A 72089-nucleotide genomic window follows, 5' to 3' on the forward strand; every position below is an offset into this window, starting at 1 on the left:
GTTGGGTGATAGAGGACTGTAGTGTATGATATTTGCAGGAGTAGAGGTTGCAGTAATCAGAGATCAGGTCAGTGTGGTGTGGGCACAGGGAGGTGGATGGTGGACGGAAGAGTATGAAAGGAGGCACCGGGTGTAAGAAGAGTGGGAGCGACAGAAAGAAAAGGGAGATGTTGGTAAGGAAAGGTGCTGAGGATGGGGAGGAGAAACAAACGGTCGGGGGAAGGAGTCACAGTTGGTAGAGGAAGGAAAGGTCCCAGCGGGGTGGGGGTAGGAAGGGAAGGCAGCCTACACCTTAATCTTCCCTGTTTGGAAACCAATCAGCATTGATGTGACATTTATCATTTGCATTACATAAAACTATACAGAGCTGCTGATTGGTTGATGGGGAAACCTCTCCACTGTCTCACTTCTCCACCTTTATCACTGCTGCTTAGTACATCTCCCCCTGAGACGCTGAGCTCCCCCGCTCCGGCCGCTGGGCTTTTCATCCATCACCAAACGCTGCAGGCAGGCTGCTGGCTAGCCAATGCTCCTGAAGGGAGGGCCAGAAGGGTGACACCTTCCAGGTTGCGTTCCACAGCGGAATGCAGATCCCGGAAGGAGGGCTGCCAGCAGGTAGTGTGGTACTGTCTAGATTCCCTAGTATGGACTGGCCTGGCAGAGAAATGTATGGGACTGGCCCAGCGGAATCCATCTGGGTATCCCTGTGTCCCAATCCGCCCCTGAGTGCAACAGAGCGGCAACTTTCAGTTTAGTATAAGTGGGAACATTATTCTCATATACATCAATGTTACAATCAGGCAGCACCTTCCGGGATCGTCCAGAGAGGTGTGTGGAGGGTGGGGGTAGGCTGGGGGTCTGCAAGTGATAGGAGGCAGCTAGAAATAATATAACCCTCAGTCACCACTGGGCCAGAAGTGTGGCAAGGGGATACGCTGGACCCGCAAGAGGATACACTGCGCTCGCCGCCGGTATTCCGGCTCTCAGGATCCCAGCGTCATTCTCCTGACCGCCGGGAACCCGACAGCCGGCATATCATACTGAATTCGCCTTTATTATATAAGATCTGTGAGTGTAACCCTATAATAATCATGACTGTGTAAACTTGCCAGGCAGATGCAATAAAATACAGAAGGTAAATGTATACTGTAGTGGAAAACAGCTCAGAGGACTCTCTGTAAACAATAGACTGTAATGTGGAAGTGCTGCAATAAAATCACGAGTGTCTTATGTAGCTAGTGATCGCCCAATGTTTGCACGCCTCTGATTTGCACAAATGATATACAGTAGATGGCTCTTTATCTTAATGTGTCAGCCACCTGCATATTCTCAAGCTTAATTGCTTGGCTGCACACAGAACCCACGCATCTGAAAGAGGTTGTGTCCAAGGATACAGTTTGTGGCTTCCCAGAATTGGGATGTACTGTACATATGATATATTATACTGTACATATATGCAGACAATTCGTGTGAGTGCTGTTCTCAGCCTGACAAATCCTCCGTCTAAGGAAGAGGAAAGGTTTTGTTATGGAAACAACGTAAATGATCCCCTCCCACATTCACGCAATGGCTTATAATATATATACATATACCACTCTGCAACTTTTACTGCATGCATTGTATTACAATTCAGATTTCCCTAAGTATTTTCTGCAAGACCTTTTATTATGCAGGTAGTGCTCATCTTTGGTGCCCTGAGCTACAAGGCAGATAGAAGAGAACGTGGGGGACATTTACTAAGCAGTGATAAGAGCGGAGAAGTGAGCCAGTGGAGAAGTGGCCCCATCAACCAATCAGCAGCTCTGTATAATTTTATCGTATGCAAATTATAGATGTTACTTCAGTGCTGATTGGTTGCCATGGGCAACATCCCCACTGGCTCACTTCTCCGCTCTTATCACTGCTTAGTAAATGTCCCCCTGTGTGTCTATAAATGGAGCAAAAATTACCACAAGATCAATTATTACTTCTTCTTCTTATTATTATTATTATTATTATGTACTGTATATGGCGCCACCAGGTTTGTATAACAGTGTACACAGGGCATGATGCAAATTCTATATCAACTGGGCAGATGTAACATGTGTAGAGAGAGTTAGATTTGGGTGGGGTGTGTTCTAACTGAAACTTAAATTGCAGTGTAAAAATAAAGCAGCCAGTATTTACCCTGCACAGAAACAAAATAACCCACCCAAATCTAACTCTCTCTGCACATGTTACATCTGCCCCGCCTGCAGTGCACATGGGGGGTCATTCCGAGTTGTTCGCTCGCAAGCTGCTTTTAGCAGCTTTGCACACGCTAAGCCGCCGCCTACTGGGAGTGAATCTTAGCTTATCAAAATTGCGAACGAAAGATTTGCAATATTGCGATAAGACATCTCTGGGCAGTTTCTGAGTAACTCGAGACTTACTCGGCATCTGCGATCAGTTCAGTGCTTGTCGTTCCTGGTTTGACGTCACAAACACACCCAGCGTTCGCCCAGACACTCCTCCGTTTCTCCAGCCACTCCCGCGTTCTTCCCAGAAACGGTAGCGTTTTTTCGCACACACCCATAAAACGGCCAGTTTCCGCCCAGAAACACCCACTTCCTGTCAATCACATTACGATCACCAGAACGAAGAAAAAACCGTGAGTAAAATTCCTAACTGCATAGCAAATTTACTTGGCGCAGTCGCAGTGCGGACATTGCGCATGCACACTAAGCGGAAAATCGCTGCGATGCGAAAAATTTTACCGAGCGAACAACTCGGAATGACCCCCATGGTTTTGCCCAGTTGCTTGATAATTTGCTTTACTTACAAACATGAATCAGTCCCATAGAGCATAGCATACACCAAAATGCATAGGTATATTAGACAGATTCACACCAGTTTACAAATTCACATATTAGACAAGTTTCCATATGAGACATAAATATATAATCATAAACTATATACTAGAGATGAGCGGGTTCGGTTCCTCGGAATCCGAACCCGCCCGAACTTCAGGGTTTTTTACACGGGTCCGAGCGACTCGGATCTTCCCGCCTTGCTCGGTTAACCCGAGCGCGCCCGAACGTCATCATCACGCTGTCGGATTCTCGCGAGGCTCGGATTCTATATAAGGAGCCGCGCGTCGCCGCCATTTTTCACACGTGCATTGAGATTCATAGGGAGAGGACGTGGCTGGCGTCCTCTCCGTTTATATATAGAGATTCGAAAAGAGAGTGAGACAGTCTCACTAGAGAGAGACACAGTAGTAATTTTGGGGAGCATTAGGAGGAGTACTACTACTACTAGTACTTGCTGAAGTGAAGTGATAGATAGTGTGACTGTATTGTATTATCTGACTTGTGGGGGAGACACTGACAGTGGGGAGCAGTTAGAGTCTGAGAGCAGGACTCAGGACTCAGGAGTACATAGTACATATAACGTACAGTGCACACTTTTGCTGCCAGAGTGCCACACCAGTATAATATATATTGTGATTGTATGCTTAGGAGTACTACTTGCAAGTTGCTGATAGTGTGACCAGTGACCTGACCACCAGTTTAATAATCACCACCAGTTTAATTAATATATATATATATATATATATATATAATTGTATATAATTAATATATATATAATATTATAATTGTATACCACCTACCCGTGTTTTTTTTTTTTTTTCTTCTTTATACACATACTACTATAGTAGCTTACTGTAGCAGTCTGCGGTGCTGCTGAGCTGACAGTGTCCAGCAGGTCCGTCATCAGTCATTACATAATAAATATATATACCTGTCCGGCTGCAGTACTAGTGATATTATATATACATATATATATTGATTTCATATCATTATCATCCAGTCTATATTAGCAGCAGACACAGTACGTTAGTCCACGGCTGTAGCTACCTCTGTGTCGGCACTCGGCAGTCCATCCATAATTGTATACCACCTACCCGTGTTTTTTTTTTTTCTTTCTTCTTGATACATACTACTATAGTAGCTTACTGTAGCAGTCTGCGGTGCTACTGAGCTGACAGTGTCCAGCAGGTCCGTCATCAGTCATCATTACCTAATAAATATATATCTACCTGTCCGGCTGCAGTACTAGTGATATTATATATACATATATATATTGATTTCATATCATTATCATCCAGTCTATATTAGCAGCAGACACAGTACGTTAGTCCACGGCTGTAGCTACCTCTGTGTCGGCACTCGGCAGTCCATCCATAATTGTATACCACCTACCCGTGGTTTTTTTTTTTTTTTCTTCTTGATACATACTACTATAGTAGCTTACTGTAGCAGTCTGCGGTGCTGCTGAGCTGACAGTGTCCAGCAGGTCCGTCATCAGTCATCATTACCTAATAAATATATATCTACCTGTCCGGCTGCAGTACTAGTGATATTATATATACATATATATATATTGATTTCATATCATTATCATCCAGTCTATATTAGCAGCAGACACAGTACGTTAGTCCACGGCTGTAGCTACCTCTGTGTCGGCACTCGGCAGTCCATCCATAATTGTATACCACCTACCCGTGGTTTTTTTTTTTTCTTTCTTCTTGATACATACTACTATAGTAGCTTACTGTAGCAGTCTGCGGTGCTGCTGAGCTGACAGTGTCCAGCAGGTCCGTCATCAGTCATCATTACCTAATAAATATATATCTACCTGTCCGGCTGCAGTACTAGTGATATTATATATACATATATATATTGATTTCATATCATTATCATCCAGTCTATATTAGCAGCAGACACAGTACGTTAGTCCACGGCTGTAGCTACCTCTGTGTCGGCACTCGGCAGTCCATCCATAATTGTATACCACCTACCCGTGGTTTTTTTTTTTCTTTCTTCTTGATACATACTACTATAGTAGCTTACTGTAGCAGTCTGCGGTGCTGCTGAGCAGACAGTGTCCAGCAGGTCCGTCATCAGTCATCATTACCTAATAAATATATATCTACCTGTCCGGCTGCAGTACTAGTGATATTATATATACATATATATATATTGATTTCATATCATTATCATCCAGTCTATATTAGCAGCAGACACAGTACGTTAGTCCACGGCTGTAGCTACCTCTGTGTCGGCACTCGGCAGTCCATCCATAATTGTATACCACCTACCCGTGGTTTTTTTTTTTCCTTTCTTCTTGATACATACTACTATAGTAGCTTACTGTAGCAGTCTGCGGTGCTGCTGAGCTGACAGTGTCCAGCAGGTCCGTCATCAGTCATCATTACCTAATAAATATATATCTACCTGTCCGGCTGCAGTACTAGTGATATTATATATACATATATATATTGATTTCATATCATTATCATCCAGTCTATATTAGCAGCAGACACAGTACGGTAGTCCACGGCTGTAGCTACCTCTGTGTCGGCACTCGGCAGTCCATCCATAAGTATACTAGTATCCATCCATCTCCATTGTTTACCTGAGGTGCCTTTTAGTTGTGCCTATTAAAATATGGAGAACAAAAATGTTGAGGTTCCAAAATTAGGGAAAGATCAAGATCCTCTTCCACCTCGTGCTGAAGCTGCTGCCACTAGTCATGGCCGAGACGATGAAATGCCAGCAACGTCGTCTGCCAAGGCCGATGCCCAATGTCATAGTACAGAGCATGTCAAATCCAAAACACCAAATATCAGTAAAAAAAGGACTCCAAAACCTAAAATAAAATTGTCGGAGGAGAAGCGTAAACTTGCCAATATGCCATTTACCACACGGAGTGGCAAGGAACGGCTGAGGCCCTGGCCTATGTTCATGGCTAGTGGTTCAGCTTCACATGAGGATAGAAGCACTCAGCCTCTCGCTAGAAAAATGAAAAGACTCAAGCTGGCAAAAGCACCGCAAAGAACTGTGCGTTCTTCGAAATCCCAAATCCACAAGGAGAGTCCAATTGTGTCGGTTGCGATGCCTGACCTTCCCAACACTGGACGTGAAGAGCATGCGCCTTCCACCATTTGCATGCCCCCTGCAAGTGCTGGAAGGAGCACCCGCAGTCCAGTTCCTGATAGTCAGATTGAAGATGTCAGTGTTGAAGTACACCAGGATGAGGAGGATATGGGTGTTGCTGGCGCTGGGGAGGAAATTGACCAGGAGGATTCTGATGGTAAGGTGGTTTGTTTAAGTCAGGCACCCGGGGAGACACCTGTTGTCCGTGGGAGGAATAGGGCCGTTGACATGCCTGGTGAAAATACCAAAAAAATCAGCTCTTCGGTGTGGAAGTATTTCACCAGAAATGCGGACAACATTTGTCAAGCCGTGTGTTGCCTTTGTCAAGCTGTAATAAGTAGGGGTAAGGACGTTAACCACCTCGGAACATCCTCCGTTATACGTCACCTGCAGCGCATTCATAATAAGTCAGTGACAAGTTTAAAAACTTTGGGCGACAGCGGAAGCAGTCCACTGACCAGTAAATCCCTTCCTCTTGTAACCAAGCTCACGCAAACCACCCCACCAACTCCCTCAGTGTCAATTTCCTCCTTCCCCAGGAATGCCAATAGTCCTGCAGGCCATGTCACTGGCAATTCTGACGAGTCCTCTCCTGCCTGGGATTCCTCCGATGCATCCTTGAGTGTAATGCCTACTGCTGCTGGCGCTGCTGTTGTTGCTGCTGGTAGTCGATCGTCATCCCAGAGGGGAAGTCGTAACCCCACTTGTACTACTTCCAGTAAAGCAATTGACTGTCCAACAGTCCTTTGCGAGGAAGATGAAATATCACAGCAGTCATCCTGCTGCAAAGCGGATAACTGAGGCCTTGACAACTATGTTGGTGTTAGACGTGCGTCCGGTATCCGCCGTTAGTTCACAGGGAACTAGACAATTTATTGAGGCAGTGTGCCCCCGTTACCAAATACCATCTAGGTTCCACTTCTCTAGGCAGGCGATACCGAGAATGTACACGGACGTCAGAAAAAGACTCACCAGTGTCCTAAAAAATGCAGTTGTACCCAATGTCCACTTAACCACGGACATGTGGACAAGTGGAGCAGGGCAGGGTCAGGACTATATGACTGTGACAGCCCACTGGGTAGATGTATGGACTCCCGCCGCAAGAACAGCAGCGGCGGCACCAGTAGCAGCATCTCGCAAACGCCAACTCTTTCCTAGGCAGGCTACGCTTTGTATCACCGCTTTCCAGAATACGCACACAGCTGAAAACCTCTTACGGCAACTGAGGAAGATCATCGCGGAATGGCTTACCCCAATTGGACTCTCCTGTGGATTTGTGGCATCGGACAGCGCCAGCAATATTGTGTGTGCATTAAATATGGGCAAATTCCAGCACGTCCCATGTTTTGCACATACCTTGAATTTGGTGGTGCAGAATTTTTTAAAAAACGACAGGGGCGTGCAAGAGATGCTGTCGGTGGCCAGAAGAATTGCGGGACACTTTCGGCGTACAGGCACCACGTACAGAAGACTGGAGCACCACCAAAAACAACTGAACCTGCCCTGCCATCATCTGAAGCAAGAAGTGGTAACGAGGTGGAATTCAACCCTCTATATGCTTCAGAGGTTGGAGGAGCAGCAAAAGGCCATTCAAGCCTATACAATTGAGCACGATATAGGAGGTGGAATGCACCTGTCTCAAGCGCAGTGGAGAATGATTTCAACGTTGTGCAAGGTTCTGCTGCCCTTTGAACTTGCCACACGTGAAGTCAGTTCAGACACTGCCAGCCTGAGTCAGGTCATTCCCCTCATCAGGCTTTTGCAGAAGAAGCTGGAGACATTGAAGGAGGAGTTAACACGGAGCGATTCCGCTAGGCATGTGGGACTTGTGGATGGAGCCCTTAATTCGCTTAACAAGGATTCACGGGTGGTCAATCTGTTGAAATCAGAGCACTACATTTTGGCCACCGTGCTCGATCCTAGATTTAAAGCCTACCTTGGATCTCTCTTTCCGGCAGACACAAGTCTGCTGGGGTTGAAAGACCTGCTGGTGAGAAAATTGTCAAGTCAAGCGGAACGCGACCTGTCAACATCTCCTCCTTCACATTCTCCCGCAACTGGGGGTGCAAGGAAAAGGCTCAGAATTCCGAGCCCACCCGCTGGCGGTGATGCAGGGCAGTCTGGAGCGACTGCTGATGCTGACATCTGGTCCGGACTGAAGGACCTGACAACGATTACGGACATGTCGTCTACTGTCACTGCATATGATTCTCTCCCCATTGAAAGAATGGTGGAGGATTATATGAGTGACCGAATCCAAGTAGGCACGTCACACAGTCCGTACTTATACTGGCAGGAAAAAGAGGCAATTTGGAGGCCCTTGCACAAACTGGCTTTATTCTACCTAAGTTGCCCTCCCACAAGTGTGTACTCCGAAAGAGTGTTTAGTGCCGCCGCTCACCTTGTCAGCAATCGGCGTACGAGGTTACATCCAGAAAATGTGGAGAAGATGATGTTCATTAAAATGAATTATAATCAATTCCTCCGTGGAGACATTGACCAGCAGCAATTGCCTCCACAAAGTACACAGGGAGCTGAGATGGTGTATTCCAGTGGGGACGAATTGATAATCTGTGAGGAGGGGGATGTACACGGTGATATATCGGAGGATGATGATGAGGTGGACATCTTGCCTCTGTAGAGCCAGTTTGTGCAAGGAGAGATTAATTGCTTCTTTTTTGGTGGGGGTCCAAACCATCCCGTCATTTCAGTCACAGTCGTGTGGCAGACCCTGTCACTGAAATGATGGGTTGGTTAAAGTGTGCATGTCCTGTTTATACAACATAAGGGTGGGTGGGAGGGCCCAAGGACAATTCCATCTTGCACCTCTTTTTTCTTTAATTTTTCTTTGCGTCATGTGCTGTTTGGGGAGGGTTTTTTGGAAGGGCCATCCTGCGTGACACTGCAGTGCCACTCCTAGATGGGCCCGGTGTTTGTGTCGGCCACTAGGGTCGCTTATCTTACTCACACAGCTACCTCATTGCGCCTCTTTTTTTCTTTGCGTCATGTGCTGTTTGGGGAGTGTTTTTTGGAAGGGCCATCCTGCGTGACACTGCAGTGCCACTCCTAGATGGGCCCGGTGTTTGTGTCGGCCACTAGGGTCGCTTATCTTACTCACACAGCTACCTCATTGCGCCTCTTTTTTTCTTTGCGTCATGTGCTGTTTGGGGAGTGTTTTTTGGAAGGGCCATCCTGCGTGACACTGCAGTTACACTCCTAGATGGGCCCGGTGTTTGTGTCGGCCACTAGGGTCGCTTATCTTACTCACACAGCTACCTCATTGCGCCTCTTTTTTTCTTTGCGTCATGTGCTGTTTGGGGAGTGTTTTTTGGAAGGGCCATCCTGCGTGACACTGCAGTGACACTCCTAGATGGGCCCGGTGTTTGTGTCGGCCACTAGGGTCGCTTATCTTACTCACACAGCTACCTCATTGCGCCTCTTTTTTTCTTTGCGTCATGTGCTGTTTGGGGAGTGTTTTTTGGAAGGGCCATCCTGCGTGACACTGCAGTGCCACTCCTAGATGGGCCCGGTGTTTGTGTCGGCCACTAGGGTCGCTTATCTTACTCACACAGCTACCTCATTGCGCCTCTTTTTTTCTTTGCGTCATGTGCTGTTTGGGGAGTGTTTTTTGGAAGGGCCATCCTGCGTGACACTGCAGTGCCACTCCTAGATGGGCCAGGTGTTTGTGTCGGCCACTAGGGTCGCTTAGCTTAGTCATCCAGCGACCTCGGTGCAAATTTTAGGACTAAAAATAATATTGTGAGGTGTGAGGTATTCAGAATAGACTGAAAATGAGTGGAAATTATGGTTTTTGAGGTTAATAATACTTTGGGATCAAAATGACCCCCAAATTCTATGATTTAAGCTGTTTTTTAGTTTTTTTTGAAAAAAACACCCGAATCCAAAACACACCCGAATCCGACAAAAAAAATTCGGTGAGGTTTTGCCAAAACGCGGTCGAACCCAAAACACGGCCGCGGAACCGAACCCAAAACCAAAACACAAAACCCGAAAAATTTCCGGCGCTCATCTCTACTATATACACTGAGGAGTAACTAGCAGAGGGCTCTGCTAAGAGAGCTTATTTTCTAAAAGTAACATAGGCGGACACAAAAAGGGAAGACAAATGGAATACTGAGGCTGAGGGGCATCACTAAGCTGGGATGCGGTCAACATCCCGCTTGACGGGATCCCGGCGGTTGAAATACCGACGCCGGAATCCCGATCGCCACAATCCCGACATATTCTCCCTCCGTGGGTGTCCACGACACCCATAGAGGGAGAATATAATAGTGTGCCAAGCGTAGCGAGGCACCGTGCCCGCAGCGTGGCGAGCGAAGCGAGCCCGCAAGGGGCTGCGTTCCGCTCGCCACCCCTGTCGGGATTGTGTGGTCGGTATTTCGACCGCCGGGATCCCGTCCAGCGGGATTACGTACTGATCCCACTAAGCTATATGACACTCGGAACGGTAGACATACCCCAACAAAAGGAAGTGTGGCTGTGTGGAAAGTGGCGCTGCCTCGTGGCCGACCCCCGTTTTCATCACTCCGAGGGGGTCTTGGAGATGCTGTCTATCTGCAGTGCCGGCTCCTACACTGGACAGTGCTGTATCGTGCTCCTCTCATCAAAGAGGAGCCAGCACTTCGGTGTCACCCTCTTGGTGGGTAACAATCGGGAACAGCCCACACCCCTGCGATAACGCCGCTGCTGAGGCTGGAGAGTTAGCGGGAGGAGTGATAGGCTTTAATGAGTTTCAAGTTCACGTTATAAGTTTGAACTCAACCCTTAGTACACCAAGGGGGGGACTTCTGAGGACCCCAGAATGTTATTTTTTGTGATCCTACCGTATCTATAACATCTATTTTACTCCTGATTTTTCTATGTGTCCCGCATCGGATTAAGGTAAATACTGTGTAATTAGGCTTAGAAAATGTTCTTTCAAAAAAACGTAAATAATAAAAAAACACAATTGGGGTCCCACCGGGACCTCGCTTGGTATACTACGTTACAAAATGCAGAACGTTTTATATGTGAGAAACACAGGAAAAGAACCACCACCACTGCGACATGTACTAAGGACTGTAGCGATGGTAACACATGAATAGTGATGTATTGTTACCGTAGTAAAATGATAGAACATTTTTACAAGAATATACAGTATCCAATCGGATGTAAAAATGTACTCACTGTAATTAAGAAGAATATATGGCTTTTATTGGCTAACTACTCTTGAAATAAACAAAATATTTTATGCTGTCGTACCCTTACTAGAACATATCCCTTCAGAAACCCCAAAAAACATAATTTTGGTAACTTACAGCACGAGTTGAGAAATTAGACAAATAACCGTGGGGTCCTCTGAAGGCCCCTGCTTGGTAAAGTACGTTGACGAGGTAAGCTTGGTATATTAAGGGTTAAAGGGAGCTCAGGTGGCAGTATCACTGAGCATGGCAAAGTGTTCCAGTGGTTTGCAGCAGCACAAGAGAAGTCCTGAAAGACAGGAGTGAGGATAAGGGAAGAGGACAGGAAGCCGTCATTGGTGGAATGGAGTGAGTGGGACAAAGCGTGTTTATGGAAATTAGTTTGCAAATATAGGGAGATGAGAGGATTTTTTTTAAGGCTTTGTAGGTAAATGAGAGGGATTTTATTCAATAAAAATAAGATTTTACTCACCGGTAAATCTATTTCTCGTAGTCCGTAGTGGATGCTGGGTACTCCGTAAGGACCATGGGGAATAGACGGGCTCCGCAGGAGACTGGGCACTCTTTAAAGAAAGATTAGGTACTATATCTGGTGTGCACTGGCTCCTCCCTCTATGCCCCTCCTCCAGACCTCAGTTAGGGAAACTGTGCCCGGAAGAGCTGACACTACAAGGAAAGGATTTGGAATCCAGGGTAAGACTCATACCAGCCACACCAATCACACCGTACAACTCGTGATAACTATACCCAGTTAACAGTATGATAACAACTGAGCCTCACTGAACAGATGGCTCATAACAATAACCCTTTAGTTAAGCAATAACTATATACAAGTATTGCAGACAATCCGCACTTGGGATGGGCGCCCAGCATCCACTACGGACTACGAGAAATAGATTTACCGGTGAGTAAAATCTTATTTTCTCTGACGTCCTAGTGGATGCTGGGTACTCCGTAAGGACCATGGGGATTAAACCAAAGCTCCCAAACGGGTGGGAGAGTGCGGATGACTCTGCAGCACCGAATGAGCAAACTCTAGGTCCTCCTCAGCCAGGGTGTCAAACTTGTAGAATTTTGCAAACGTGTTTGATCCCGACCAGGTAGCAGCTCGGCAAAGTTGTAAAGCCGAGACCCATCGGGCAGCCGCCCAAGAAGAGCCAACCTTCCTCGTGGAATGGGCTTTTACTGATTTAGGATGCGGCAGTCCAGCCGCAGAATGTGCAAGTTGAATCGTGCAACAGATCCAGTGAGCAATAGTCTGCTTAGAAGCAGGAGCACCCAGCTTGTTGGGTGCATGCAGGATAAACAGCGAGTCAGTCTTTCTGACTCTAGCCGTCCTGGAAACATAGATTTTCAGGGCCCGGACTACGTCCAGCAACTTGGAAGCCTCCAAGTCCCGAGTAGCCGCAGGCACCACAATAGGTTGGTTCAAATGAAACGCTGATACCACCTTAGGGAGAAATTGGGGACGAGTCCTCAATTCTGCCCTGTCCACATGGAAGATCAGATAGGGGCTTTTACAGGACAAAGCCGCCAATTCTGACACCCGCCTAGCCGACGCCAAGGCCAAAAGCATGACCACTTTCCACGTGAGATATTTCAACTCCACGGTCTGAAGTGGCTCAAACCAATGTGATTTTAGGAAATCCAACACAACGTTGAGATCCCAAGGTGCCACTGGGGGCACAAAAGGGGGCTGAATATGCAGCACTCCCTTAACAAACGTCTGAACTTCAGGCAGTGAAGCCAGTTCTTTTGAAAGAAAATAGACAGGGTCGAAATCTGGACTTTAATGGATCCCAATTTTAGGCCCATAGTCACTCCTGACTGTAGGAAGTGCAGAAATCGACCCAGCTGAAATTCTTCTGTTGGGGCCTTCATAGCCTCACACCAAGCAACATATTTTTGCCATATGCGGTGATAATGTTTTGCTGTCACATCCTTCCTAGCTTTTATCAGCGTAGGAATGACTTCAACCGGAATGCCCTTTTTCATTAGGATCCGGCGTTCAACCGCCATGCCGTCAAACGCAGCCGCGGTAAGTCTTGGAACAGACAAGGCCCCTGCTGTAGCAGGTCCTGTCTGAGAGGCAGAGGCCAAGGGTCCTCTGAGATAATTTCTTGTAGTTCCGGGTACCAAGTCCTTCTTGGCCAATCCGGAACGATGAGTACAGTTCTTACTCCTCTCTTTCTTATTATCCTCAGTACCTTTGGTATGAGAGGAAGAGGAGGGAACACATAAACCGACTGGTACACCTACGGTGTCACTAGAGCGTCCACAGCTATCGCCTGAGGGTCCCTTGACCTGGCGCAATATCTTTTTAGCTTTTTGTTGAGGCGGGACGCCATCATGTCCACCTGTGGCCTTTCCCAACGATTTACAATCAGCTGGAAGACTTCTGGATGAAGTCCCCACTCTCCCGGGTGGAAGTCGTGCCTGCTGAGGAAGTCTGCTTCCCAGTTGTCCACTCCCGGAATGAACACTGCTGACAGTGCTATCACGTGATTTTCCACCCATCAGAGAATCCTTGTGGCTTCTGCCATCGCCATCCTGCTTCTTGTGCCGCCCTGTCGGTTTACATGGGCGACCGCCATGATGTTGTCTGACTGAATCAGCACCGGCTGGTTTTGAAGCAGGGGTCTTGCCTGACTTAGGGCATTGTAAATGGCCCTTAGTTCCAGAATATTTATGTGTAGGGAAGCTTCCTGACTCGACCATTGTCCTTGGAAGTTTCTTCCCTGAGTGACTGCCCCCCCAACCTCGGAGGCTTGCATCCGTGGTCACCAGGACCCAGTCCTGTATGCCGAATCTGCGGCCCTCGAGTAGATGAGCACTCTGCAGCCACCACAGCAGAGACACCCTGGCCCTCGGGGACAGGGTGATCAGCCGATGCATCTGAAGATGCGATCCGGACCATTTGTCTAACAGATCCCACTGAAAGATCCGTGCATGGAATCTGCCGAATGGAATTGCCTCGTAAGAAGCTACCATCTTTCCCAGGACTCGCGTGCAGTGATGCACCAACACCTGTTTCGGTTTGAGGAGGTCTCTGACCAGAGATGACAACTCCTTGGCCTTCTCCTCCGGGAGAAACACCTTCTTCTGTTCTGTGTCCAGGATCATACCCAGGAACAGCAGACGCGTCGTAGGAACCAGCTGCGACTTCGGGATATTCAGAATCCAGCCGTGCTGTTGTAGCACCTTCTGGGATAGTGCTACTCCGACCAACAATTGCTCCCTGGACCTCGCCTTTATAAGGAGATCGTCCTGTACCACAAAACGGAGGTACACCTGGTGAGGTGGGTAAATGGCGACATGTAGGTAAGCATCCTTGATGTCCAGCGATACCATGTAATCCCCCTCTTCCAGGCTTGCAATAACCGCCCTGAGCGATTCCATTTTGAACTTGAACTTCCTTATATAAGTGTTCAAGGATTTCAAATTTAGAATGGGCCTCACCGAACCGTCTGGTTTCGGTATCACAAACATTGTGGAATAGTAACCCCGTCCCTGTTGAAGGAGGGGAACTTTTATTATCACCTGCTGGAGGTACAGCTTGTGAATTGCCGCCAGTACTACCTCCCTGTCCTGGGGAGTAGCTGGCAAGGCTGATTTGAGGTAACGGCGAGGGGGAGACGTCTCGAATTCCAGCTTGTATCCCTGAGATACCACTTGTAGAACCCAGAGATCCAACTGTGAGCGAACCCACCGGTCGCTGAAGTTCCGGAGACGGGCCCCCACCGCACCTGGCTCCACATGTGGAGCCCCAGCGTCATGCGGTGGACTTAATGGAAGCAGGGGAGGATTTTTGTTCTTGGGAACTGGCTGTATGGTGCAGCTTTTTCCCTCTACCCCTGCCTCTGGGCAGAAAAGGACGCGCCTTTAACCCGCTTGCCTTTCTGGGGCCGAAAGGACTGTACCTGATAATACGGTGCTTTCTTAGGCTGTGAGGGGACCTGAGGTAAAAATGTCGACTTCCCAGCTGTTGCTGTGGAAACGAGGTCCAAGAGACCATCCCCAAACAATTCCTCACCCTTGTAAGGCAAAACCTCCATGTGCCTTTTAGAATCCGCATCACCTGTCCACTGCCGAGTCCATAATACTCTCCTGGCAGAAATGGACATTGCATTAATTCTAGATGCCAGCCGGCAAATATCCCTCTGTGCATCTCTCATATATAAGACTACGTCTTTAATATGCTCTATGGTTAGCAAAATCGTATCCCTGTCGAGGGTATCAATATTTTCTGACAGGGTATCGGACCAAGCTGCTGCAGCACTACACATCCATGCTGAAGCAATTGCAGGTCTCAGTATAGTACCTGAGTGTGTATATACAGACTTCAGGATAGCCTCCTACTTTCTATCCGCAGGTTCCTTTAAGGCGTCCGTATCCTGAGACGGCAGTGCCACCTTTTTTGACAAGCGTGTGAGCGCCTTATCCACCCTCGGGGATGTCTCCCAACGTACCCTGTCCTCTGGCGGGAAAGGGTATGCCATCAGTAACTTTTTAGAAATCACTAGTTTCTTATCGGGGGAAGCCCACGCTTCTTCACACACTTCATTCAACTCATCTGATGGGGGAAAAACGACTGGTTAATGTCAGAAATGTGCAACACATTTTTCATTGCCGTAATCATGCAACGGATGGCTCTAGTGGAATGTACATTTGTCTCGTCCTCGTCGACACTGGAGTCAGACTCTGTGTCGACATCTGTGTCTGCCATCTGAGGTAGCGGGCGTTTTTGAGCCCCTGATGGCCTTTGAGACGCCTGGGCAGGCACTGGCTGAGAAGCCGGCTGTCCCACAGCTGTTATGTCATCGAACCTTTTATGCAAGGAGTTGACACTGTCGTGTAAAACCTTCCGCAGGGGGTGACATCACATTTATCGGCACCTGCTCTGCCTCCACATAAGCCTCCTCATCAAACATGTCGACACAGCCGTACCGACACACCGCACACACACAGGGAATGCTCTGACTGAGGACAGGACCCCACTAAGTCCTTTGGGGAGACAGAGAGAGAGTATGCCAGCACACACCACAGCGCTATATAATCAGGGATTTACACTAACACAAAGTGATTTTTCCCTATAGCTGCTTTACAATACAGTTTTTGCACCTACATTTAGTGCCCCCCCTCTCTTTTTTACCCTTTGAGCCTGGAAACTGCAGGGGAGAGCCTGGGGAGCTGTCTTCCAGCGGAGCTGTGAAGAGGAAATGGCGCCAGTGTGCTGAGGGAGATAGCCCCGCCCCCTTCTCGGCGGACTTCTCCCGCTCTTATATTTCTATTATGGCGGGGGATTTTTGCACATATATAGTTTATTAGACTATATTATGTGCTGTTCGCCAAGTAAGGTACTCTAATTGCAGCCCAGGGCGCCCCCCCCCCCCCCCCCAGCGCCCTGCACCCATCAGTGACCGGAGTATGTGGTGTGCATAGGGAGCAATGGCGCACAGCTGCAGTGCTGTGCGCTACCTTAATGAAGACCGGAGTCTTCAGCCGCCGATTTCCAGGATGTTCTTCTTGCTTCTGGCTCTGCAAGGGGGACGGCGGCGCGGCTCCGGGACCGGACGGTCGAGGCTGGGCCTGTGTTCGATCCCTCTGGAGCTAATGGTGTCCAGTAGCCTAGAATCCCAAGCTAGCTGCAAGCAGGTAGGTTCGCTTCTCTCCCCTAAGTCCCTCGTAGCAGTGAGTCTGTTGCCATCAGATCTCACTGAAAATAAAAAACCTAACAAATACTTTCTTTACTAGAAGCTCAGGAGAGCCCCTAGTGTGCAACCAGCTCGAGCCGGGCACAGATTCTAACTGAGGTCTGGAGGAGGGGCATAGAGGGAGGAGCCAGTGCACACCAGATATAGGGGGTCATTCCGAGTTGTTCGCTCGCAAGCTGCTTTTAGCAGCTTTGCACACGCTAAGCCGCCGCCTACTGGGAGTGATTCTTAGCTTATCAAAATTGCGAACGAAAGATTCGCAATATTGCGAAAAGACATCTCTGTGCAGTTTCTGAGTAGCTCGAGACTTACTCTGCCAGTGCGATCAGTTCAGTGCTTGTCGTTCCTGGTTTGACGTCACAAACACACCCAGCGTTCGCCCAGACACTCCCCCGTTTCTCCAGCCACTCCCGCGTTTTTCCCAGAAACCGTAGCGTTTTTTCGCACACACCCATAAAACGGCCAGTTTCCGCCCAGAAACACCCATTTCCTGTCAATCACACTCCGATCACCAGAACGAAGAAAAAACCTCGTAATGCCGTGAGTAAAAAACCTAACTGCATAGCAAATTTACTTGGCGCAGTCGCACTGTGGACATTGCGCATGCGCATTAGCGACTAATCGCTCCGTTGCGAGAAAAAAATAACGAGCGAACAACTCGGAATGACCCCCATAGTACCTAATCTTTCTTTAAAGAGTGCCCAGTCTCCTGCGGAGCCCGTCTATTGCCCATGGTCCTTACGGAGTACCCAGCATCCACTGGGACGTCAGAGAAATACAGGTTCTCAAACTCGGTCCTCAGGACCCCACACAGTTCATGTTTTCCAGGTCTCCTCACAGGACCACAAGTGAAAAAATTAGCTCCACCTGTGGATATTTTAAAATGTGTCAGTGAGCAATGAGTAAAATCAGATGATAGCAACTGTATAATTCAAATGCTGAAGCCAGGTGGTAAGCACCATGGGGGTCATTCCGAGTTGATCGCTCGCTATCAGTTTTTAGCAGTCGTGCATATGCTATGGCACCGCCCACTGGGAGTGTATTTTAGCTTAGCAGAAGTGCGAACGAATGTATCGCAGAGCGGCTACAAAGTTTTTTTGTGCAGTTTGAGAGTAGATCAAAACCTACTCAGCGATTGCGATGACTTCAGACTGTTCAGTTCTGGATTTGACATCACAAACCCGCCCAGCGTTCGCCCAGCCACGCCTGCGTTTTTCCTGGCACGCCTGCGTTTCTCCGCACACTCCCTGAAAACGGTCAGTTGCCACCCAGAAACGCCCACTTCATGTCAATCACTCTGCGGCAACCAGTGCGACTGAAATGCGTCGCTAGACCCTGTGCAAAACGACATCGTTTGTTGTGCTCGTACGTCGCGCGTGCACATTGTGCCGCATACACATGCGCAGAACTGCCGTTTTTTAGCCTGATCGCTGCACTGCGAACAAATGCAGCTAGTGATCAACTCGGAATGACCACCCATGTCCCAATAATAGGACGTTCTAAGTGTAAGGGTTTTTGTTTAAATTTGTGATATTTGATAATGCCTACATTAAAGAAAAATGATTTTGCTGTAATAATAAGTCATCCATGCGTTTCTCAATAATTTGCCAAGCGTGTTTATAAATGTTGAGTCCTGTAGAGCATTATGGAAACGTCTTCTTGATTGACATTTTACAGCGCAAGCACACAGCTGTCATTAATCCCTTACTGCCATGCAGGACATGTAAGCTATCTCACTGGAAATAAACGCTACCATGGTGATCCACGATAAAGGCATCACACCTTCTGCTTCCCAGCAGAGGACACCTCATACGGGATGAAACTATCCAGCTGCAGCAGAACTTGCCCAGAAGCAGACGGTGAGAGTATGAGCAACGTGCGTCGGCCAGAGATGTAAGGTGGGCAGGAGATACTGGGGAAGGAGAACGTTGGATACCAAATTATGCTATTAACTGCCCCAGATATTTTTTCTCTTACTATTTATTTTGCTGCTCTTTTTGGAACTGTTGCAAACTTGGTCCTCATCTTCGCCTTTGTCAGCAACGCCATCAGAAACAAGGTGTTGCAGCCTCTGGACAAAATCATCGTCAACATGGCAGTGGTCAACCTTCTGCTGTGTTTCTACAAGGAGATCCCTGGACTGCTCGTGTTCTTCAACGCCAAAGTGTTTGGAACTACAGGCTGCAGGATCCTCCTCTATTTCTATCACACCCTCAGGCTGGTCAGCATCTGGTCTGTGGAGAACCTGAGTTTCCTCCACCTCATTAAGATAAGGAGACCTGGACATTGCTGGTCGAAGTTCATCCACCGGCACCAAGCGCAGTATGTCAGCTGGTCGCTTGCTGGCTGCTGGGCCTTCAGCATCACTTTCCATATACCGTACCTGCTGTACAAAGACTCGGAGGCTCATAATAGGAGTAACATGATGATGACAAGCACCAACTGCATTGGACCATCCCAAAGTGTAATTGTGAGAGTCATTACTTATGCCACGGTGAGCGTGGACTTCTTGGTGATAGTACTGGTGGTTCTCTTAAATGGGTTTACAATAGACCTGCTCATTAGGCACCGGAGACAAGTCCGGGACACACTGACCATCAAACGGGGCTGGAACAAGCACACAGCTCAGGCTACCAAGATACTGCTGTCTCTCCTCCTTCTCTACGTTATCTGTTGGATCTCCAGTGATGTGGTGTGGATAGCTATAGTCTCTGGGCTTATGGGAGACGATTACGACGGGGACATGCTCTCGGCTCTTTATGGCATCCTGTCCTCTGTATACTACTCGGTCAGCTCATGCATTATGGTGTTCGGGTACAGACAAGTGAAGGATTATTTAGCTGAGGCTGCAAGTCGCTGCCACTTAAGACGAACACCAACAACTGTACAGAGGATGCAACAATTGCAATAACATACATGCACAGTGTCAGTTTTATCATACATCATCATTTTTTTATATGCTATTAAATGTGGATTTTTTAAAACCTTTTTCTTGCTGCAAATGTAAGTCCGTCTTTAGACACATTGGGGGTAATTCAGACCTGATCGTAGCAGCAACCAGAGCCGTAACTACGTGTGTGCCAAGGGGGCTTGGCACACAGCGCAGTTGCCCTGGGGGCGCACGGCCAGCGGCATGTAATGAGTCAAATTGACTCATTACATGCCGCCTCTAAGTCTCTGCGCCGCGCGCCGCGCTGTGAAGCTAGAAGACATCAGCGCCGGAGGCAGCGGAGAAGGAGGAGGGAGGGGGAGCAGGGAGCCGCAGCAGCGCTATGTTATTGGTAGTAAGCGCCGCTGCAGCATCCCCCTCTCCTTCCGTATTGGCTGCCCGGCAGCCAATACAGAAGGAGAGGGGGATGCTGCAGCGGCGCTTACTACCAATAACATAGCGCTGCTGCGGCTCCCTGCTCCCCCTCCCTCCTCCTCCTTCTCATCTCACTGCCTGCACCGAGGGAGCAGCACGAGGAGCCTGTCAGCGGGGAGAAGGTAAGTATATTCCCCCCCCCCCCCCCCTCTCTCTCTCTCTGGGCCAGATGTACTAAGCTTGAAAAGTGATAAATATCACTGTGATAAAGCACCAGCCAATCGGCTCCTAACTGTCATTTTTCAAACACAGCCGGTGACATGGCAGTTAGGAGCCAATTGGCTGGTACTTAATCACAGTGATATTTATCACTTTTCAGGCTTGGTACATCTCCCCCTCTCTCTCTCTCTCTCTCTGTCTCTCTCTGTCTCTCTCTGTCTCTCTCTGTATCTCTCTCTCTCTCTCTGTCTCTCTCTCGGACACCGCCTGCCGCAATGTGTAAAAAATGGGACTGGCTGCCGCAATGTGTAAAATGGGACTGGCTGCCGCAATGTGTAAAAAATGGGGACTGGCTGCCACAATGTGTAAAATGGGGTCCTGGCTGCCGCAATGTGTAAAATGGGGTCCTGGCTGCCGCAATGTGTAAAAAGGGTCTATCTGCCGCAATGTGTAAAAAGGGGGACTGGCTGCCGTAATGTGTAAAAAGGGGGACTGGCTGCCGCAATGTGTATAAAGGGGGACACCGTCTGCCGTAATGTGTAAAAACGGGGACGCTGTCTGCTGTAATTGTAAAAAAGGGACGCTGTCTGCCGCAATGTGTAAAAAGAAGGACCGGCTGCCGCAATGTGTTAAAAGGGAGACTGGCTGCTGTAATGTGTAAAAAGGGGGACTGGCTGCCGCAATGTGTAAAAAGGGTCTATCTGCCGCAATGTGTAAAAAGGGGGACTGGCTGCCGCAATGTGTAAAATGGGACTGGCTGCCACAATGTGTAAAAAATGGGACTGGCTGCCGCAATGTGTAAAAAATGGGACTGGCTGCCGCAATGTGTAAAATGGGACTGGCTGCCACAATGTGTAAAAAATGGGACTGGCTGCCGCAATGTGTAAAAAATGGGACTGGCTGCCGCAATGTGTAAAAAATGGGACTGGCTGCCGCAATGTGTAAAAAAGGGGGATGGCTGCCGCAATGTGTAAAATGGGACTGGCTGCCGCAATGTGTAAAAAATTGGGACTGGCTGCCGCAATGTGTAAAATGGGGTCCTGGCTGCCGCAATGTGTAAAATGGGGCTGGCTGCCGCAATGTGTAAAATGGGACTGGCTGCCGCAATGTGTAAAAAGGGTCTATCTGCCGCAATGTGTAAAAAGGGGGACTGGCTGCCGTAATGTGTAAAAAGGGGGACTGGCTGCCGCAATGTGTATAAAGGGGGACACCGTCTGCCGTAATGTGTAAAAACGGGGACGCTGTCTGCTGTAATTGTAAAAAAGGGACGCTGTCTGCCGCAATGTGTAAAAAGAAGGACCGGCTGCCGCAATGTGTTAAAAGGGAGACTGGCTGCTGTAATGTGTAAAAAGGGGGACTGGCTGCCGCAATGTGTAAAAAGGGTCTATCTGCCGCAATGTGTAAAAAGGGGGACTGGCTGCCGCAATGTGTATAAAGGGAGACTGGCTGCTGTAATGTGTAAAAAGGGGTCCTGGCTGCCGCAATGTGTAAAAAGGGGGCCTGGCTGCTGTAATGTGTAAAGAGGGGGCCTGGCTGCCGCAATGTGTAAAAAGGGAGACTGGCTGCCGCAATGTGTAAAAAGGGGGACACTGTCTGCTGTAATGTATAAAAGGGTCTCTACCTGGTGTAGTGGCGCTACTGTGCAGCGTAATTTGAATAATGTAGACTACTGTGCACCGTAGTATGAATTGCTATTATTTTGTGGCCACGCCCCTTCCCCGTGAAGCCACGCCCCTAGAATTTTTTTGCGCGCCTGCGCCGCGCACTGCCCCTATCTTACATGGGGGGGGGGGTTGCCACTGTCGTTTCTTGCACACAGCGCTAAAATGCCTAGTTACGGCACTGGCAGCAACTTTGTTAGCAGTTGGGCAAAACCATGGTGGTCATTCCGAGTTGATCGCTAGCTGCTTTCGTTCGCAGAGCAGCGATCAGGCAAAAAAATGCACTTCTGCGCATGCGTATGGGGCGCAATGCGCACGCGCGACGTCCTTTCACAACAGCCGTAGTAGTTTCACACAGGGTCTAGCGACGCTTTTCAGTCGCACTGCTGCCCGCAGAGTGATTGACAGGAAGTGGGTGTTTCTGGGTGGTAACTGCCCGTTTTCGGGAAGTGTATGTAAAAACGCAGGCGTGCCAGGGAAAACGCAGGTGTGGCTGGCCGAACGCAGAGCGTGTTCGTGACGTCAAAACAGGAACTAAACAGTCTGAAGTGATCGCAAGCTAGGAGTAGGTCTGGAGCTCCTCAGAAACTGCACAATCTTTTTTTGTAGCAGTGCTGCGATCCTTTCGTTCACACTTCTGCTAAGCTAAGATACACTCCCAGAGGGTGGCGGCTTAGCGTGTGCAATGCTGCTAAAAGCAGCTAGCAAGCGAACAACTCGGAATGAGGGCCCATGTGTACTGCAGGTGGAGCAGATATAACATGTGCAGAGAGAGTTAGATTTGGGTGGGTTGTGTTCAAACTGAATTCTAAATTGCAGTGTGAAAATAAAGCAGCCAGTATTTACCCTGCACAGAAACAATATAACCCACCCAAATCTAACTCTCTCTGCACATGTTATATCTGCCCCTCCTGCAGTGCACATGGTTTTGCCCAACGGCTAACAAATTTGCTGCAGCGATCAACTCTGAATTACCCCCCTTGATGCTACAAAGCAAAGCATTGATGGACTGGAAATATTATTTTTAGAATATTTTTGTTTTTATACAAATAGATCACTACTATAGTAAATGTACTTATATGATGCAATACCTCCTTTCCAGGTATCAACTGAGTCATTTCGTTATAAAAAAAAGTGTGTTCTCCTGTATAGAGAATTTTGATATGTGTCAGAGCTCTTTTGTATCATAAGTAGAGATGTGCAGTGCGGTTTTTTATGACGTCCGAACCCACCTGAATTTTGTTGATCCAGACAGGACCAAAATCAGGTCTGTATCTACCGAAGAGACCCAATCCAAACAGAGTCCTGGTTTAGATCTTTCCGCGGTTCGGATTTCGGATTTAACATCTGAATTTTGGATTGCAAAAATGACATGGGGGGGTGGCGTAATTCAGAGTTGATCGCCGCAAGCAAATTTGTTAGCAGTTGGGCAAAACCATGTGTACTGCAGGGTGGGGTCTGATGTAACATGTGCAGAGAGAGTTAGATTTGGGTGGGTTATATTGTTTCTGTGCAGGGTAAATACCGACTGCTTTATTTTTACACTGCAATTTAGATTTCAGTTTGAACACACCCCACCCAAATCTAACTCTCTCTGCACATGTTACATCTGCCCCACCTGCAGTGCACATGGTTTTGCCCAACTGCTAACAAATTTGCTGCTGCGATCAACTCTGAATTACCCCCATGGTTTTAGCTATTGTTTCATCAATGTTATCGATTTTTAACCAAACAAAAAAAAAACTATTCTGAACCAAAACACTGGAGGGTGGTTTTACCAAAACCAAAACACAATGAGGAATTAGAACCAAAACAAGGGGTCCTGCATCTCTCTAATTATAACGTAACATAATGTGGCTGATTATTTGAAAAGGCACATGGTAAAATAGTAACTCTGAAGATGTAATAGACATTTATTTCAAATAGGAAAAAGGTTGCTTAGAATGTTCTTACTTCCCGAACCTTACCCTGGTACAGGCTGCCATATTCAAAAACCCGATATCTGAAGTCCAAACATTTTTGAGTGCGACTGAGATACTGCAGTGAAACCTTTGTTTCATGCACAAAAGTATATATATATATATATATATATATATATATGAAAGCCCTCACTCACTCACTGACTGACTCATCACTAATTCTCTTACTTCCCGATATGTTAGGAAGATGAGATGTAACATAGGTATTCTTCAGGTGGAAAATAGGAAAACTACGTAATTAGAATTTTAATAAACCTCCCATAAGGGGGTGAAAAGTGGGTTGACATAATGACATCATTACCGATGCGTGGCTTGCACTGCATGAACGATAATGCCCAAACAGACAATTGAATAAAAATTTGGATTGCACCTCCAGTGCGTAGAATTTACTAAACTACAAAAATGGCCTTGTCACTGTTTACCGTATTTGCTACAGGGGCTCCTCGGGTAACGCCAAGAACCATGGATTAATCTTTACTTAAAGATGTCTCAAATTTACAGCTCTACAGATTTACCAAATATTTGACACTCATTTATATTTCCAACCATGACAATCAGAAACTCCTGTGCGAAGAAAGGGTAACACAGGTAGTATTGAATAAAATAAACTTCGGGCTGTGTGGGATCCCGTACGCCGGTGCATCAACTACACCACATGTATATGGTGTATGGGAAACATACATTTATTTTGTCTTTAGACTTGGGTACCATCCGCAAGATATCTCATTATGGTATGTACATTTTCCAAACTACGGAAAAGTCCAAAATCCAGAATAGTTCTGGTGCCAAGCATGTCAGATACGGGAGACTCAACCTCTGATTTCCACTTTATAACTGTTGCATGTGCAGTTACACGCTGGATGTATAAATTAACCTGCTGCACTAAAATCATAGAATATGTCAGTGGCAAATATACTGAATTTTGTGTCACCAGGTAACACTCAGGGAGGGGAGATTAATGCTAACTCAGTGAACAATTATTTAAAATCTCAGACTAAGCTAAATTCTGGCATCAGATGCCCGGAGGTTAATTAATATCATAAGCGACGTTCTAGATAAATATCAGCTGACAGATGCAAATTAGAGATGACATTAATCTTCCTCCACAACGTTGGCTGGTTATTTTCATGCACTCAGCAATAAATGAATTGGTGGTGCTTGCACTAAGCAGTGCTTTAATGCCACGGTATTTACCCAATGCCGTGGCTTCTTCAGGAGTCCAGATCATGGCACCTTCTACCTATTACTGCTCATAATATTATACTTAGCAACGCACATATTTTGTCCCAACTAAAAAAGCTGCACTGCCAACTAGAGATGTGCCCCCGTCAGCTCTTTTTTGCTGGTTTTGGTTCTAATTCGCCATCTGGTTTTGGTTCTGGATTCGGTTTTGGTTTATGCCGTGACTGGTTTTGTTTTTTTCAAAAATTGTCAAAAAAGCTAAAATCACAGAATTGTGACCTGTTTTTGTTCCTAGAGTATTATTAACCTCTATAATATTTACTGAACAAAGTCGCACTGGGCTACAGCATACTGGGGCACAGTGCACAGAACAGTACAGACAAATTATACAACAATATATTTTTTTTTTTTTTTTTTTAATGACAGCTCGGCTCACACTGTGTGGAGTGAGAACTGTGGTGCAGTGCACAGTACAAACACATACAACAATTTTTATAATTTTTTTGGTACTTCTTATACTGAAAAATATGGAGTCACGCTGTGTGAACGCAGTGGGTGGAGCCTGTGGAGTCAGTACAGCACCACTGTGATGGAATTAGACAAAGGGGACTGGACATAGCTTGTGGATGGACACAGCACAGCCAAAACTTAAGGTGGGTACACACTGGCCGATATATCAGCCAGTCTCTTGAACGGCCGATATAATGCGGGTCCGTCTTCCAGTGTGTACGGCCGATACGTCTGTGAACTCCGTCGTTCACAGACGTATCGAATCTACCCCGCAGCACAGCTGACGGCCAATATATCTACCGACATGCTGCGGCGGCCGGTGGTGATTGAATGTTGAACTGGGCGGTCGTGTACAGTTCATGACGTCAGTCCCCGACGGATCGGGCAGTGTGTATGCCCAACACACTGGCTGATCCGTCCATAGATATATCTGCAGATCAATTGATCGGCAGATATATCTACCAGTGTGTACCCACCTTTAGACTGACACAGTGACAGCACAGCCACTTAGATGAACACAGTGACCGCAGCACAGCCCTATAGTTGGACACAGTGACAGCAGCACAGCCCCTTAGATAGACACAGTGACAGCAGCACAGCCCCTTAGATGGACACAGTGACGTCAGCACAGCCCCTTAGATGGACACAGTGACATCAGCACAGCCCCTTAGATGGACATAGTGACATCAGCACAGCCCCTTAGATGGACACAGTGACATCAGCACAGCCCTATAGTTGGACACAGTGACATCAGCACAGCCCCTTAGATGGACATAGTGACATCAGCACAGCCCCTTAGATGAACACAGTGACATCAGCACAGCCCCTTAGATGGACACAGTGACAGCAGCACAGCCCCTTAGATGGACACAGTGACAGCAGCACAGCCCTTTAGATGGACACAGTGACATCAGCACAGCCACTTAGATGGACACAGTGACAGCAGCACAGCCCTATAGTTGGACACAGTGACAGCAGCACAGCCCCTTAGATGGACACAGTGACAGCACAGCCCCCAGCTGGACACAGCAGCAGAGACGTTTGCGGGGTGGTGATGCGGCATTGCAGGGACATCAACTCTACATTGGTCGGATGTGTCGGCAGAAACAGGGCGTCGGGTACGGGGCGGTCGCGTGATGTCTCACACAGCCACTGTGACCCCAAAAATGGCTGTCCTGCACCTGCCTCCGCAGTCTGCCTATGGAGGCAGGGGTTTTCCACAAATCAGTGATGCGATCGCAATTGAATTGCAATCGCATCACTGCCGGCCATTTACATGCTGGGCTGCCTTGCCCTGTGCTGGGCGGCCCCCAGCATGCGATTTTTCTTATTAGCAGTTTTGCTAAGATTGCAAAACTGCTAATGACGCTGAATGAAGGTCAATGTTTGTGAGGACATCTGCCCTATTTGTGTAGCGAAAGTTAGTAGAGGTAGGGTCGTTAGCTATCTAGGCACCTCTCCATGTTACGTAATTTGCAGCAAGTTCATGACATTTATTTTACAAGATTATAATGTAATTAACACCCTTATTATCAACATCCTTATTAGTGATTGGAGGTAGTCCTTGCAAAAAATTGTCTTGTGGAGGCCCAAACAAAGCAAGCACTTCAGCCACAAAAGTGTCAGTCCCTGTCACTGAAGTGCTTGGTTTCTTAAACTGTGCATGTCCTTTTTAATATCCAACATAAGGGTGGGAGGGAGAGCCCAGGAGGGAGAGACCAAGGACAATTCCATGTTGCACCAACTTTCATTTCTGCCACTGCTGTGTGGCAATGTTTCATAGATGTGCTATAAACTGCTGCGTGTCTGTGACGCTGCTCCGTCGCTTAGTAATCAGCCAGGTCGCTGCAGCCATTGGCCAATAATGGTAAAAACAATATTGTAAGCTGTGAGGTGGTCAAAATTAGGAACAAAAAAAATAAAAAAAATCACAAATTATGTGATTTTAGCTTTTTTTGTCAATTTCCAAATCCAAAAAAATCCAAATCCAAAGCCAATCACGGCGGTTTGTCAAATCCAAATCTGAATGACAAATCAGAGCCAAATCCAGCAAAAATGGTCTGGCACACATCTCTAGGTTGGACAGCCATGGCTAAAAACTGTGTCTGTGTGCGTTGAGGAAAAGAGAAGCAGACGCACAGTGCAGAAAGTGGAAGACTTTCACCACATCAAACACCTGCGGTAAAATTATCGACCATCACCAGAAATCCATTCATGGTTGCTAGACATGGACAGTCAGTAGCCAACTCTACTTCTCCTCCAGCAGCCAGTGACCAGATCAACCTCCACAGACACACACCACCACCCCCGCCATAGATGAGGCCTTATACATGTAACCTGAAACAAGTTTTTTCTTTTTAGGAAACTCTTTATTAACTTTAGCTCCCTGATTTATGACCTTTTTTTTAGTGTCTCTTCTATATACTATATCCTTGAAGGGGTGAAGTGTCATAGAGCTACAGGTTTTAGATAGACAGCCAATAGTTTGACTCCATACGGTTGACTTGCAACAGGTCGCCAGGGTCAAGGGGTCAACGTGGAAAAGGTAGACGGTAGAAAAGGTCAACAGGTGCAAAATGTCGACATGGAAATAGTCGACACAAAAAAAGGTCGACACGTTTTTTTGGGTGTCCTTTTGTATGTTTCATCACCTGTGACCACAATTAGTGTAAATGTGTACCCTCACGGGCTCGCTTCACTCACCGCGCTTCGGGCAAGGCTACTATTCCCAATCGTAGTCCAAACGTATGGCAAATAAAGCAAAAGTTTAATTTAAAAAACAAAACACGCGTTGAACATTGTCATGTCAACTTTTTGAATCTGTCGACATTTTGGACCTGTCGACCTTAGACACAGTAGATTTTTTACATGTCGTCCTAACTAGCACGTCAGGGTAAAATGAAATTGCCTGTGACTTACAGGCATCTGCGATATGCCGGCGAGTCTGCCTGATGTTTTAAAGTGGCGATCATTTAAAAGGCAAAACTAACCTGTTTGCCAATCTAAAACAGGTCAGGCTCGCTGGGATCGCGCCGATGCCATTACATTTTCTCTGTTGGGATCATTGCTGCCACAGCGGAGTCTTGTAATACCAATGTTCCTCCGCCAATCTCTCAGTGCTGCACGCTGTCGGGTACATTTTCACGTTAGAACGATGAAGGGTTACAACGAAAAAGTAAAAGGGAAAATTAATTTTGTCTAGAGAATTTAGGGGCTGATTCACAGGCAGACGCTAATGGCATCACCTCTGTGTCTTTGTACACAGCAGCTGTGTGAGAACATACAGAAGCCGCAGGTAGTGTCTTGTGTACATTGGGGGTAATTCAGAGTTGATCGCAGCAGAAAATGTGTTAACAGTTGGGAAAAACCATGGTGGTCATTCCGAGTTGTTTGCTCGCTAGCAGTTTTTAGCAGCTGTGCAAACGCTATGCCGCCGCCCACTGGGAGTGTATCTTAGCTTAGCAGAAGTGTGAACGAAAGGATCGCAGAGCGGCTACAAAGTATTTTTGTGCAGTTTTAGAGTAGCTCAATACCTACTCAGCGCTTGCGATCACTTCAGACTATTCAGTTCCTGTTTTGACGTCACAAACACGCCCTGCGTTCGCCCAGCCACGCCTGCATTTTTCCTGGCACGCCTGCGTTTTTTCGAACACTCCCTGAAAACGGTCAGTTGACACCCAGAAACGCCCACTTCCTGTCAATCACTCTGCGGCCAGCAGCGCAACTGAAAAGCTTCGCTAGACCCTGTGTGAAACTACATTGTCCGTTGTAATAGTACGTCGCGCGTGCGCATTGCACCGCATACGCATGCGCAGAAGTGACATTTTTTTGCCTTATCGCTGCATAGTGAACGAATGCAGCTAGCGATCAACTCGGAATGACCACCCATGTGCGCTGCAGGTGTGGCAGATGTAACATGTGCAGAGAGAGTTAGATTTGGGTGGGGTGTGTTCAAACTGAAATCTAAATTGCAGTGTAAAAATAAAGCAGACACTATTTACCCTGCACAGAAACAATATAACCCACCCAAATCTAACTCTCTCTGCACATGTTACATCTGCCCCCCCCCCCCCCTCTCCCCCCCCCACAGTGCACATGGTTTTTCCCAACTGCTAACAAATTTGCTGCTGCAATCAACTCTGAATTACCCCTATAGATACCTCCTGCTGGCCTCTTGGATTCACTGCTGCTTCCGTAGACGCAGCACCGGCTCAACTGCATGTGCATTGGCTGGCCCATCGGACATCCAAGTAACTCAGGATGTCTGGTTAAACTTTGCTGCTGGGGTCAGTGAAACTGCATCCAAGGATGCAGCCATAGGCTACTGCTTACCGGAACGTTCCCCCGTCACAGAAAAAGCCACAAAAATAGGAATCTTGTGGGTAATTCAGAGTTGATCGCAGCAGCAAATTTGTTAGCAGTTGGGTAAAACCATGGCCCTCATTCCGAGTTGTTCGCTCGCTAGCTGCGTTTCGCAGCATTACACACGCTAAGCTGCCGCCTACTTTTCGCAGCAGTGCACACGCTAAGCCGCCGCCCTCTGGGAGTGTATCTTAACTTAGCAGAATTGTGAACGAAGTATTCGCAATATTGCGAAAATACTTTTCTGTGCAGTCTCTGATCATAGACCTCCTGTATAGAATTTGTTAAAGATTTAGAAACTACACACACAGCTTAGGAATATAGAAATAATAATACAGTGAGCCTGAAAGCCAATTTTATTATCACTTTTTATTAATTTTTTTCACATATGTATGTTTATATTTCACCAAACAGGAAAAATTTTAACTAATATAATAAAGGTCAAGTCTTATTAAAATTAATAATACAATAATACAATAATCTCCTTTCTAAGTGCGCCAACAAAAAGACAATTCTGTTCTTTCGTTTTTTTGTCTTCTGTCTTCATTGTATTAGGCAGCACCCCCACTTTGTGGATCCTATTACAGATGACATGAACAATTGGGGACCTATTCAATAATAAAACTTGTGCAGAAATATTCCCATTCCCCTTTTCCCTTGTATATAAACTGTCTTTTTATTGAGCTGCAATGAACTCTGGATTGAAGATGATGATGATTGGTTAATTAGCATTGAATTTGAATAATCACAAAAAAGAAGAATTGGGCATCAAGGAAGAACAAAGAGAAGACAATTGGCTGTTACACCACAAAGGAGCATTCAGTATGCAAAATACAATTGATTTGAATCACAGAAGAATGGCAGAATATCATTTGAATCACAGATGAACATGTTAATTGGAATCACAAATATTAGCATAAGATAATTGGATTCACAGTCTATAATGTGCTCATGAGGAGAGTGATGAAAAACACAATCAGCAATAACAAACACTAACTTTCTAGCTCTCCTAGCCAAGGTATGAGTCTTCACGGACAATAAACGTTGGAGCTCTGGTAGAATTCTGCAGTGCACAATGTGTCAATGGCAGAAACTGGCACACAGATGTATGGGGAAATCCTGCGACATGGACAAATGTTCTCAGTACTATCCAAAGATGATGTAGCTAGTGAAGAGATGGTAGTGTCTCTTGGCAGATTCAACTTACTTAACAATGAGGGTCTTTTTGGTTGAACAAACTCTCTTTCTGTTACAGGGCTTTACTTATAATTGCCAAGAAAAATAACTCAGTCTTTCAGAATAAATGTTTGTCTTGCACTTGTAATAAAAGTCTTTGGTAGACTCACAGTGTCAATGTGGGGGAAAAGGGTTTTCCTTAATAACATCTTTGGTTCAACGAATGGAATTTGGCACTATGCTGTCTGCGCCCTTTAAAACTGCACAGCTGGTGACAATTGCTGCTTAAGCTTAGTGTCAAACTTGCCCGGGGCTTTGTCCACGCAGTTTCCAATTTGCTCACTCAGGATTTCAATTGCTGGACCAGTTATCCTCACTGTTACAAGATGGCCGCGGCAGCCTCTCACCAGGCCTGGCGGTGTCCGATCTGTGGCTGTGGTGTCTCAACACCCACTCACCCGGCACTTGGCTCTCCGACAGTACCCTGCTGCTTACACTCTGCAACGCTGCCCAGCGTCCTGCGGCTGACACTCGTCCTCAGCTCCCGCTCTGCTCCTCACTCAGCATGCGTCCAGCACCTCCTGTCTCAACACAGCTCCCCCTCCTTTGTCCACATGCTGCCCTGCCCAATCAGCAGTCTGCATCCAGACCATGTGATCGGACCAGGGTCCTTGCTTAACTCTTGCTGTGCCAGCACTTTCCCCTTCTGCTGCTGCGGACTTGTATGTTATTCTTAAAGGGGCACACACATAATTTTCCGGGGTACCACATAGGGGTTTTCATAACTTTTCATGTGTGTGCAGTTACAAATAGTCACTCAGCTACATGAAGATTAGCATTGCTTTTGGTTTGCGTAGCCCACCCCCGGACTCCTGTGAAACCAGCGAATAGGAGTCTGGGGGCGGGCTAAGTGATGATTGACAGGCTAAGCAGTATGTGGCATGCTGCAGCGGCTGCTGATTCCCGGGGAAGGAAGCCAGGACATATGTTATACACAACTTCACATGTATGTTCACATACCTCCTAACTTTGGCATCTGGTAACGAGGGACATGCCGCACCGAAGACCTGAAAAGGGGGCGGGGCTTCACGGGAAGGGGGCAGGCCTCGCCGCATGATTCCCATTTTTCATCCCTGAGCAGCTGGGCGGCCCCTTCCTCTCCTCCCCACACACACGGCATCTAATTCAGTGATCACCGGCTGTTTTGCAGAGCAGAGTTGATCACAGGATCTCCCAACTGCCACCGCCCTGCCTGCGGGACACTGCGACCTGCGGGTGGGACAGCGGGACAGTCTCCGAATAGCGGGACTGTCCCGCTGGAATCGGGACAGTTGGGAGGTACGTGTTCATATGTCCTGGCCAGCTCCCCCCAGCACACCTTGGACGGAGCTGCAGTCCAGGGACAGGCAGCAGCCGCCGCTGAAGATATCGTTACATCACATTGCTGAGTCCAGGGGCGTAGAGAGGACGGCTAAGCCTGGGTAATGTAGGGGGTGTGGCCTAATAACGATGAAGATGTTATCACGCCCCCTAAAAAACTAGTAAACATGTGCTGGCTGCTGGGGAGAAAGAGGCTGCTGCCAGCTCGCAGGTGAGGAATAGGGGTGGGAGCGGCGTACCCAGACACCCGCTGGGACCCTCCAGCAATCCCGGGCCTGGGTAATTAGCATCTGCCCCCCCCTTCTTGGTGCGTCTGGCTGCCTCTCGCTGGGTTGCACTCCCATTCAGGTGTATTTCCAGCTTTAGGCAGTTAAGATAATTGCTGACTGTGTGATGCTTTGAGGGAACTTGTTGAGAATACAGAATGCGTGTACACTGCTAAAAGATTTGGGTTTGGGGTAAGTTACAGAACTGCAGGGGATACATCACCAGTGTTGGACTGGGGCATGAAGGGCCCACCGGGAGAATAGTTATAGGGGACCATATTTAGGGGTGTGGCCAGCCTACAAAGGGGGTGTGGCCAGCTTCCACAGAGACTTGAAATACACAATAGTCTTGTGCAGTGTAATGCAACATATCTACCATGTATAATAAAAGTGCACAGTCTGGAACCTGATCCCTAGAGGAAGGAGTGGGCCCTCAGGCAGTGAGGCCTACCGGTGGTTTCCCTGGAACCCCTGTGGGCCAGTCCGAATTTGTACATCACAATAAAATATTAAATAAATATATAATGGGAACTGGTTTGACTTTGCCCCAAGTCATCCTGGCAATTCCAAATCCACATCCAATACGCAGAAAAAGCCTTTGCCCCAATAAGTGACGTCCTGATCCGGTAGAGCCCCACTTCAGAAGTGGACCATGTGCTAATGCCCCGTCTGCCCTGTTCCATTGGATAAAGCAGTGGTTCTCAAACTCGGTCCTCAGGACCCCACACAGTTCACGTTTTCCATGTCACCCAGCAGGTGCACTGTGTATCACCAACTGTCACATTTTAAAAATCTACAGGTGACCTGCAAAACATGAACCGTGTGGGGTCCTGAGGACCGAGTTTGAGTACCTGTGGGATAAAGCATTATTTTAACAGCTGTCTTACTTCTCTTTCAGCTACAGATACACTTACATGGTAAATGGAAAATATATTATGCTATAAAAGGTGCGCATCATTGAGAAATATTCAGAGGGACTTAAATGGAAAAAAGATACCATTAATGACGGCAATTTATCTACAGAGAAGCTAAGCGTGGCACAAACAGCAGTATGCCTGTAACCACTATTTACTGATTCAATAGCCGGAATATGATATACCCATCTCACCCTCTAAAGAAGCCGTATCTCCATTCATGCTCATGGCTATGAGAGAGCCTAATATGGATTTAATAATATCACTGCAAATAGATGGAAATGGAAAAGTCTATGGGCTGAAACTAATGTTTGGCTGTATGAGATATGGAACAAGACGACGACTAGAGAGTTGTTTAATCCCTTTCGTCGCCACAACACACTTGTCACAGCTCTGCCAGCGGAGCGTTGCTAAGAACCTCACAGAGGTGACAGATATCTGGTTTTAACTGTTTTATTGATCCTGTAATCGGGGAGCTCAGGGATTTCTTGTGTGTAAATATTTTTCAGTCTGTTATTCTAAAATTAATATACAGTATAAAGGTCAGACAGCATACGTGTAGCTCGATTATCTCACCCCTCACCAGTAGTGGCTTTGGGTGAAATCTTCTGCACTAAGCTGCTGTATATTAATATTCTCAGGAATAATGCTAAGTGTATTTAAACGCATCAAAGCAAGATACCAGCTGGTCATCAGTGTTCGCAGTCACATTGCTCCCTACTGCTGATGTACTTTACTGTAGGGCAGGCCTGGCCAACCTGTGGCTCTCCAGATGTTGTGAAACTACACATACCAGCATGCCCTGCCACAGTTTTATCATTCACTAACAGCCAAACTGTGGCAAAGCATGATGGGACTTGTAGTTTTACAACAGCTGGAGAGCCACAGGTTGGCCAGGCCTGCTGTAGGGCATGATTCAGGGATGTATGAAAATGTGTTCACTGCTGCGTATGTGTATGAAATGGTTTGCTTGAAACCAGGGACGTGCGGTGAGGTTAATGGGTCAGGAGGCACTGGCTAGTACCAGAGTCAGATTTACACACAACATATGAGCTCAAGGGTTCATATGGGCATTATACACAGGTGCAGCAGTATATACATGTGGGCATTATACACAGGAACAGCAGTATATAGCTGTGGGCATTATACACAGGTGCAACAGTATATACATGTGGGCATTGGGCATTATACACAGGTGCAGCAGTATATGCATGTGGGCATTATACACAGGTGCAGCAGTATATGCATGTGGGCATTATACATAGGTACAGCAGTATATACATGTGGGCATTATGCACAGGGGCAGCAGTATATACATGTGGGCCTTATGCACAAGGGCAGCAGTATACACATGTGGGCATTATACACAGGTGCAGTAGTATAAACATGTGGGCATTATACACAGGTGTAGCAGTATATACATGTGGGCATTATACACAGGTGCAGCAGTATACACATGTTGGCATTATACACAGGTGCAGTAGTATAAACATGTGGGCATTATACACAGGTGCAGCAGTATATACATGTGGGCATTATACACAGGTGCAGCAGTATATACATGTGGGCATTATACACAGGTGCAGCAGTATATACATGTGGGCATTATACACAAGTGCAGCAGTAAATACATGTGGCCATTATACACAGGTGCAGTAGTATAAACATGTGGGCATTATATACAGGTGCAGTAGTATATACATGTGGGCATTATACACAGGTGCAGCAGTGTATACATGTGGGCATTATACACAGGTGCAGCAGTATATACATGTGGGCATTATACATATATGCAGCAGTATAAATATGTGGGCATTATACACGGGTGCAGCAGTATATAAATGTGGGCATTATACACAGGTGCAGCAGTATATACATGTGGGCATTATACACAGGTGCAGCAGTATATACATGTGGGCATTATACACAGGAACAGCAGTATATAGATGTGGGCATTATACACAGGTGCAACAGTATATTCATGTGGGCATTATACACAGGTGCAGAAGTATATACATGTGGGCATTATACACAGGTGCAGCAGTATATGCATGTGGGCATTATACACAGGTGCAGCAGTATATGCATGTGGGCATTATACACAGGTACAGCAGTATATACATGTGGGCATTATGCACAAGGGCAGCAGTATATACATGTGGGCATTATACACAGGTGCAGTAGTATAAACATGTGGGCATTATACACAGGTGCAGCAGTATATACATGTGGGCATTATACTCAGGTGCAGCAGTATATACATGTGGGCATTATACACAGGTGCAGCAGTATATACATGTGGGCATTATACATAGATGCAGCAGTATAAATATGTGGGCATTATATACACGGGTGCAGCAGTATAAACATGTGGGCATTATACACGGGTGCAGCAGTATATAAATGTGGGCATTATACACAGATGCAGCAGTATATACATGTGGGCATTATACACAGGTGCAGCAGTATATACATGTGGGCATTATACACAGGTGCAGTAGTATAAACATGTGGGCATTATACACAGGTGCAGTAGTATAAACATGTGGGCATTATACACAGATGCAGCAGTATATACATGTGGGCATTATACACAGGTGCAGCAGTATATACATGTGGGCATTATACACAGGTGCAGCAGTATATACTGCTGGAAATTAGAGATGAACTGGTTCGGTTCTCTGAGAACTGAACCACCCCGAACTTCGGGGCTCTGGTTTCCCCACCTGTTTTCTAGTGATGAGCGGGTTCGGTTTCTCGGAAACCGAACCCCCCCGAACTTCACCCTTTTTACACGGGTCCGAGCCATACTCGGATTCTCCCGTATGGCTTGGTTAACCTGAGCGCGCACGAACGTCATCATCCCGCTGTCGGATTCTCGCGAGATTCGGATTCTATATAAGCAGCCGCGCGTCGCCACTATTTTCACTCGTGCATTGGAAATGTTAGGGAGAGGACGTGGCTGGCGTCCTCTCCGTTATTGTTGAACTTGATTGTGCATTATTGCTTAATTGTGGGGAGGGCTGGGGAGCAGCTGTATATAGGAGGAGTACAGTGCAGAGTTTTGCTGATCAGTGACCACCAGTTATCCACTCTCTGCCTGAAAAAAACGCTCCATATCTGTGCTCAGTGTGCTGCATATATCTGTGCTCACACTGCTTAATTGTGGGGACTGGGGAGCAGCTGTATTATATAGCAGGAGTACAGTGCAGAGTTTTGCTGACAGTGACCACCAGTATACGTTGTCTGCCTGAAAAACACTCCATATCTGTGCTCAGTGTGCTGCTTTATTGTGGGGACTGGGAACCACCAGTATAATTAATATTATATAGGAGGAGTATAGTGCAGAGTTTTGCTGACCAGTGACCACCAGTATACAATATATAGCATTACGGTACAGTAGGCCATTGCTGTACCTACCTCTGTGTCGTCATTAAGTATACTATCCATCTACATTCTATACCTGTGGTGCATTTTAGTTTTGCAGTTTTCTGACACAGTGACCACCAGTATACTATATATAGCAGTACGGTACGGAAGGCCACTGCTGTACCTACCTCTGTGTCGTCATTAAGTATACTATCCATCTACATTCTATACCTGTGGTGCATTTTAGTTTTGCAGTTTGCTGACACAGTGACCACCAGTATACTATATATAGCAGTACGGTACGGAAGGCCACTGCTGTACCTACCTCTGTGTCGTCATTAAGTATACTATCCATCTACATTCTATACCTGTGGTGCATTTTAGTTTTGCAGTTTGCTGACACAGTGACCACCAGTATACTATATATAGCAGTACGGTACGGAAGGCCACTGCTGTACCTACCTCTGTGTCGTCATTAAGTATACTATCCATCTACATTCTATACCTGTGGTGCATTTTTGTTGTGCGCAGTATATATAGTAGTAGGCCATTGCTATTGATACTGGCATATAATTCCACACATTAAAAAATGGAGAACAAAAATGTGGAGGTTAAAATAGGGAAAGATCAAGATCCACTTCCACCTCGTGCTGAAGCTGCTGCCACTAGTCATGGCCAAGACGATGAAATGCCATCAACGTCGTCTGCCAAGGCCGATTCCCAATGTCATAGTAGAGAGCATGTAAAATCCAAAAAACAAAAGTTCAGTAAAATGACCCAAAAATCAAAATTGAAAGCGTCTGATGAGAAGCGTAAACTTGCCAATATGCCATTTACGACACGGAGTGGCAAGGAACGGCTGAGGCCCTGGCCTATGTTCATGGCTAGTGGTTCAGATTCACATGAAGATGGAAGCACTCATCCTCTCGCTAGAAAACTGCAGTGCCACTCCTAGATGGGCCAGGTGTTTGTGTCGGCCACTTGTGTCGCTTAGCTTAGTCACACAGCGACCTTGGTGCGCCTCTTTTTTTCTTTGCATCATGTGCTGTTTGGGGACAATTTTTTTGAAGTGCCATCCTGCCTGACACTGCAGTGCCACTCCTAGATGGGCCAGGTGTTTGTGTCGGCCACTTGTGTCGCTTAGCTTAGTCACACAGCGACCTTGGTGCGCCTCTATTTTTCTTTGCATCATGTGCTGTTTGGGGACAATTTTTTTGAAGTGCCATCCTGCCTGACACTGCAGTGCCACTCCTAGATGGGCCAGGTGTTTGTGTCGGCCACTTGTGTCGCTTAGCTTAGTCACACAGCGACCTTGGTGCGCCTCTTTTTTTCTTTGCATCATGTGCTGTTTGGGGACAATTTTTTTGAAGTGCCATCCTGCCTGACACTGCAGTGCCACTCCTAGATGGGCCAGGTGTTTGTGTCGGCCACTTGTGTCGCTTAGCTTAGCCATCCAGCGACCTTGGTGCACCTCTTTTTTTCTTTGCATCATGTGCTGTTTGGGGACTATTTTTTTGGAAGGGCCATCCTGCCTGACACTGCAGTGCCACTCCTAGATGGGCCAGGTGTTTGCGTCGGCCACTTGTGTCGCTTAGCTTAGCCATCCAGCGACCTCGGTGCAAATTTTAGGACTAAAAATAATATTGTGAGGTGTGAGGTGTTCAGAATAGACTGGAAATGAGTGGAAATTTTCGTTATTGAGGTTAATAATACTATGGGATCATAATGACCCCCAAATTCTATGATTTAAGCTGTTTTTTTAGGGTTTTTTGTAAAAAACACCCGAATCCAAAACACACCCGAATCCGACAAAAAATTTTCGGTGAGGTTTTGCCAAAACGCGTCCGAATCCAAAACACGGTCGCGGAACCGAATCCAAAACCAAAACACAAAACCCGAAAAATGTCCGGTGCACATCACTACTGTTTTCCCACCGAACTCGGAAACCAGAACGAGGCAAAACGTCATCATCCCGCTGTCGGATTCTCGCGGGTTTTGGATTCCATATAAGGAGACACGCATTGCCGCCATTTTCACTCCGGCACTGGAGAGTGTAGCGAGAGGATGTGTCTCCGTCCTCAGTGTATGTGCGGGAGGGAAAGTGGGGTGGCGATTCCAGTCCTGTCTTGTGCTGCTCAGTCCAGTGTACTGTCTTATACTGCATCAGTCCAGTCCCAGTAGTGGTTTCCTCTGCTGCCTTATGTCCAGTGTAGCTGTATAAGTCCAGTGCAGTGGTGCTGTGTTGTCCTGCATCAGTCCACTGTTAGTGTCCCTCTGCTGCTGTATATGTCCAGTGATACTGCCGTATAAGTCCAGTGATACTGCCGTATAAGTCCAGTGGAACTGGCGTATAAATCCAGTCCAGTGATACTGCAATACAGTATAGGTCCAGTGATAATTAGAGATGTGCACTTGAAATTTTTCGGGTTTTGGTTTTGGGTTCGGTTCCACGGCCGTGTTTTGGGTTCGACCGCGTTTTGGCAAAACCTCACCGAATTTTTTTTGTCGGATTCGGGTGTGTTTTGGATTCGGGTGTTTTTTTCAAAAAACACTAAAAAACAGCTTAAATCATAGAATTTGGGGGTCATTTTGATCCCAAAGTATTATTAACCTCAAAAAACATAATTTCCACTCATTTTCAGTCTATTCTGAACACCTCACAATATTATTTTTAGTCCTAAAATTTGCACCGAGGTCGCTGGATGACTAAGCTAAGCGACCCTAGTGGCCGACACAAACACGTGGCCCATCTAGGAGTGGCACTGCAGTGTCACGCAGGATGGCCCTTCCAAAAAAAACACTCCCCAAACAGCACATGACGCAAAGAAAAAAAGAGGCGCAATGAGGTAGCTGTGTGAGTAAGCTAAGCGACCCTAGTGGCCGACACAAACACCTGGCCCATCTAGGAGTGGCACTGCAGTGTCACGCAGGATGGCCCTTCCAAAAAACACTCCCCAAACAGCACATGACGCAAAGAAAAAAAGAGGCGCAATGAGGTAGCTGTGTGAGTAAGCTAAGCGACCCTAGTGGCCGACACAAACACCTGGCCCATCTAGGAGTGGCACTGCAGTGTCACGCAGGATGGCCCTTCCAAAAAACACTCCCCAAACAGCACATGACGCAAAGAAAAAAAGAGGCGCAATGAGGTAGCTGTGTGAGTAAGCTAAGCGACCCTAGTGGCCGACACAAACACCTGGCCCATCTAGGAATGGCACTGCAGTGTCACGCAGGATGGCCCTTCCAAAAAACACTCCCCAAACAGCACATGACGCAAAGAAAAAAAGAGGCGCAATGAGGTAGCTGTGTGAGTAAGCTAAGCGACCCTAGTGGCCGACACAAACACCTGGCCCATCTAGGAGTGGCACTGCAGTGTCACGCAGGATGGCCCTTCAAAAAAATACTCCCCAAACAGCACATGACGCAAAGAAAAATTAAAGAAAAAAGAGGTGCAAGATGGAATTGTCCTTGGGCCCTCCCACCCACCCTTATGTTGTATAAACAGGACATGCACACTTTAACCAACCCATCATTTCAGTGACAGGGTCTGCCACACGACTGTGACTGAAATGACGGGTTGGTTTGGACCCCCACCAAAAAAGAAGCAATTAATCTCTCCTTACACAAACTGGCTCTACAGAGGCAAGATGTCCACCTCATCATCATCCTCCGATATATCACCGTGTACATCCCCCTCCTCACAGATTATCAATTCGTCCCCACTGGAATCCACCATCTCAGCTCCCTGTGTACTTTGTGGAGGCAATTGCTGCTGGTCAATGTCTCCACGGAGGAATTGATTATAATTCATTTTAATGAACATCATCTTCTCCACATTTTCTGGATGTAACCTCGTACGCCGATTGCTGACAAGGTGAGCGGCGGCACTAAACACTCTTTCGGAGTACACACTTGTGGGAGGGCAACTTAGGTAGAATAAAGCCAGTTTGTGCAAGGGCCTCCAAATTGCCTCTTTTTCCTGCCAGTATAAGTACGGACTGTCTGACGTGCCTACTTGGATGCGGTCACTCATATAATCCTCCACCATTCTTTCAATGGGGAGAGAATCATATGCAGTGACAATAGACGACATGTCCGTAATCGTTGGCAGGTCCTTCAGTCCGGACCAGATGTCAGCATCAGCAGTCGCTCCAGACTGCCCTGCATCACCGCCAGCGGGTGGGCTCGGAATTCTGAGCCTTTTCCTCGCACCCCCAGTTGCTGGAGAATGTGAAGGAGGACATGTTGACAGGTCGCGTTCCGCTTGACTTGACAATTTTGTCACCAGCAGGTCTTTGAACCCCAGCAGACTTGTGTCTGCCGGAAAGAGAGATCCAAGGTAGGTTTTAAATGTAGGATCGAGCACGGTGGCCAAAATGTAGTGATCTGATGTCAACAGATTGACCACCCGTGAATCCTTGTTAAGCGAATTAAGGGCTCCATCCACAAGTCCCACATGCCTAGCGGAATCGCTCCGTGTTAGCTCCTCCTTCAATGTCTCCAGCTTCTTCTGCAAAAGCCTGATGAGGGGAATGACCTGACTCAGGCTGGCAGTGTCTGAACTGACTTCACGTGTGGCAAGTTCAAAGGGCAGCAGAACCTTGCACAACGTTGAAATCATTCTCCACTGCGCTTGAGACAGGTGCATTCCACCTCCTATATCGTGCTCAATTGTATAGGCTTGAATGGCCTTTTGCTGCTCCTCCAACCTCTGAAGCATATATAGGGTTGAATTCCACCTCGTTACCACTTCTTGCTTCAGATGATGGCAGGGCAGGTTCAGGCGTTTTTGGTGGTGCTCCAGTCTTCTGTACGTGGTGCCTGTACGCCGAAAGTGTCCCGCAATTCTTCTGGCCACCGACAGCATCTCTTGCACGCCCCTCTCGTTTTTTAAAAAATTCTGCACCACCAAATTCAAGGTATGTGCAAAACATGGGACGTGCTGGAATTTGCCCATATTTAATGCACACACAATATTGCTGGCGTTGTCCGATGCCACAAATCCACAGGAGAGTCCAATTGGGGTAAGCCAATCCGCAATGATCTTCCTCAGTTGCCGTTAGAGGTTTTCAGCTGTGTGCGTATTCTGGAAACCGGTGATACAAAGCGTAGCCTGCCTAGGAAAGAGTTGGCGTTTGCGAGATGCTGCTACTGGTGCCGCCGCTGCTGTTCTTGCGGCGGGAGTCCATACATCTACCCAGTGGGCTGTCACAGTCATATAGTCCTGACCCTGCCCTGCTCCACTTGTCCACATGTCCGTGGTTAAGTGGACATTGGGTACAACTGCATTTTTTAGGACACTGGTGAGTCTTTTTCTGACGTCCGTGTACATTCTCGGTATCGCCTGCCTAGAGAAGTGGAACCTAGATGGTATTTGGTAACGGGGGCACACTACCTCAAGAAATTGTCTAGTTCCCTGTGAACTAACGGCGGATACCGGACGCACGTCTAACACCAACATAGTTGTCAAGGCCTCAGTTATCCGCTTTGCAACAGGATGACTGCTGTGATACTTCATCTTCCTCGCAAAGGACTGTTGGACAGTCAATTGCTTACTGGAAGTAGTACAAGTGGTCTTCCGACTTCCCCTCTGGGATGACCATCGACTCCCAGCAGCAACAACAGCAGCGCCAGCAGCAGTAGGCGTTACACACAAGGATGCATCGGAGGAATCCCAGGCAGGAGAGGAATCGTCAGAATTGCCAGTGACATGGCCTGCAGGACTATTGGCATTCCTGGGGAAGGAGGAAATTGACACTGAGGGAGTTGGTGGGGTGGTTTGCGTGAGCTTGGTTACAAGAGGAAGGGATTTACTGGTCAGTGGACTGCTTCCGCTGTCGCCCAAAGTTTTTGAACTTGTCACTGACTTATTATGAATGCGCTGCAGGTGACGTATAAGGGAGGATGTTCCGAGGTGGTTAACGTCCTTACCCCTACTTATTACAGCTTGACAAAGGCAACACACGGCTTGACAAATGTTGTCCGCATTTCTGTTGAAATACTTCCACACCGAAGAGCTGATTTTTTTGGTATTTTGACCAGGCATGTCAATGGCCATATTCCTCCCACGGACAACAGGTGTCTCCCCGGGTGCCTGACTTAAACAAACCACCTCACCATCAGAATCCTCCTTGTCAATTTCCTCCCCAGCGCCAGCAACACCCATATCCTCCTCATCCTGGTGTACTTCAACACTGACATCTTCAATCTGACTATCAGGAACTGGACTGCGGGTGCTCCTTCCAGCACTTGCAGGGGGCGTGCAAATGGTGGAAGGCGCATGCTCTTCACGTCCAGTGTTGGGAAGGTCAGGCATCGCAACCGACACAATTGGACTCTCCTTGTGGATTTGGGATTTCGAAGAACGCACAGTTCTTTGCTGTGCTTTTGCCAGCTTGAGTCTTTTCATTTTTCTAGCGAGAGGCTGAGTGCTTCCATCCTCATGTGAAGCTGAACCACTAGCCATGAACATAGGCCAGGGCCTCAGCCGTTCCTTGCCACTCCGTGTGGTAAATGGCATATTGGCAAGTTTACGCTTCTCCTCCGACAATTTTATTTTAGGTTTTGGAGTCCTTTTTTTACTGATATTTGGTGTTTTGGATTTTACATGCTCTGTACTATGACATTGGGCATCGGCCTTGGCAGACGACGTTGCTGGCATTTCATCGTCTCGGCCATGACTAGTGGCAGCAGCTTCAGCATGAGGTGGAAGTGGATCTTGATCTTTCCCTATTTTTGGAACCTCAACATTTTTGTTCTCCATATTTTAATAGGCACAACTAAAAGGCACCTCAGGTAAACAATGGGGATGGATGGATACTAGTATACTTATGGATGACGAGCGACTGCCGACACAGAGGTAGCTACAGCCGTGGACTACCGTACTGTGTCTGCTGCTAATATAGACTGGATGATAATGAGATAAAATTAAAATATATATATATATATCACACTAGTACTGCAGCCGGACAGGTATATATTATGTAATGACGGACCTGCTGGACACTGTCTGTCAGCACTGCAGACTCCTTGTCACGATCCGGGTATCTGGACGCCATTTCTTACCCATCAGATGCCTCCTAAGGCTGGCTCAGCGCTCCAGGACCGGATCCCATCTGTTATTCTGATGTGTACATTCCTGTATCCTCTCCTGTCACTCTGGGACGCTGTCACAGTAAACGCCATATTACACCTGGCATGGCGTCTCCCGCGGCCTCCGCCGCCGTCCCTGAACTTCTGCATGCAGAGTGTCTGAGTGGCGATTACGTCAGCCGCGGCCTCCGCTGTGTCCGCGTGGTTGGATGTGCATCTGTCAGCCTGACGCCTCCTGTCTCCGGTGGCCGGCGCCGCCATTACTGTTTTCATTACCACATGGATTACAAACCAAACTTCCCTCCAAGTGTCTGCATGGGCGCAGCCATCTTGGATTCTGTCAGCTGATCATTTCCACCAATCGGTTCTCAGTATTGATAATCTGCATAATTGCCTAGCCAATCCCTTCCTTGCTGCAGGTATAAATACACTGTGCCTGAGCAAGGAAGGCGTCAGTGCTTTGGTTGTCAAACCTAGTTCCTGTTTGTCTCTCTCCTGTGATTGTCTTCCAGGTTCCAGCTCCTGTCTCAAGACTTCCACCATAGAGACCCGCACCAGCATTCCACCTGCGGTGTAGCCTGACTCTCCAATCCATTGTGGATTCATCTGTTTCCAGCTACAACATTACCTGCTTCCAGCTCAGCTTCCAGCAGAGTACAGCTTCCCTTAAAGGGCCGGTGTCCTTTCTACACTTTACCACTCTCCACCGGTATTATTATTTCTCCGCTCTCAAGTTCTACATTTCAGTTCATATTTCATCGCTCCCAAGTTCATTTATTATTTAACTGGTTCCAGCCAGTATCCACTCCGTGCTAACAACAGTCTGGTTCCAGCCAGTATCCACAGCAGCTGTTTTATCTTCAGCAACCCAGCTTTTCCTGGAACACCAGCTGGCACAATCCTGGGTTATCTCCATTGCTACAGTCGGGCCTGGTAAGGACTTTCCATCTAGAAGATCATAAGAACTATCTCACACTACCAGTGCCCTGTGGCTCCTGCCATCCTGTAGTACCCAGGAACTGTATTTATTCTTTGCTGACTTTTACGTTTTCTTTTACTGCTGCTGTGTTGCGGAGTTGTCATAATAAACATCATTGACTTTTATCCAAGTTGTCGTGGTCACGCCTTCGGGCAGTTATTATTCATGTTACTTACATGTCCAGGGGTCTGATACAACCTCCCAGGTTCCGGTACATCTCAGCCCCTACAACTGAGGCTGCCTCCCGTCAGCTCAGGCCCTCAGTTGTGACAGTAAGCACTGACCTAATGAATCCAGCCGGAGACCAGGATCAAGCGGCCAGGCCGATGCAAGAACTGGCAGCCCGACTAGAACATCAGGAGGCTGCACAGGGCCACATCATCCGCTGTCTCCAGGATCTCTCTACTCGGATGGATGGGATTCAGACAACTCTCCGTGGATCAGGCGCGTCTGGTGCGTCAACCACCGTGACTCCAGCTATAACCCCACCCACCTTACCCATTTCTGCTCCACGTCTTCATCTTCCAACGCCAGCAAAATTTGACGGATCTCCAAGATTCTGCAGGGGATTTCTCAACCAGTGTGAGATTCAGTTTGAGCTACAACCTGGCAATTTTCCCAGTGACCGTACAAAAATTGCCTACATTATTTCTCTTCTCAGTGGCTCAGCCCTTGATTGGGCATCACCGTTATGGGAGAGGTCCGACACCCTGCTATCTTCCTACACTGCCTTCGTGTCAACATTCAGGCGCATCTTCGACGAGCCAGGCCGGGTAACCTCAGCTTCATCCGAGATTCTCCGTTTACGCCAGGGGTCACGTACTGTAGGACAATATCTGATACAGTTCCAGATCCTGGCATCCGAACTGGCATGGAACGACGAGGCCCTGTATGCTGCATTCTGGCATGGCTTATCTGAGCGTATTAAAGATGAGTTAGCTACCAGAGACTTACCTTCTAAGTTAGATGAGCTAATCTCACTCTGCACGAAAGTTGATTTACGTTTCAGAGAGAGAGCAACTGAGCGTGGAAGATCATCTGCTCCAAAATCTTCTGCTCCTCCTCCTCGTCAACTGTCACCATCTAAAGATGAGCCCATGCAACTTGGCCGTTCCCGTTTAAGTCCTGCTGAGCGCCGAAGACGTCTCTCCGAGTTTCTCTGTCTCTATTGTGCAGCTCCGTCTCACACCATTAATGCCTGTCCCAAACGTCCGGGAAACTCCAAATCCTAGCTCGCCAAGGAGAGGGCCGGCTAGGAGTAATGATCTCCTCTCCATCTCCTCAAGATTGTAATCTCCCAGTCTCGCTTCAAGTTGCTCAACGTTATCGGAACGTCATTGCCCTCCTTGATTCCGGAGCAGCTGGGAACTTTATTACCGAAGCCTATGTTAAACGGTGGTCCCTACCCACCGAGAGACTTCCTTCGTCCATTTCTTTAACTGCCGTGGATGGCAACAAAATTTTTGATGCAGTTATTTCTTTAAGGACTCTACCAGTTCGTCTGAGAGTGGGAGTTCTTCATTCCGAACTTATTTCTTTTTTAGTGATTCCAAGAGCCACACATCCTGTGGTCCTGGGCCTTCCATGGCTCCGTCTTCACAATCCTACAATTGATTGGACGACTACGCAAATCCTGGCATGGGGTTCCTCCTGTGCTGAGACATGTTTGTTTAAAGTATTGCCTGTCTGTTCTTCCTCCCCCAGGTCGTCTGATGTTCCACCTCCTCCATATCAAGATTTCACGGATGTGTTCAGTAAAGCTTCTGCTGATATCCTTCCTCCTCATAGAGAATGGGACTGTCCGATTGATCTCGTTCCAGGGAAGGTTCCACCTCGAGGCCGAACTTATCCGTTGTCTCTGCCTGAGACGCATTCTATGGAGGAATATATTAAAGAGAACCTAGCAAAGGGGTTCATTCGACCTTCTTCTTCTCCAGCCGGCGCAGGCTTCTTTTTTGTAAAAAAGAAAGATGGTGGTCTGCGGCCGTGCATCGACTACAGAGGTTTGAACGACATTACCATCAAGAACCGTTATCCTTTACCCCTGATTACTGAGCTCTTTGACAGAGTTAGCGGAGCTACCATCTTTACAAAGCTGGACTTGCGAGGTGCATACAATCTCATCCGGATCCGTGAGGGTGACGAGTGGAAGACCGCCTTTAACACCCGTGACGGACATTATGAGTACCTCGTCATGCCCTTCGGATTGAGCAATGCTCCAGCTGTCTTCCAGCATTTTGTCAATGAGATCTTCAGAGACATTCTATACCGTCATGTCGTGGTCTATCTAGACGATATCCTCATTTTTGCCAACGATTTAGAGGAACATCGTTTTTGGGTTAAAGAGGTTCTGTCCCGTCTCCGTGTCAATCATCTCTATTGCAAATTAGAAAAATGCGTCTTTGAAGTCAAGTCCATTCCGTTTCTAGGGTACATTGTGTCCGGTTCCGGACTAGAGATGGATCCTGAGAAACTACAAGCAATCCAAAATTGGCCGGTACCCTTAACCCTCAAAGGGGTCCAGAGGTTCTTAGGGTTCGCCAACTATTACCGAAAGTTTATACGAGACTTTTCCACCATTGTGGCGCCTATTACTGCTTTCACTAAGAAGGGTGCTAACCCGTCCAAGTGGTCTGAAGAAGCCATGCAAGCATTTCATCTTTTAAAACAAAGGTTCATCTCTGCGCCTGTTCTGAAACAGCCTGACATCGACTCTCCTTTCATCTTAGAGGTGGATGCCTCCTCCGTTGGAGTAGGAGCGGTGTTATCTCAGAGGGCTAAAGATGGCCATTTACACCCTTGCAGTTTCTTCTCCCGGAAGTTCTCCCCAGCTGAGCGCAACTATGCCATTGGCGACCAGGAGTTGCTAGCCATCAAGCTCGCTCTAGAAGAGTGGAGGTATCTGTTGGAGGGAGCTTCTCATTCAATCACCATACTTACAGACCACAAGAACCTTTTATACCTGAAGGGCGCACAATGTCTCAACCCTCGTCAGGCCAGATGGGCACTTTTCTTTTCCAGGTTCGACTTTAAACTCCAGTTCTGTCCGGGCTCTCAGAATCGCAAGGCCGATGCCCTTTCCCGCTCATGGGAGCAAGAAAATGAGTCAGAGTCTTCAGACAAGCATCCTATTATAAATCCGTTGGCATTCTCCACGGTAGGGATGGACTCTACGCCCCCATCAGGGAAAAGTTTTGTGAAGCCGATGCTAAGGAAGAAGCTCATGCATTGGGCCCATGCTTCCCGTTTTGCCGGACATACAGGTATCCAAAAAACCCTGGAGTTTATCTCTAGGTCCTATTGGTGGCCAACTCTGAAAAAGGACGTCTTGGAGTTTATTGCATCTTGCCCAAAGTGTGCCCAACATAAAGTATCCCGCCAGTCGCCTGCGGGGCAACTGGTTCCACTATCCGTTCCCCGTCGACCATGGACCCACTTGTCGATGGATTTCATTACAGACTTACCCATGTGCAACAAGTTCAATACCATCTGGGTGGTAGTTGACCGGTTCACCAAGATGGCACACTTCATTCCTCTCACCGGTCTTCCGTCAGCTTCCAAGTTGGCTCAAGTATTCATACAAGAGATCTTCCGACTCCACGGTCTTCCTGAAGAAATTATCTCAGATCGAGGAGTTCAATTCACAGCCAAATTCTGGCGAAGTTTATGTCAAGTCCTCCAAGTCAAGCTAAAGTTTTCCACGGCTTACCATCCTCAGACCAATGGTCAAACCGAGAGGGTGAATCAGGACTTGGAGGCCTTCCTCCGCATCTATGTGTCCTCCTCTCAAGATGACTGGGTTCAATTACTTCCCTGGGCCGAGTTCTGTCATAACAACCAGTATCATTCTTCATCTGCTTCAACACCATTCTTCACTAACTTTGGATTCCACCCTAAAGTCCCTGAGTTCCAACCGCTTCCAGCAACTTCTGTTCCCGCAGTGGATATCACCTTGCATCAGTTTGCCAATATCTGGAAGAGCGTACGATAAGCTCTGCTCAAGGCATCGTTCAGGTACAAGAAGTTTGCGGATTAGAAGCGTCGAGCAGTTCCTGCTCTCAAGGTGGGTGATCGGGTATGGTTATCCACGAAGAATTTGAGGTTAAGAGTTCCCAGTATGAAGTTTGCACCTCGCTATATCGGTCCTTTCAAGATTGAACAAGTCATCAATCCTGTTGCTTACAGACTCCAGTTGCCTCCCTTCTTAAAAATACCCAGGACATTCCATGTTTCCCTGTTGAAACCGCTGATCTTGAATCGGTTTCATTCCTCACTTCCTCCAACTCCGAAAGTCCAAACTCAACGAGGCGTTGAGTATGAAGTGGCCAAGATCCTGGACTCACGTCACCGTTACGGTCAACTACAATATCTTATTGACTGGAAGGGTTATGGTCCTGAGGAACGTTCATGGACCAATGCTTCTGATGTCCATGCTCCTGCCTTGGTCCGGAGATTCCATTCCAAGTTTCCTCAAAAGCCAAAGAAGTGTCCTGGGGCCACTCCTAAAGGGGGGGGTGCTGTCACGATCCGGGTATCTGGACGCCATTTCTTACCCATCAGATGCCTCCTAAGGCTGGCTCAGCGCTCCAGGACCGGATCCCATCTGTTATTCTGATGTGTACATTCCTGTATCCTCTCCTGTCACTCTGGGACGCTGTCACAGTAAACGCCATATTACACCTGGCATGGCGTCTCCCGCGGCCTCCGCCGCCGTCCCTGAACTTCTGCATGCAGAGTGTCTGAGTGGCGATTACGTCAGCCGCGGCCTCCGCTGTGTCCGCGTGGTTGGATGTGCATCTGTCAGCCTGACGCCTCCTGTCTCCGGTGGCCGGCGCCGCTATTACTGTTTTCATTACCACATGGATTACAAACCAAACTTCCCTCCAAGTGTCTGCATGGGCGCAGCCATCTTGGATTCTGTCAGCTGATCATTTCCACCAATCGGTTCTCAGTATTGATAATCTGCATAATTGCCTAGCCAATCCCTTCCTTGCTGCGGGTATAAATACACTGTGCCTGAGCAAGGAAGGCGTCAGTGCTTTGGTTGTCAAACCTAGTTCCTGTTTGTCTCTCTCCTGTGATTGTCTTCCAGGTTCCAGCTCCTGTCTCAAGACTTCCACCATAGAGACCCGCACCAGCATTCCACCTGCGGTGTAGCCTGACTCTCCAATCCATTGTGGATTCATCTGTTTCCAGCTACAACATTACCTGCTTCCAGCTCAGCTTCCAGCAGAGTACAGCTTCCCTTAAAGGGCCGGTGTCCTTTCTACACTTTACCACTCTCCACCGGTATTATTATTTCTCCGCTCTCAAGTTCTACATTTCAGTTCATATTTCATCGCTCCCAAGTTCATTTATTATTTAACTGGTTCCAGCCAGTATCCACTCCGTGCTAACAACAGTCTGGTTCCAGCCAGTATCCACAGCAGCTGTTTTATCTTCAGCAACCCAGCTTTTCCTGGAACACCAGCTGGCACAATCCTGGGTTATCTCCATTGCTACAGTCGGGCCTGGTAAGGACTTTCCATCTAGAAGATCATAAGAACTATCTCACACTACCAGTGCCCTGTGGCTCCTGACATCCTGTAGTACCCAGGAACTGTATTTATTCTTTGCTGACTTTTACGTTTTCTTTTACTGCTGCTGTGTTGCGGAGTTGTCATAATAAACATCATTGACTTTTATCCAAGTTGTCGTGGTCACGCCTTCGGGCAGTTATTATTCATGTTACTTACATGTCCAGGGGTCTGATACAACCTCCCAGGTTCCGGTACATCTCAGCCCCTACAACTGAGGCTGCCTCCCGTCAGCTCAGGCCCTCAGTTGTGACACTCCTAAAGTAAGCTACTAGTATCAAGAAGATAGAAGAAAAAAAAACCACGGGTAGGTGGTATACAATTATGGATGGACGAGCGACTGCCGACACAGAGGTAGCTACAGCCGTGGACTACCGTACTGTGTCTGCTGCTAATATAGACTGGATGATAATGAGATAAAATTAAAATATATATATATATCACACTAGTACTGCAGCCGGACAGGTATATATTATGTAATGACGGACCTGCTGGACACTGTCTGTCAGCACTGCAGACTCCTAAAGTAAGCTACTAGTATCAAGAAGATAGAAAAAAAAAAAAAAAAAACACGGGTAGGTGGTATACAATTATGGATGGACGAGCGACTGCCGACACAGAGGTAGCTACAGCCGTGGACTACCGTACTGTGTCTGCTGCTAATATAGACTGGATGATAATGAGATAAAATTAAAATATATATATATATATATATATATATATATATATCACACTAGTACTGCAGCCGGACAGGTATATATTATGTAATGACGGACCTGCTGGACACTGTCTGCAGAATGCGCTTATAAAAACACCACACGACGAGTGTTTAACTTTTTCAGGCAGACAATCACAATATACTGGTGGTCAGCAGACAATCACAATACTGGTGGTCAGTGGTCACTGGTCAGTCACACTGGCAGTGGCACTCTGGCAGCAAAAGTGTGCACTTAAATGTACTCCTGCTATAACTGCTCCCCAGTCTCCCCCACAATTAAGCTGTGTGAGCAGTGAGCACTCAGCAGTCAGATAATGATATACAGTATATGATGCAGCACACTGGGCTGAGCACAGATATGGTATGTGTGACTGTGTCACACTGTGTATCGTTTTTTTTCAGGCAGAGAACGGATTAATTAAACTGGTGGCACTGGTCACTGGTCACACTATCAGCAGCAAGTAGTACTCCTCCTATATGCTCCCCAAAATTTGTGTCTCTCTCTAGTACTCTAGTCACTCTAAACGGAGAGGACGCCAGCCACGTCCTCTCCCTATCAATCTCAATGCACGTGTGAAAATGGCGGCGACGCGCGGCTCCTTATATAGAATCCGAGTCTCGCGATAGAATCCGAGCCTCGCGAGAATCCGACAGCGGGATGATGACGTTCGGGCGCGCTCGGGTTAACCGAGCAAGGCGGGAAGATCCGAGTCGCTCGGACCCGTGTAAAAAAAACCTGAAGTTCGGGCGGGTTCGGATTCCGAGGAACCGAACCCGCTCATCTCTAGTGATAATGCCGTATATGTCCAGTGGTATTGCTGCATAAATAAAGTGATACTGCCATATATGTCTAGTGGTACTGTCGTATAAATCCAGTGGTACTGGCGTATAAGTCCAGTGGTATTGGCATATAAATCCTGTCCAGTAGTACTGCCGTATAAATCCAGTCCAGTGGTACTGCCGTATAATTCCAGTGATACTGCCGTATAAATCCAGTGATACTGCCATATATGTCCAGTGGTAGTGCCATATAATTCCAGTGATACTGTCGTATATGTCCAGTGGTACTGCCGTATGAATCCAGTCCAGTGATACTGCCGTATATGTTCAGCGGTACGGTCATGTAATTCCAGTAATACTGCAGTATATGTCCAGTGGTATTGCCGTATAAATCCAGTCCAGTGATACTGCCGTATATGTCCAGTGGTACTGTCATATAAGTCCAGTGATACTGCCGTATAAATCCAGTCCAGTTGTACTGCCGTATAAGTCCAGTGGTACTGCCTTATAAGTCCAGAGGTACTGCCATATAATTCCAGTGGTACTGTCATATAAATCCAGTGGTACTGCCGTATAAATCCAGTCCAGTGGTACTACCATATAATTCCAGTGATACTGCCGTATAAGTCCAGTGGTACTGCCGTATAAGTCCAGTGGTACTGCCATAAAAATCCAGTCAAGTGGTACTGCCGTATAAATCCAGTGGTACTGCCTTACAATTCCACTGATACTGCTGTATATTTCCAATGGTACTGCCGTATAAATTCAGTGGTACTGCCGTATAAATCCAGTCCAGTGGTACTGCCGTATAAGTCCAGTGGTACTGCCATAAAAGTACAGTGTTACTGCCATATAATTCCAGTGATACCGTATAAATCCAGTGATATTGCCATATGTCCAGTAGTACTGCCATATAATTCCAGTGGTACTGCCGTATAAATCCAGTGGTACTGCCATATAAATCCAGTCCAGTGGTACTGCCGTATAAATCCAGTGGTACTGCCGTATAAATCCAGTGATACTGCCGTATATGTCCAGTGATACTGCCGTATAATTCCAGAGGTACTGGCGTATAAATCCAGTGGTACTGCCCTATAAATCCAGTCCAGTGGTACAGCCGTATAATTCCAGTGATACTGCTGTATAATTCCAGTGATAATGCCGTATAAGACCAGTGATACTGCCATATAATTCCAGTGGTACTAGAGTATAAGTCCAGTGGTACTGCCGTATAAATCCAGTCCAGTGGTACTGCCATATAATTCCAGTGGTACTGCCGTATAATCCAGTGATACTGCCATATAAATCCAATGGTACTGCCGTATAATTCCAGTGATACTGCCATATAAGTCCAATGATACTGTCGTATAAGTCCAGTGGTACTGGCGTATAAGTCCAGTGGTACTGCCGTATAAATTCAGTCCAGTGGTACTGCCATATAATTCCAGTGATACTGCCATATAAATCCAGTATTACTGCTGTATAAATCCAGTGGTACTGCCGTATAAGTCCAGTTGTACTGATGTATATGTCCAGTGGTACTGCCATATAAATCCAGTCCAGTGGTACTGCCGTATAAGTCCAGTGGTACTGCCATATAATTCCAGTGGTACTGCCGTATAATCCCAGTGATACTGACGTATAATTCCAGAGGTACTGGCGTATAAATTCAGTGATGCTGCTGTATAAATCCAGTCCAGTGGTACTGTCCTGTGCTGTATATTATTTACTCCAAATAAAGGGGTTATTAAGATTTAATCCAAAACATTTTTATAGGGTTCGCCCTGTGTGATGTAGGGGTACACTGTCCTGTGTCGCATATTGTGTTATATAACTCCAGAAAAATAATGGAGAACAAACATTTGGAGGATAAAATAGGGAGAGATCAAGAACCACTTCCTCCTAGTGCTGAAGCTGCTGCCACTAGTCATGACATAGACGATGAAATACCATCAGCGTCGTCTGGCAAGGCCGATGCCCAATATCATAGTAGGGGGCGTGTAAAATCCAAAAAGTCAAAGTTCAGTAAAAAGACCCAAAAAAAAAAATTTAAATGGTCTGAGGAGAAATGTAAACTTGCCAATATGCCATTTACAACATGAAGTGGCAAGGAACGGCTAAGGCCCTGGCCTATGTTCATGACTAGTGGTTCAGCTTCACATGACGATGGAAGCCCACATCCTCCCACTAGAAAAATGAAAAGAGTTAAGCTGGCAAAAGCACAGCAAAGAACTGTGCATTCTAAGATTGTATCACAAATCCCCAAGGAGGGTCCAAGTGTGTCGGCGGTTGCGATGCCTGACCTTCCCAACACTGGACAGGAAGAGGTGGCTCCTTCCACCATTTGCACGCCGTCTGCAAGTGCTGGAAGGAGGACCCACAGTCCAGTTCCTGATATTCAAATTGAAGATGTCACTGTTGAAGTACACCAGGATGAGGATATGGGTGTTGCTGGCACTGAGGAGGAAGTTGACGATGAGGATTCTGATGGTGAAGTGGCTTGTTTAAATCAGGCACCGGGGAAGACACCTGTTGTCCGTGGGATGAATAAGCCCATTGTGATGCCTGGGCAAAATACCAAAAAAGCCACCTCTTCGGTGTGGAGTTATTTCTCCACAAATCCAGACAACAGGTTGCCTTTGTCAATCGGTAATAAGTAAGGGTAAGGATGTTAACCACCTAGGGACATCCTCCCTTACACGTCACCAGCTGCACATTTATCAGAAGTCATTGTCAAGTTCAGAAACTTTGGGTAAGAGCGTAAGCAGTCCACTGACTCCTACATCCCTTCTTCCTCTTGTACCCAATCTCCTGCAAGCCACACCACCAACTCCCTCAACGTCAACATCCTCCTCAGTCAGGAACATCAGTAGTCCTGCAGACCAGGACACTGGCAAGACTGAGGAGTCTTCTCCTAACCGGGATTCCTCCGGAGGATCCTTCAATGGTACGCCTACTGCTGCCGCCGCTGCTGTTGTTGCTGCTGGGAGTCGATCGTCATCCCAGAGGAGAAGTTGTAAGACCACTTGTACTACTTCAACTAAGCAATTGACTGTCCAACAGTCCTTTGCGAGGAAGATGAAAAATGATAGCAGTCATCCTGTTGCAAAGCGGATAACTGAGGCCTTGACAGCTATGTTGGTGTTAGACGTGCGTCTGGTATCCGCCATTAGTTCAGTGGGACTTAGAGAATTGATGGAAGTAATGTGTCCCTTGTACCAAATCCCATCTAGATTTCACTTCACTAGGCAGGTGATACCGAGAATGTACAGAGGCATCAGAAAAAGTGTCCTCAGTGTCCTAAAAAATGCAGTTGTACACACTGTCCACTTAACAACGGACATGTGGACAAGTGGAACAGGGCAGACTAAGGACTATATGACTGTGACAGCCCACTGGGTAGATGTATTGCCTCCCGCAGCAACAACAGCAGCGGCACCAGTAGCAGCATCTCGCAAACGCCAGCTCATTCCTAGGCAGGCTACGCTGTGTATCACCGGTTTCTGTAAGAGGCACACCGCTGACAACCTCTTACGGAAACTGAGGGACATCATCGCACAATGGCTTACCACTTTTAGACTCTCCTAGGGATTTGTGATATCGGACAACGCCACCAATATTGTGTGTGCATTACATCTGGGCAAATTCCAGCATGTCCCATGTATTGCACATACAATTCATTTGGTGGTGCAGAATTTTTTGAAAAATGACATGGGCGTGCAGGAGATGCTGTCTGTCGCCCGAAAAATTGCGGGTCACTTTCGACATTCAGTCACTGCATGCCGAAGACTGGAGCGCCAGCATACACTCCAGAACCTGCCCTGCCATCACCTGAAGCAAGAGGTGGTAAGTGGTAACGAGGTGGAATTCAACACTCTATATGCTTCAGAGGATGGAGGAGCAGCAAAAGGCCATTCAAGCCTATACAGCCACCTACGATATAGGCAAAGGAGGGGAAATGCACCTGACTCAGGCGCAGTGGAGAATGATTTCCGTCTTGTGCTAGGTTCTCCAACCCTTTGAACTTGCCACACGTGAAGTCAGCTCAGACACTGCCAGCTTGAGTCAGGTCATTCCGCTCAACAGGCTTTTGCAGAAGCAGCTGGAGAAATTGAAGGAGGAGCTAGAGGGAGCGATTCCGCTAAGTATGTGGGACTTGTGGATGGAGCCCTTCATTCGCATTGCCAGGATTCAAGGGTGGTCAATTTGTTGAAATCAGAGCACTACATTTTGGCCACCGTGCTCGATCCTAGGTTTAAAGCCTACATTATATCTCTCTTTCCAGCAGACATAAGCCTGCAGAGGTTCAAAGACCTGCTGGTGAGAAAATAGTCAACTCAAGCGGAACCTGACCCGTCAACAGCTCCTCCTTCATTTTCTCCCGCAACTGGGGCTGCAAGGAAAAGGATAAGATTTCCTAGCCCACCCGCTGGCAGTGATGCAGGGCAGTCAGGAGCGAGTGCTGACATCTGGTCCGGACTGAAGGACCTGCCATCGATTACTGACATATCTACTGTCACTGCATATGATTCTGTCACCATTGAAAGAATGGTGGAGGATTATATGAGTACAGCATCCAAGTAGGCATGTCAGACAGTCCGTACGTATACAGGCAGGATAAAGAGGCAATTTGGATGCCCTTGTACAATCTGGCTTTATTTTACCTAAGTTGCCCCCCTCCAGTGTGTACGCCGAAAGAGTGTTTAGTGCAGCCGGTAACCTTGTCAGCGATCGGCGTAGGAGGTTACTTCCACAAAATGTGGAGAAGATGATGTTCAGCAAAATAAATTAGAAATTCCTCCAGGAAGACTTTGACCAGCAATTGCCTCCAGAAAGTACACAGGGATCTGTGATTGTGGATTCCAGTGGGGACGAATTAATAAACCTCACACGTCAGATGCATCCACGCGCCACTCAAGCACACTTATCTTATAAAATAAAGACACAACAACTGTAATTGGCGTGAAAGGGGTCAGCTTTTATTTTCTGACTGAGAGGAAGGCCTATTAAATACTAAAACTAAAATGCAGACTTCCCTCTCTAACTAAGGTGGCGGGGAGAAGAACGGTTAAACATGATAAACGTAACATGGGTGATCAACATCATAATACAGAAAAAGCTAGCGATAAAAACATACAGTATGTGTGAGGGAGCCTTCTGCCCCAGATGTTCCGGGATTAGCCTCCTGCCTCCATCCCGGACATTGAAAATCAAAAAATCCAAGGACAGGGGTCGACCTTCTGCCACCACCCCTGCCCACCAACAGTTGTAGGGACGGAGGTACGCTCCGCCCCTACGGGGTAAAAAATTGGGCCACCGGCCCCGCCATCCACATATGTTTATACCAATTATATGGACCCCACTTGGTAAAGTGATGCCCGTAAACTAATTCAAAACTATGAAATTTACCTAAAAGTACACCCATACTTCTAACCTTGAACTCATAATTAAAATTAAGTAACCGTTCAGAAACCGGCCAACTGCCAGGTTACCAAACTGCCACCACCACCGAACTCCAAAACCCAAAAGGCAGAAAAACTAACTAAAGGGACCTAAAAAGCAGAACAAAACTAACTAAAGAGACCTAAAAAGTAGAACACAAACTAACGCAATGCAACCCAAAAAGACAATCAAAAGAGAAAAACTACCTAAGGGGATCGAAGAACGTGAATAATGTCCTCCAAGAAGATCAGCATGCCAGCTGGCGACAAATGCACCCCGTCAGACCAGTACAGTGACGGATCCCGGAAGGAGATACCACCGTGCTGCACGACCAGCCCGCCATGCTGGAGGACAGCACGACCGACAACCGAATTGACCAGCTTCCGAACTAGGTCAATCGCCCCAGGGTTAAAGGCTCCACACCAAGACCGCCAAGGGACGATGTCTGACCAGAGGATCAGGCAAAACGGCCAGTCAGCCATAAGTTCCAACAGCTGACGGCTGATCTCGAGGCGAATGTCAAGCCCCGTGCGGCGCACCAGATCATTGCCACCCAGATGCAAGACCAAAAACAGTGGATACCCAAATCGGCCAACTGCCGCCCGAAGCCAGTCCCGCAGGCCATCCCAGCGGAGGCCTCTACGCCCCAACCAGCGCACAGCCTGCCGCTCTGGAAACCGGGTTGTGTCACAGGCCAGAGCCGACACGGACAGCCAATAGATGTATGAATGGCCGACAAACCATATAAAGTGCGGATCTAACCGCCGTCCTGTAAAAGAAGGGTGTGACGAAGGTTAATAAATGAAATAAAAGATAGCATTTTTATATGGGCAACCTAACTGCGTCCCTAACGGGGATTGGAGGGGGGGGGGGGGGGGGTTGGGCCACCCAATTTGACTTGAGGCAAAACCAAAACTTCGTTAGCCGGCAAAAGCCGTAGGTAAAACCAACGATAAAACAAAAATTCCTCAAGGCCCCCGCAATCGCAAAGTGCAACTGCGACGAGCGGCTAGTCCTCAAATGGGCGCACTGGGAGGAAAGGCCTGATATAGCGTCTGACTGCACCAGACCTCCACCTACCCAGTGCCCGGACTTCGACTTCGGACCAACCCGCCGCAGCGGCTGCTGAAGCAGCGCCGATGCGGAAAGAGTGAGTCCCATAGTCGGCCGGAGAGAGAGCCAGGTACACAAGACAACTTCCCAAAACCGACCGGAATTGACATCTGGTCAACGGGTAACCGTCACTATGGACGAGCCACCCGGGGGGCGTTGGAGGCCGAAGGGACGAATAAGCCTGGGCCGCGGCAACTGGACAAATGCCCCGCGCACGAGCCCGACCCATTCGAACCCACTGCCCCCTGCCGGCTACCTCAGTCTTGGAGCGCTGAATCCTGCACCACAAACCGTCGGGGCGTACGACGACGTGGGCTGCCAGCATGGGCGAGGCAGAAGTCCGAGAGACGGACACCAGCTCACCCACCCTGAATGCACCGTGGAAGGCCATCGTAAAGGCCGCCATGAAGAGGCGAACTTCGTATCCCGAGGAGCAAATACTCCTAAGGGATCCCAAAATCCGCCTCAGCAAAGCACCCGTGATCGGCAGGCAAGTATCCGGGAGGGGCGGGATCGTCCGAGCCCAACCTTTCAACACCCGCCGGAGGAAAAAGGACTTTGTAAAATCCGCTTCCCCCCGAAGCTGCAGAAGGTATGATATACCCGCCAGAATCCTGCTAATAGACGCCCGCGAAATCCCGTCGGAGTACAACATCCAGATGTATTCTAAGAGTAAATCGTGAGAGGTCTTACCACTCGGGCCTCTCTCCAGGAGGAAGCGACTCCACCGCTCCCAGGCGGCCCGATAGGCCGTAAAAGTGGCAGGGGCCAACGACCTGTGGGCTAACTTCTCCAATCCGGGTGGATGACCTGCCACACATAAGCAGGACAGGATTCCCCTTGGATTAGCACTGCAGGAGCCAAGCGCCTAAACCGCTGCCAATCGCCGCGAGACAGGGCATCCGCAAGTTCGTTACGCACACCAGGGACATGCTTGGCTCGCAACGTAATGTTGTTCACCAAGCATAGCAAGACTATCTGCGCAAGGACCCGCAGGACCGGCAAGGACGTGGATTTTTGGCGGATTATGGCAAAAACCACGCCCAAATTGTCGCACCAGAAGATAACATGTTTGTTACGCAGGGCATCGCACCACAATTCCAGAGCGACCAGAATGGGAAACATTTCCAGCAACAGCATGTTCGTCGTAAGGCCCTTGCTAAGCCAGGCCCGAGGCCAAGGACAAGAGCACCAACGGCCCGCGAAATAAGCTCCGAACCCGTAAGCGCCAGAGGCGTCCGTGAAAAGCTCTAGGGATGGGCTAAACACGGCTGCCTCCTGCCAAATACAAGAAAATCGTCCCAAATACGCAAATCTCTTCGGATTTCGAGGGACAACCTAAGAAAATGATGCGGGCGTCTAACCCCCACGGTGGCCCGTTCCAATTTTCTACAAAAAACCCTGCCCATGGGGATCACCTTCCAAGCAAAGTTAAACAGACCCAATAAGGATTGAGCCTGTTTGAGAGTGAGCTTGCCCGCAGCCAGCGCATATAGGATGCCGTCGTGTAAGCGCAACACCTTGTCCGCAGGGTGCCTACACAGACCACCGATGATATCGATCTGAATGCTGAGGTAAACCAAGGAGGCGGAGGGCCCCTCCGTCTTTTCAGGTGCCACCGGAACCCCGAAGTGTGCGAAAAGGGCCAGAGCCCCCTGCAGCAAGTTGACGCAGCGATCCGAGTCTGATGGGCCGATAAAAAGAAAATCATCCAAGTAGTGCGAAATTCTCCGTTTCGCCCGTCGAGGCACAGGGCTCACAGGGAAGAATAGGAAAGGGTAAAGAAAGCAAGGAGAAGTGAGGAATATAGAAAGGAAAAGAACAGAGGAGAGGGAGTGAAGAAGTGTAAAGGAAGTTTTAAGGAAGTATGAGAGAATATAAGGATAAATGTAATAAATGGAACAGTACTTGCAGTCTCACGAGAAGAGCTGGAAGAGAGGCAGGAAGTACCCGGTCAGCAGCCTATATGCATGACAGGCCAGCCCCTATACATGATCCAGCCAATCAGCCCCTCGGACCCTCTCTCTACGTTCCTCCCACCACAAAACATTAACCCCTTCCAAGCCAAGGTGATGCATTGAGCGGCGCTGCGGAAGCCCAGACGGTGTGTTTATGCTGCTATGGTCACATTATGATCCCTACGCAGTCTTACTGTGTGAGGAGGAGGATGTACACAGTGAAAGGGGTGAGGAATCGGAGGATGAGGTGGACATCTTGCCTCTGTAGAGCCAGTTTGTGCAAGGAGAGATTGATTGCTTCTTTTTTGCTGGGGGCCCAAACAAACCAGTCATTTCAGCTACAGTCGTGTGGCAGACCCTGTCGCTGAAATGATTGGTTTGTTAAAGTGTGCATGTCCTGTTTGTACACACTTTGGGTGCGAGGGCCCGAGGACAATTTCATCTTGCACCTCTTTTTCTTCATTGCATCATGTGCTGTTTGGGGACTAGTTTTTTAAAGTGCCATCCTGTCTGACACTGCCGTACAAGTCCAGGGGTACTGCCGTATAAGTCCAGTCCAGTGGTGCTGTCTTGTGCTGCCATAAGTCCAGTGGTGGTGTCCTGTGCTGTATATTATTTACTCCAAATAAAAGGGTTACATACATTACTTATATTATTATCCAAATAATTTTTACATGATTTGCCCTGTGTGGTGTAGGGGTATGCTCGCCTGTGCTGCATATTACTATAATAGCTTCAAATAAAAAGGTTATTGTTATCCAAATTAATTTTACAGGCTTTGCCGGGTGTGTGTGTGGTTTAGGGGTACGCTCTCCTGTGCCACCAATATTGTGCATGTATTACACGCATATTACATCTGGGAAAATTCCAGAACGTCCCACGTTGTTTGTGCCGCACACTTGTGTCGCTTAGCTTAGTCACACAGCTACCTCATTGCACCTCTTTTTCTTCTTTGCATCATGTGCTGTTTGGGGCCTATTTTTTCTTTTTCTTTTTTTTTAATTTTCTTTTTATTTCAATTGAAGCATAACAAAGATTCACAATAAAGTATATCAAAGTACACAATCATTAAAAGTTATAGCATAAGCGTTTGTCTATCAATAAGAAAAGTTAACAGCGAGAACCAATATGAGGTCCAATGTATATAGTAGAGTCACAACGTAGGTTCATACAGACATTGAAGACAAACAAAGTGAGCCCGGATCCATGCCCACACCCACATCCATCTTGTACGCCCCCCTGAATTAAATTTAGGAAAGAAGAATCTAAGCAGCGTCAAATGAAATTGGGGGGTCCTGTTCATAAACCCTAGTTTCGTACCATAAAGTGTTATTAAAACATTTCCACACCTGTTCCTTTAGTGGGCGGGACAGGGTTTCTATATAGCTTTCCCATGTCTCGAAGAATTTTATGGTAAACCTTTCCTTTTGCAGAGAGGCTTCCAGCCATTCCATTCTGAAAATATGAAAGATCTTCCCTAGGAAAAGTGATATTGGCGGGGCCGAGGGCTGTATCCACATCTGTAAAATACATTTTTTAGCTGCTGCAGAAATTGTCATCAACAATTTTTTTTACACCCTGTGCCACCCTAGTACCTTCCGGCATTACGCCAAATATTGCCCATTCAGGGGTAAGTGGTAAGTAGTTAACTAAGTGTTGGGTAACATATCTCCATATTTGGACCCAGAATCTCCGAATTATAGGGCACCCCCATAGACAGTGGAATAGCTCAGCTCTTTGTGCACCACATCTAGGACATGAAGAGTCTTCTAATAAACCCATTAGGTGTCTACGGTGTGGCGACAGGTACGTTCTATGCCAGATATTCAAAAAGAGTTCGGTATAGGACGCAGCAGGTATTAATTTAGTGGATAGCTCAAAGGACCTCAACAATTTTGTCATAGTAAGAGATGGAAAATAATTTTTCCATTGTGCCATTCCCGTCGTCATGTCGTCATATTGTAAAGGCGTGTGCAAACATGAATAATGGGTAGAGATTGCCTTGGAAGAGGGGTTCCCAATCATCAATAATTTGTCTAATGGGTTGTCATAATCCTGTGGGGACAGTAACCTGGAAACAACAGCCACGTAGTGTTGAGCTTGTAGGTATGCTAAGGGAAATCTATTCAATATTGGGAAGAGTACCACCGCTTGTGCAAGCGTAAGCGGTTTTCGCGAGTCACCACTTACAATTTGTCGTATGGAAGTAATGCTTTGTCTTTCCCAGAGAGTAAAAGGATGACTCGCATTTCCGTCCTGAAAATGGGCATTGCGGGCTAGAGGGAGAAAAAGGGACACATGTGGATTCAAGGAACATTTACGTCGTAAGATATGCCAAACTCTCCGAGTGGACATCAGCAGTGGATTCGAGCGGACCGAAGAGGGCAACTCCTCCTCATGTAAATGCAGGAAGGAGATAATACTACCACCTCCTAAAAAGGCAGCCTCCAAGGTCGTATTGGAGTACATATGTCCACCGTGTAACCAATCTCTCAAATAGCGTAAATGGTCGGCGTAACTATATTCTGATATATTGGGAAGATTCACACCTCCATTGTGTCTACGCTGCTGCAATCTTACTAAACTGATTCGTGCCCGCCTACCGTTCCAGATGAATGTACGTATTATTTTATTAATTTCTGCCGTAGCACTCCTAGACAATAAAATAGGGAGGGATTGCAATGGGTATAGAAGTCTAGGAAATAGAATCATTTTCACTAAGTTCACTCTGCCCAAATATGACATTTTAAGATGCTTCCATCGCTCTGTATCTTCCCTCATACTGCGCACGATTTGCCTCAGGTTAAGACTGTACAAATTGTCCAAATTTTGGGGGATCTGTACCCCTAGATAAGTGATTGCTTTAGTTGTCCAACTAACTGGGGTTTCACGAAACCATGCTGGGCGTGCGTAGCCTGGTTTTAAATACAGGGCCGTGGATTTTTTAAATCTGCCATCCTGTCTGACACTGCAGTGCCACTCCTAGATGGGACAGGTGTTTGTGCCACACACTTGTGTCGCTTAGCTTAGTGATCCAGCCACCTCGGTGCAACCTTTTGGCCTAAAAACATTATTGTGAGGTGTGAGGTGTTCAGAATAGACTGGAAACGAGTGGAAATTAATGTTATTGAGGTTAATAATACTGTAGGATCAAAATTACCCCCAAATTTTGTGATTTTAGATGTGTTTATGTTTTTTTCAAAAATCATCCAGATCCAAAACCAAAACTCGAAAGGGTGGTTTTGGCAAAATCATGCCAGATCCAAAACACTAGCATGGAACCAGAGCCAAAACCAAAACACAAAATACGAAAAGTGCCCGCCGCACATCTCAACTGGAAATAGATATTTTACTCCAGAGCTTTGACTAAAAAAATTATTATAATAATCCAACCTTGATATATGTAATATACTCTTTGTATTTTTCATATACTGTACTTTATATAAGCAAAACTCTGGCGTATACAGCATGACAGGAAAGGCTCTGCCTCACCTCACCTCACCTCACGTCACTGCATTAAACTATCCAAATATCGCTGTATCCTTGATTTGTATTGAGACACCCTCCCCTCAGCGGCACTATAAATCCCAGCGGCTGCATACAATGACGCAGATCAGTCGATTCTGGTAGTCGGGAGTAGCACATACTTGCCTACATTTGAAAAAGCATTTCTGGAAGATTGTGAACACCTATCAGCGCTGACGAATACATCTGAGAGGCGCGTCATACCCATGACTTACATCCAAATATAAATGAGCCCCAAAGTTAGTAAAATGTATTTGATGAAGAAACGACACTGATATTTTTTAAGTATTTGTTTGTGTATTGTAGAGATGAGCGGGTTCGGTTCCTCTGAATCCGAACCCGCCCGAACTTCATGTTTTTTCTCACGGGTCCGAGCGACTCGGATCTTCCCGCCTTGCTCGGTTAACCCGAGCGCGCCCGAACGTCATCATGACGCTGTCGGATTCTCGCGAGGCTCGGATTCTATTGCGAGACTCGGATTCTATATAAGGAGCCGCGCGTCGCCGCCATTTTCACACGTGCATTGAGATTGATAGGGAGAGGACGTGGCTGGCGTCCTCTCCATTTAGATTAGAAGAGAGAGAGTGAGATTGATTTGAGACAGAGACACTTGATTTACTGGAGCTTAGGAGTACTGTAGAGAGTGCAGAGTTTACTAGTGACTGACCACAGTGACCACCAGACAGTGCAGTTTTATTTAATATAATCCGTTCTCTGCCTGAAAAAAACGATACACAGTGACTCAGTCACATACCATATCTGTGTGCACTGCTCAGCCCAGTGTGCTGCATCATCTATGTATATATCTGACTGTGCTCACACAGCTTATAATTGTGGGGGAGACTGGGGAGCAGTGCCAGTTATAGGTTATAGCAGGAGCCAGGAGTACATATTATTAAAATTAAACAGTGCACACTTTTGCTGCAGGAGTGCCACTGCCAGTGTGACTGACCAGTGACCTGACCACACTGACCACCAGTATAGTTAGTAGTATACTATATTGTGATTGCCTGAAAAAGTTAAACACTCGTCGTGTGACTTGTGTGGTGTTTTTTTTTTTATTCTATAAAAAACTCATTCTGCTGACAGACAGTGTCCAGCAGGTCCGTCATTATATAATATATACCTGTCCGGCTGCAGTAGTGATATATATATATATTTTTTATATCATTATTTATCATCCAGTCGCAGCAGACACAGTACGGTAGTTCACGGCTGTAGCTACCTCTGTGTCGGCACTCGGCAGTCCATCCATAATTGTATACCACCTACCCGTGTTTTTTTTTTCTTTCTTCTTTATACATACTACATCTCATTATCATCCAGTCTATATTAGCAGCAGACACAGTACAGTACGGTAGTCCACGGCTGTAGCTACCTCTGTGTCGGCACTCGGCAGTCCGTCCATAATTGTATACCACCTACCCGTGGTTTTTTTTTCTTTCTTCTTTATACATACATACTACATCTCATTATCAACCAGTCTATATTAGCAGCAGACACAGTACAGTACGGTAGTCCACGGCTGTAGCTACCTCTGTGTCGGCACTCGGCAGTCCGTCCATAATTGTATACCACCTACCCGTGGTTTTTTTTTCTTTCTTCTTTATACATACATACTACATCTCATTATCAACCAGTCTATATTAGCAGCAGACACAGTACAGTACGGTAGTCCACGGCTGTAGCTACCTCTGTGTCGGCACTCGGCAGTCCATCCATAATTGTATACCACCTACCCGTGGTTTTTTTTTCTTTCTTCTTTATACATACTACATCTCATTATCATCCAGTCTATATAACAGCAGACACAGTACAGTACGGTAGTCCACGGCTGTAGCTACCTCTGTGTCGGCACTCGGCAGTCCATCCATAATTGTATACCACCTACCCGTGGTTTTTTTTTCTTTCTTCTTTATACATACTACATCTCATTATCATCCAGTCTATATTAGCAGCAGACACAGTACAGTACGGTAGTCCACGGCTGTAGCTACCTCTGTGTCGGCACTCGGCAGTCCGTCCATAATTGTATACCACCTACCCGTGGTTTTTTTTTCTTTCTTCTTTATACATACATACTACATCTCATTATCAACCAGTCTATATTAGCAGCAGACACAGTACAGTACGGTAGTCCACGGCTGTAGCTACCTCTGTGTCGGCACTCGGCAGTCCATCCATAATTGTATACCACCTACCCGTGGTTTTTTTTTCTTTCTTCTTTATACATACTACATCTCATTATCATCCAGTCTATATTAGCAGCAGACACAGTACAGTACGGTAGTCCACGGCTGTAGCTACCTCTGTGTCGGCACTCGGCAGTCCATCCATAATTGTATACCACCTACCCGTGGTTTTTTTTTCTTTCTTCTTTATACATACTACATCTCATTATCATCCAGTCTATATTAGCAGCAGACACAGTACAGTACGGTAGTCCACGGCTGTAGCTACCTCTGTGTCGGCACTCGGCAGTCCGTCCATAATTGTATACCACCTACCCGTGGTTTTTTTTTCTTTCTTCTTTATACATACATACTACTTCTCTTTATCAACCAGTCTATATTAGCAGCAGACACAGTACAGTAGTCCACGGCTGTAGCTACCTCTGTGTCGGTACTCGGCAGTCCATCCATAATTGTATACCACCTACCCGTGGTTTTTTTTTCTTTCTTCTTTATACATACATACTACATCTCTTTATCAACCAGTCTATATTAGCAGCAGACACAGTACAGTACGGTAGTCCACGGCTGTAGCTACCTCTGTGTCGGCACTCGGCAGTCCGTCCATAATTGTATACCACCTACCCGTGGTTTTTTCTTCTTCTTTATACATACATACTACATCTCTTTATCAACCAGTCTATATTAGCAGCAGACACAGTACAGTAGTCCACGGCTGTAGCTACCTCTGTGTCGGCACTCGGCAGTCCATCCATAATTGTATACCACCTACCCGTGGTTTTTTTTTCTTTCTTCTTTATACATACATACTACATCTCTTTATCAACCAGTCTATATTAGCAGCAGACACAGTACAGTACGGTAGTCCACGGCTGTAGCTACCTCTGTGTCGGCACTCGGCAGTCCATCCATAATTGTATACCACCTACCCGTGGTTTTTTTTTCTTTCTTCTTTATACATACATACTACATCTCTTTATTAACCAGTCTATATTAGCAGCAGACACAGTACAGTACGGTAGTCCACGGCTGTAGCTACCTCTGTGTCGGCACTCGGCAGTCCGTCCATAATTGTATACCACCTACCCGTGGTTTTTTTTTCTTTCTTCTTTATACATACATACTACATCTCTTTATCAACCAGTCTATATTAGCAGCAGACACAGTACAGTACGGTAGTCCACGGCTGTAGCTACCTCTGTGTCGGCACTCGGCAGTCCGTCCATAATTGTATACCACCTACCCGTGGTTTTTTTTTCTTTCTTCTTTATACATACATACTACATCTCTTTATCAACCAGTCTATATTAGCAGCAGACACAGTACGGTAGTCCACGGCTGTAGCTACCTCTGTGTCGGCACTCGGCAGTCCGTCCATAATTGTATACTAGTATCCATCCATCTCCATTGTTTACCTGAGGTGCCTTTTAGTTGTGCCTATTAAAATATGGAGAACAAAAATGTTGAGGTTCCAAAATTAGGGAAAGATCAAGATCCACTTCCACCTCGTGCTGAAGCTGCTGCCACTAGTCATGGCCGAGACGATGAAATGCCAGCAACGTCGTCTGCCAAGGCCGATGCCCAATGTCATAGTACAGAGCATGTCAAATCCAAAACACCAAATATCAGTAAAAAAAAGGACTCCAAAACCTAAAATAAAATTGTCGGTGGAGAAGCGTAAACTTGCCAATATGCCATTTACCACACGGAGTGGCAAGGAACGGCTGAGGCCCTGGCCTATGTTCATGGCTAGTGGTTCAGCTTCACATGAGGATGGAGGCACTCAGCCTCTCGCTAGAAAAATGAAAAGACTCAAGCTGGCAAAAGCAGTAGCACCGCAAAGAACTGTGCGTTCTTCGAAATCCCAAATCCACAAGGAGAGTCCAATTGTGTCGGTTGCGATGCCTGACCTTCCCAACACTGGACGTGAAGAGCATGCGCCTTCCACCATTTGCACGCCCCCTGCAAGTGCTGGAAGGAGCACCCGCAGTCCAGTTCCTGATAGTCAGATTGAAGATGTCAGTGTTGAAGTACACCAGGATGAGGAGGATATGGGTGTTGCTGGCGCTGGGGAGGAAATTGACCAGGAGGATTCTGATGGTGAGGTGGTTTGTTTAAGTCAGGCACCCGGGGAGACACCTGTTGTCCGTGGGAGGAATATGGCCGTTGACATGCCTGGTGAAAATACCAAAAAAATCAGCTCTTCGGTGTGGAACTATTTCAACAGAAATGCGGACAACAGGTGTCAAGCCGTGTGTTCCCTTTGTCAAGCTGTAATAAGTAGGGGTAAGGACGTTAACCACCTCGGAACATCCTCCCTTATACGTCACCTGCAGCGCATTCATAATAAGTCAGTGACAAGTTCAAAAACTTTGGGTGACAGCGGAAGCAGTCCACTGACCAGTAAATCCCTTCCTCTTGTAACCAAGCTCACGCAAACCACCCCACCAACTCCCTCAGTGTCAATTTCCTCCTTCCCCAGGAATGCCAATAGTCCTGCAGGCCATGTCACTGGCAATTCTGACGATTCCTCTCCTGCCTGGGATTCCTCCGATGCATCCTTGCGTGTAACGCCTACTGCTGCTGGCGCTGCTGTTGTTGTTGCTGGGAGTCGATGGTCATCCCAGAGGGGAAGTCGTAAGACCACTTTTACTACTTCCACCAAGCAATTGACTGTCCAACAGTCCTTTGCGAGGAAGATGAAATATCACAGCAGTCATCCTACTGCAAAGCGGATAACTGAGGCCTTGGCATCCTGGGTGGTGAGAAACGTGGTTCCGGTATCCATCATTACTGCAGAGCCAACTAGAGACTTGTTGGAGGTACTGTGTCCCCGGTACCAAATACCATCTAGGTTCCATTTCTCTAGGCAGGCGATACCGAAAATGTACACGGACCTCAGAAAAAGAGTCACCAGTGTCCAAAAAAATGCAGCTGTACCCAATGTCCACTTAACCACGGACATGTGGACAAGTGGAGCAGGGCAGGGTCAGGACTATATGACTGTGACAGCCCACTGGGTAGATGTATGGACTCCCGCCGCAAGAACAGCAGCGGCGGCACCAGTAGCAGCATCTCGCAAACGCCAACTCTTTCCTAGGCAGGCTACGCTTTGTATCACCGGTTTCCAGAATACGCACACAGCTGAAAACCTCTTACGGCAACTGAGGAAGATCATCGCGGAATGGCTTACCCCAATTGGACTCTCCTGTGGATTTGTGGCATCGGACAACGCCAGCAATATTGTGTGTGCATTAAATATGGGCAAATTCCAGCACGTCCCATGTTTTGCACATACCTTGAATTTGGTGGTGCAGAATTATTTAAAAAACGACAGGGGCGTGCAAGAGATGCTGTCGGTGGCCAGAAGAATTGCGGGACACTTTCGGCGTACAGGCACCACGTACAGAAGACTGGAGCACCACCAAAAACTACTGAACCTGCCCTGCCATCATCTGAAGCAAGAAGTGGTAACGAGGTGGAATTCAACCCTCTATATGCTTCAGAGGTTGGAGGAGCAGCAAAAGGCCATTCAAGCCTATACAATTGAGCACGATATAGGAGGTGGAATGCACCTGTCTCAAGCGCAGTGGAGAATGATTTCAACGTTGTGCAAGGTTCTGCTGCCCTTTGAACTTGCCACACGTGAAGTCAGTTCAGACACTGCCAGCCTGAGTCAGGTCATTCCCCTCATCAGGCTTTTGCAGAAGAAGCTGGAGACATTGAAGGAGGAGCTAACACGGAGCGATTCCGCTAGGCATGTGGGACTTGTGGATGGAGCCCTTAATTCGCTTAACAAGGATTCACGGGTGGTCAATCTGTTGAAATCAGAGCACTACATTTTGGCCACCATGCTCGATCCTAGATTTAAAGCCTACCTTGGATCTCTCTTTCCGGCAGACACAAGTCTGCTGGGGTTGAAAGACCTGCTGGTGAGAAAATTGTCAAGTCAAGCGGAACGCGACCTGTCAACATCTCCTCCTTCACATTCTCCCGCAACTGGGGGTGCGAGGAAAAGGCTCAGAATTCCGAGCCCACCCGCTGGCGGTGATGCAGGGCAGTCTGGAGCGACTGCTGATGCTGACATCTGGTCCGGACTGAAGGACCTGACAACGATTACGGACATGTCGTCTACTGTCACTGCATATGATTCTCTCCCCATTGAAAGAATGGTGGAGGATTATATGAGTGACCGCATCCAAGTAGGCACGTCACACAGTCCGTACTTATACTGGCAGGAAAAAGAGGCAATTTGGAGGCCCTTGCACAAACTGGCTTTATTCTACCTAAGTTGCCCTCCCACAAGTGTGTACTCCGAAAGAGTGTTTAGTGCCGCCGCTCACCTTGTCAGCAATCGGCGTACGAGGTTACATCCAGAAAATGTGGAGAAGATGATGTTCATTAAAATGAATTATAATCAATTCCTCCGCGGAGACATTGACCAGCAGCAATTGCCTCCACAAAGTACACAGGGAGCTGAGATGGTGGATTCCAGTGGGGACGAATTGATAATCTGTGAGGAGGGGGATGTACACGGTGATATATCGGAGGATGATGATGAGGTGGACATCTTGCCTCTGTAGAGCCAGTTTGTGCAAGGAGAGATTAATTGCTTCTTTTTTTGGGGGGGTCCAAACCAACCCGTCATATCAGTCACAGTCGTGTGGCAGACCCTGTCACTGAAATGATGGGTTGGTTAAAGTGTGCATGTCCTGTTTTGTTTATACAACATAAGGGTGGGTGGGAGGGCCCAAGGACAATTCCATCTTGCACCTCTTTTTTCTTTTATTTTTCTTTGCGTCATGTGCTGTTTGGGGAGGGTTTTTTGGAAGGGCCATCCTACGTGACACTGCAGTGCCACTCCTAGATGGGCCCGGTGTTTGTGTCGGCCACTAGGGTCGCTTATCTTACTCACACAGTCAGCTACCTCATTGCGCCTCTTTTTTTCTTTGCGTCATGTGCTGTTTGGGGAGGGTTTTTTGGAAGGGACATCCTGCGTGACACTGCAGTGCCACTCCTAGATGGGCCCGGTGTTTGTGTCGGCCACTAGGGTCGCTAATCTTACTCACACAGCTACCTCATTGCGCCTCTTTTTTTCTTTGCGTCATGTGCTGTTTGGGGAGGGGTTTTTGGAAGGGACATCCTGCGTGACACTGCAGTGCCACTCCTAGATGGGCCCGGTGTTTGTGTCGGCCACTAGGGTCGCTTATCTTACTCACACAGTCAGCTACCTCATTGCGCCTCTTTTTTTCTTTGCGTCATGTGCTGTTTGGGGAGGGTTTTTTGGAAGGGACATCCTGCGTGACACTGCAGTGCCACTCCTAGATGGGCCCGGTGTTTGTGTCGGCCACTAGGGTCGCTTATCTTACTCACACAGTCAGCTACCTCATTGCGCCTCTTTTTTTCTTTGCGTCATGTGCTGTTTGGGGAGGGTTTTTTGGAAGGGCCATCCTGCGTGACACTGCAGTGCCACTCCTAGATGGGCCCGGTGTTTGTGTCGGCCACTAGGGTCGCTTATCT

General features: G+C 47.2%; 1 protein-coding gene across 1 annotated transcript; it reads left to right on the forward strand.

Annotated features, from left to right (window-relative positions):
* The first annotated feature begins 18817 nt into the window (after positions 1-18817).
* On the forward strand, positions 18818-19786 carry LOC135022587 (vomeronasal type-1 receptor 96-like). Its single transcript, XM_063953330.1, has one exon. The coding sequence runs from the start codon at positions 18818-18820 to the stop codon at positions 19784-19786; it is 969 nt and encodes a 322-aa protein (XP_063809400.1).
* The last annotated feature ends 52303 nt before the right edge of the window (positions 19787-72089 follow it).

Source organism: Pseudophryne corroboree, chromosome 1, assembly GCF_028390025.1.
Source record: "Pseudophryne corroboree isolate aPseCor3 chromosome 1, aPseCor3.hap2, whole genome shotgun sequence".
Classification (NCBI taxonomy): domain Eukaryota; kingdom Metazoa; phylum Chordata; class Amphibia; order Anura; family Myobatrachidae; genus Pseudophryne; species Pseudophryne corroboree.

What these genes read in the sequence shown, in the direction of transcription:
- LOC135022587 (XM_063953330.1), top strand. Translation starts at nt 18,818, where the DNA reads ATGCTATTAACTGCCCCAGATATTTTTTCTCTTACTATTTATTTTGCT.